This window comes from Leucoraja erinacea, chromosome 8 (genome assembly GCF_028641065.1).
Source record: "Leucoraja erinacea ecotype New England chromosome 8, Leri_hhj_1, whole genome shotgun sequence".
In the NCBI taxonomy this organism is placed as follows: domain Eukaryota; kingdom Metazoa; phylum Chordata; class Chondrichthyes; order Rajiformes; family Rajidae; genus Leucoraja; species Leucoraja erinaceus.
In genome coordinates, this window is record NC_073384.1 from 70,459,510 (window position 1) to 70,531,598 (window position 72,089).

At 50.3% G+C, this 72,089-nt stretch overlaps 1 protein-coding gene across 1 annotated transcript; it reads left to right on the plus strand.

The window, feature by feature from the left end:
* The first annotated feature begins 4,656 nt into the window (after nucleotides 1–4,656).
* On the plus strand, nucleotides 4,657–27,521 carry gpn1 (GPN-loop GTPase 1). The gene is given in 16 exon segments (XM_055639962.1): nucleotides 4,657–4,842; nucleotides 7,374–7,467; nucleotides 8,103–8,142; nucleotides 8,795–8,861; nucleotides 9,067–9,104; nucleotides 18,188–18,266; nucleotides 19,319–19,397; nucleotides 19,400–19,412; nucleotides 20,528–20,573; nucleotides 20,971–21,117; nucleotides 21,556–21,579; nucleotides 21,581–21,639; nucleotides 22,128–22,167; nucleotides 23,949–24,048; nucleotides 25,242–25,352; nucleotides 27,309–27,521. Coding segments are annotated over 16 exon segments (1,194 nt in total). The 5' UTR covers nucleotides 4,657–4,671; the 3' UTR covers nucleotides 27,395–27,521.
* Nucleotides 27,522–72,089: the final 44,568 nt, after the last annotated feature.

Consider the following 72,089-nt stretch of genomic DNA (forward strand, 5'->3'; position numbering starts at 1 on the left):
AGCATCTAAGTGGGAGGGACTCCAAAAGATACTTGCACTATATAACAAGGTGTGGGGGGGGCGGGTGGAGGTGGGGGGGGGGGGGGGGGGGGGGGGGGGGGAGAGAGTGCAGTGGAGAGATAAGTTTTTTTGGCCTTCCATCACAGCGATGTGATGGATGTTTATGTAAATTATGTTGTGTCTTGGGTCCATTTGTTTGTAATGTATGGCTGCAGAAACGGCATTTCGTTTGGACCTCAAGGGGTCCAAATGACAATTAAATTGAATCTTGAATCTTGAATCTTGAATGATGGATTTGATATGGGAGAGGACCAGCCTATGGAAACACTTCATTGGGATTGGAGTTAGGGCAACCGGGCGGTAGTCGTTCAGGTTGGTGACTTTAGACTTTATCGGCACCGGCACTATGGTGGCTGTTTTCAGGCTACTGGGGACCGTTGCCAGAGATAGAGACAGATTAAAGATTCTCGTGAATACCTCCGCCAGCTGTACAGCACAGTCCTTTAGTACCCTTCCCTGGACTCCATCCGGCCCTGCAGCCCAGCATGGATAGATCCTACGCAGAGCGCACTGTACCTCCTGAGTGCTCAGTGTTAAGGCCTATCCCTCCGCCATGGCCGGGGTTATTCCACTCCTGGTGGTGTTGCCAGTTTCGAAGCGGGCAAAGAAGGTGTTTAGTTCGTTGGCCAGTGTGATATCACCGTGGGGGCAGGCGGGGCTGCTCTTGTAGTCAGTGATGTCCCTAACACCCTGCCACATGCTTCTGGTGTCCGCGGTATTGAAGTGGTCTTCCACCCTTTGCCTGTGGATGTCTTTGGCCTTTTTTATGCCTTTGTTCAGGTTCGACCTGGCAGCACTGTAGGCAGAAGTGTCCCTGGATTTAAAGGCATTGTTGCGTGCCCTTAGCAGATTCTGAACCTCCTTGTTCATCCAGGGTTTCCGGTTTGGGAACATCTTTATTTGCTTGTCAATCAATCAATCAATCAATCACTCACTCACTCACTCACTCACTCACTCACTCACTCACTCACTCACTCACTCACTCACTCACTCACTCACTCACTCACTCAATCAATCAATCACTCAACCAATCAATCAATCAATCAATCAATCAATCAATCAATCAATCAATCAATCAATCAATCAATCAATCAATCAATCAACCTTTATTGTCATCTTGCAAGCAACAGTTATACAGTGCAAAATGAAAAGACGTTTCCCAGGGAAAAGCGGAGCATCGCACATGAAATTTAAAACATTTCACACATAATAACACTAAAAACAATCCAGTCTCTGATGGAACAGTATAAATAGTTAAAAGCAGGTAAAACACAACGTTAAAATACAATAAACCAATCATAAAAATGTCCGGGGTAGCTGATTTGAGTGGCCAGTGCCAGTTATTAAAGTGGCCAGTGCCAGTTATTAAAGTGTCCGTGCTAGCCGCAGAAGCAAGTGACTGTGAGTACAGAGTGACTGTGAGTGCCAGATGCGATGTTTAAGAGCTTGTTCAAAGAAGGGACATATTTCAAAGGAGTAACTGAGATACTTGCAGGGGAATGTGTGAGAAGTTTATTATTTGTCTTTAGTTTTAGCTTGAACCAGGACATCTGAAGATTCTAAGTTTAATATAGTAATTGTGCTGATACTGACTCCGACCACGTAACGAATATCATCCATTCTGGAGGTTTTATTTTTCTGATACCATTTAAACTTCACTTGGATTTCAATCACTTCAATGTAAAAGTAATTGGGAATGGGGAGCATTGGAACAAATATTTTCCCTCGGTACATATTAACTGTAATATAATAATGTATGCATGTTGGTAGGTGCAATCAAAACAATGATATTTTTTATCATTGTTGTGTTATGAATACCATGGAAATTATGTACTCTCAAAAATCACATTTAATAGAATAATAATATTGCTTAAATATGTAGTTATTGGACTTTGCATTTCGGAAAAGTCCCAGCTGAGAGGAAGACAGCAAAATACTGAAAATATTGGGGGTGAAACTGACTTCAGGACAGTTAGGAAAATGAAAGAAATGGTACAGAATACTTGTACAGCTGAGTAAGTATAATTTTATGGATGACAAATTGTGTTCAACCAATTGATGACTTATTTGACAAACTAACTAGCATGTTAGATAACAAGGAAGCCAATGGATGTAGCAAATTTTGTTATACAAAATTTGGCCGGTGAAGTGTCCCATAAAAGATTACCGCATTAGATAAGCACCTGTGGACTTGAATATAATAGGTTAAGCCCAGGGGGTCAGATATGGGGCTTTATGTGTGGCCCAGATACATTGTCAGTGCAGAGGGGCTAGGAGCAAGGCTAAGTGTGCATCCAGAGCCCAGGTCTGGAATAGTACTGGGTGTGCAGTCAAAGCTGGGACAATGGGTGTGTCAGTACTGGGAACCTAAGCAGGTAAGCAGCTATGATCAGGGTAGAATAGGGGGGCAGGTGTAAGGCTGGACTCAGGGTCAGGAATGAGAGAAGGTATGCAACTGGAGTCAGGGTCAGGAGTAGTACCAGGTGTGCAGTGAGACCCAGGTGGGTCAACATGGGCCAAGTGTTTGATTATAATCTGATTTCCATACATGAATATACTAAGATCATTCATGTGCTGCACGTGTTGATCAGAGCCTGGGCTCTACTGTGGAATGTAATCAGGAATGTAATTTAGCCTAACCTTATTCAAAGCTAATCCAATTTAAAGCATAAATATTGCATTCAAATGTAAATTAAAAGACTCGCTACAGTATGCACCAGATTGCACAATTTCAAGCTAAAAAATGCAAAAGCTCCCTACCAATGGGAGGAGGTAAAATTAAACATACTCACCCGATTAGGAACCACAAGGTTAACAATCTTCCTGTGTAGTACCTTGCCGACTACGCCAATTGTAGGTGGGAATGTTGTGCTATTTTGTGCTATCCATACCCTATATCTGGGTTTACTCAGATAGACACAGACACAGTTCGTATATCAGTGGTGAGTCTATCGAACAAGTCGGTTTATTGAACGCCTCAACAGTGCGCACTGAAACGCACTCTGAGAGAACCCAAAGTGTTTCTAAGTTTCACAGTACCTACAGCATTGTTATATTCTTATTACACAATGGTTACTTGTGTATTTGAAATAAATCATCATTGAATCTTTCATCTTTGTCTTTCCCCAGATTTAACTTTAACCTTACGTTTCCTGTAAGTTTGAAAATATCTAACAAATAGACACCACAGCTGTCAATGTCCCTGTGAGGAGAATTGATGGGGTTTACTTATTAAAAATGGCAGTTTGTTAACTTGTGGGAGACTTGCCTGCTAAACACAGTGACACAGAGCAGCTGTAATCTCAATGTTGCAACGGATAAGAGCCTAGACAGAACTGTGAACAATTATACCCCTCAATAGATAAGGAAGCCTGTTTTTCAGCAGTGTATTAGTTTTAGCTCTTTTAATTAAGCTGTATTGTGAAGGATAAATATTTTGACATAACTATTTATTACCCTCCTAATATTCTATGTTGGTCATATTTCCCCACCCAATTTCCCCAGTGTCAGCTCTAGGGTTAAACAGACCATAACCTACTCATCTTCCTTATCATTTCCACATTTCCGCCAACAGCTGACAAACAGTAACGGGCCCAGCATCGAACCCTGAGGCACACCACTAGTCACAGGCCTCCAGTCCAAGCAGCATTCCACCATCACCCTAGGCTTCCTTCTATGAAGCCAAATTTTCTATCCATTCCATTATCGCTCCTTGAATCCCATGCAATCTAACCTTCCAGGGCAGTCTACTATGTGGAACCTTGTAGAATGCTTTGTTGAAGTCCATGTATACAACATCTACAGCGCTGCCCTCTTCACACCTACAAGGACTGCCGGGGTCCTTGGATGGAGTCGAGGGAGGAGGTATTGGGGACAGGCGTTGCATCTCCTGTGGTTGTAGTGGACGGTACCTGGGGAGGGGGTGGGACGAGTTGACCAGCGAATTGGGGAGGGAGCGGTCTCTGCGGAGAGCAGAAAGGGGTGGAGACGGGAAGATGTGGCCAGTGGTGGGGTGGAGATATGTTAAGACACTTGGACAGCTACATGGATAGGACGGGTTTGGCAGGATCTGGGCCAAACGCAGGCTGGTGGGACTGGCGTAGATGGGACACGTTGGTCGGCATGGACAAGATGGGCCGAAGGGCCTGATCTGACCCATGACATGGGGGGGGGGCTGGGCTGGTGCTGACCCTGGACCAATAGGGAGAGGCCTTTCACAGGGGCCAGGTCAGTGCTGACCCTGGACCAATAGGGAGAGGCCTTTCACAGGGGCCAGGTCAGTGCTGACCCTGGACCAATAGGGAGAGGCCTATCACAGGGGTCAGGTCAGTGCTGACCCTGGACCAATAGGGAGAGGCTTTTCATTGGGTGCAGTTGTCCAATAGGGTGGAGACCTTTCATGGAGGCGGTACTGGACGTTATCCAATAGGGAGAGGCCTTTCACAGGGACTGGGTGGGTGGTGGCCCTTGTCCAATAGGGAGAGGCCTTTCCCAGAGGCCGGACTGGCGCGTATCCAATAGGGAGAGGCCTTTCACGGGGCGGGTGGAGCAGCGAGACGTCATCGGCGGCCGGCGGCACTGCTCTGATGTCGTCACCTCTGCGCGTCGGGCATGGCGTCGGCGGCGGCAGGAGCAGGAGCAGGAGCGGAGGGGACCGGCACCGGCACCGGCAATGGCTCCAGCTCCTCCACCGGGACCGGCTCTCCCACTCCCACTACAACTCCCACCGTCTGCCTGATCGTGCTCGGCATGGCGGGCTCGGGGAAGACCACATTCGTGCAGGTACCGCCGGCCTTGCTCCTTGCCGCGCCGGGGGGGAGAGGGGGCTAGTCTGGGCTCGGCGGGCCGAAGGGCCGTGTCGTCGGTGCAGCACCAACCTGCAGCAGTGTGGAGTTTAGTTAGGTCGCTGGGTTTAGTGGGGCAGACGGTGGGATTCACTGGAGTTTGAGTGTTGTTGTCATCGACTTTAGTAAAACTGTGCGCTGCTGTTATATTGTAACTGGGAATCACTGGGTCCACGGTGAATCTGGATACTAGTAGAAGACAGGCAGCATCTCTGGAGAGAAGGAATGGGTGACGTGGTCGAGACCCTTCAAACACAAAAGAGGTTTTGCCACAGAAGGCACAGAATAACTTTCTGAATTAATTGGTGGTGAATCTGTGGAATTCATTGCCACAGAAGGCTGTAGAGGACAATAGACAATAGTCAGTAGGTGCAGGAGTAGGCCATTCGGGCCAGCACTGCCATTCAATGTGATCATGGCTGATCATCCACAATCAGTATCCCGTTCCTGCCTTCCCGACATATTCCCTGACTCCGCTATTTTTATGAGCCCTATCTAGCTCTCTCTTGAAAGCATCCAGAGAACCCGCCTGCACCGCCCTCCGAGGCAGAGAATTCCACAGACTCGCCACTCTCTGTGAGAAAAATTGTTTCCTAATCTCCGTTCTAAATGGCTTACTCCTTATTTTTAAACTGTAGCCCCTGGTTCTGGACTCCCCCAACATCAGGAACATGTTTACTGCCTCTAGCGTGTTGAAATCCGTAATGATCTTATATGTTTCAAAAATATACCCTCTCATCCTTCTAAACTCCAGAGTATAGAAGCTCAGCTGCTCCATTCTCTCAGCATTTGATAGTCCCGCCATCCCGGGAATTAACCTTGTAAACCTACGCTGCACTCCCTCAATAACAAGAATGTCCTTCCTCAAATTAGGGGACCAAAACTGCCATTCGCTTTCTTCACTGCCTGCTGTACCTGCATGCTTACTTTCATAGACTGATGAACAAGGAGGCCCAGATCCCGTTGTACTTCCCCTTTTCCCAACTTGATGCCATTTAGATAGTAATCAGCCTTCATGTTTTTGCTACCAAAGTGGATAACCTCACATTTATCCGCTTTAAACTTCATCTGCCATGCATCTGCCCACTCACCTAACCTGTCCAAGTCACCTTGCATTCTCATAGCATCCTCCTCACAGTTCACACTGCCACCCAGCTTTGTGTCATCTACAAATTTGCTAATGTTACTTTTAATCCCTTCATCTAAATCATTGATGTATATTATAAATAGCTGCGGTCCCAGCACTGAGCCTTGCGGTACCCCACTAGTCACTGCCTGCCATTCTGAAAGGAACCGTTTATCCCTACTCTTTGTTTCCTGTCTGACAACCAATTTTCTATCCATGTCAGCACTCTACCCCCCAATACCATGTGCCACAGTTTTGCCCACTAATCTCCTATGTGGGATCTTATTAAATGCTTTCTGAAAGTCCAGGTACACCACATCAACTGGCACTCCCTTGTCCATTTTCCTAGTTACACCCTCAAAAAATCCCAGAAGATTGAGGGAGAGTTAGATCAGCCATGATTGAATGGCAGAGTAAACTTGATGGATTGAACTGCCTAATTCTGTTCTCATCACTTATGAATGTATGACTGGACTCAGTGACTTGTGGTGTTCTGTGATGGGATTGTGTTTGTTTATAAAATAATATGGAAGATAATGCCACAGGAAAAATAGAGAAAAATTGGTAAGAAAAATGGGGAAGTTACACTTTTGATTAGGTTTGGGATTTGCGTTGCTCTATGGCTGTCGGTGGTCGGATGATGACGTTTGCAGATTATCGTGAGTTGTGGACATTTGTCGACGGACACAGTTGGAAATTTGGAAGAGGAAATGGCAGAAGGAGTTTGATCCAGACAAGTGTGAGGTGTTGGATTTTGCATGGTCAGATCAAGAGAAAAGGATTCTGAGAATCGTCGATGTACAGAGGGATCTTAGGTGCAGGTCCATAGCTCTCTGAAACACAGGTTGAAAGAGGCAATAAAGGCACCCTTGCCTTCATCGGTCATAGCATTGTGGATGACATTTGTGAAGTCCTGATCTATAACACTTTGGTTTGGCCATATTTGGAGCATTGTGTGCAGTTCTGTTGCCACACTAGAGGAAGGATGTGGAGGCTTTGAAGAGGGTGTAGAATAGGCCCACCAGAATGCCGAGGGTGTTAGCTATAGGGAGAGGTTGATGAAACTTGCACTGTTTCTTCTGGATGGTCAGACGTTGCAGACAAAACCTGATAGAAGAGTTTTTTTTAAATATGAGAGGCAAATATCAGGTGGACAGGGGGGGGGGGGGGGGGGGGGGGGGGGGATATATGAGCAGGTGGTGGAGGGGTGGGGTTAGAAGGGGAGATGTGGGGAGCCTGGATAGGAGGTGGAAGGGCAGCTGCCGACAGAGAGGTGGGTGGGGGATGTGGACCGAGGTGGGAAAGATTCTGAATGTTCTTTCCTCTGATGTTGTCTGTTACAGAGGCTGACTGGTCACCTGCACCTCAAGGGGTGTCCTCCATACCTTATCAACCTGGATCCTGCCGTGCATGAGATCCCTGTCCCGGCCAATATTGGTGAGGAGTGGGCGGGGGGCGGATTGGCGGGAGGGTTAGGGGGGGTTAGTGGATTGGTGGGACGGGGTTTAGGAGAGTGGGGCATTCTTGAGGGGGGTTGAGAGGGGTGAGAGAAGGGGTTTGGGTTAGTGAGTCGGGGGTGAGAGTAGATGTTAGAGTGGGCAATTAGTGTTGGGGGGCTGGGGGGGGTGAGAGTGGGATTAGTGTTAGTGAGAAGGAGGTTTTGTGTTATGGGAGTGATGAGTGGGGGCCATTAGTATAGTGGTGCGTTAGTGTTGGGGGTGAGAGTGAGATTAGTGTTAGAGAGTGGGGCGTTAGTGTTGGGGTGAGAGTGGGGTTTGTGTTGGGGGTGGGAGTGGTGCGTTAGTGGTGGGGGGGGTGTGGGGTTTGTGGTGGGGCTGAGTGGTGCGGGAGTGTTGGGGCTGAGAGTGGGGGCGTTAGTGTTGGGGTGAGAGTGGGGTTTGTGTTGGGGGTGAGAGTGGTGCGTTAGTGTTGGGGGTGAGAGTGGTGTGTTTGTGTTGGGGGTGAGAGTGGGGTTAGTGACAGGAGGGTTAGGGTTACGGGGAAGGGCGAGTTGTGTGGCGGTGGGCGGGTGGTCGGTCGAGAGCCGCAGTAACACACAATGTCTTTCTCAGATATCCGGGACACAGTGAACTACAAGGAAGTGATGAAGCAGTATCCTTTGGACATGGGGATGTGCTTGAGCAACCAGCGTGAAGCACGTCATGAGGTCACAAGGGGGTCAGGCAGCATCTATAGAGGGAGGGAATGGGCGACGCTTCGGGTGGAGACCCTTCTTCAGACTGATGTCAGGGGAGGGGGCGGGACCGTTGTGTTAGGATGGTTCAGCCCCTGTGACCGTGGGCTTCCCACAATCGGCAGGTTAATTGACACTGTGGTGCTTTTACACAGAGAAGGGCACTGTGCAGCGTTGTAAACAATGCAAGGTGTGCAGGTGACGGGGGGAGTTAATGGGGGTGGGGGTGAGGAAGGTCGGTGCGTGGGCTCTGTGGGCTGAGGAGCCTCTTACCGTGCTGTGTGAGGTGGGGAACTTGTCAATGTGCAGCTCAACATGTCAGTGAGACGACGGTGGGCTGTTGGGGTTCTTTGACTGCTCAGCCCGACTGGTCAGGGGTCGCGGTTGGGGTGCAGGGCCATTGGGGCGGGCAGGGGCTGTTGTGGGTGGTGGTGAGAGCGAGGAGGGGCTGGATCACGGGGTGGGGTGGGGAGGAGTGTTGGGGGACCAGGAGACACGGATACGCTGGGCCCGGTCTGTCCGTCCATCCGACCGTCTGTCACTGCTTCGTTCCCTGACCCAGCGCTTCAGATACGGCCTGGGGCCCAACGGTGGCATAGTCACCGCACTCAACCTGTTTGCCACACGGTTTGACCAGGTGTGTGGACGGTGTGGGTGGGTGGGGGGGAGGGGGGGGGTGGGGAGATGGGGCGGTATGGGGGTGGGGGTGGGGAGGGCAGGGGTGTGGAGATGGGGCCGGTTTGGGGGTGGGGGAGAGCAGGGATGGGGTGGGACTGAAGGACATTGCCTGCTCTATGCGAGGTGCTGCTCTGCTGCTAACACCGTCTCCCACTCTGCACCAGGTTATGAAGTTCATTGAGAAGAGGCAGCAAGACTGTCGGTGAGTAAACTGGGTGGAACTCCCTGATTCCTGTTTGTGATATCCCATTTTGCCTACATTAGGCCCATCTTCCTGCTCTCCACGTCATTCTCTACCCGCGTGTCCCTGTTGCTCATGCTGGTCGAATGACGGGATCATAGATCAGTGGGGACTGTGGCATGGTCTGCGCACAGTGCCAGGCATCAGTCACTGCAGATGTTGGAAGCTGGGAATACCCAGCAGGTCGGGCAGCATCTGGGGATAGGCAGAGCGTGTCCGCGTTTTAGCTCAGCGATCCTGGAGGAGGAGTAAAGAGAGAAAAGTAAACGTATGATGGACAGGAGAATGTCATCAGGTCTAGAGAGATAGAATTCACAAAATATCACTGGCAGTCTGGATTGGGTTAAATTCGAAGGCCTTCTATTAATATGTATTAATTTTTCGGGCGCAAGAATAGGGTGGCACAGTGGCACAGCGGTAGAGCTACTGCTTACAGTGCCAGAGACCCGGGTTTGATCCCGACTATAGATGCTTCTCTGTACGGAGTTTGTACGTTATCCTCGTGACCTGCGTGGGTTTTCTCCGAGATCATCACTTTCCTCCCACACTCCGAAGACGTCCAGGTTTGTCGGTTAATTGGCTTGGTGTAAATGTAGAATTGTCCCTGGTGTGTGTAGGGTAGGTAGACAAAAATGCTGGAGAAATTCAGCGGGTGAGGCAGCATCTATGGAGCAAAGGAAATAGGCGACATTTCGGGCCGAAACCCTTTTCAGACTGTCAGTCAGGCGTAGTGTAGGGTAGGGTAGTGTTAGTGTGCGGGGATCGTTGATTGTTGTGGACTCGGTGGGCCGAAGGGTTTATTTCTGCGCAGTATCTAAACTAGACTAACTAGGGAGAGAGCAAGGTCTGTTACGGACAACGGGATTGTTGATGTAGGGCAGAGGTAGAGGTGAGCTTGTGAATGATCACTCTCCATGGAGAGTCACAAAGGAAATGGATTTGCAATTGGTGATTCAGTGAAGGGGGTGGTGAAAGTTCAGTGCGGTGTCCAGAAATGCAGAGCAGCTAATCGATGCCTTGGCAGCTTTAACGGTCCATAAATGCCCAAGCTCGAATGACATTTATCCCAGGCTGCTGGGGATAAGGAAGGGAAAGGAAGAGGATGGCACCAGGGATTACTGGTTGAGATGTTTAAATCTCCACTGGAGGCAGGAAACATGTTCCCGGTGTCGGGGAGTCCAGAACCAGGGGCCACAGTTTAAGAATAAGGGGTCGGCCATTTAGAGCAGAGATGAGGTAAAATGTTTTTACCCAGAGAGTTGAGAATGTGTGGAATTCTCTGCCTCAGAATGCAGTGGAGGCCGATTCTCTGGATGCTTTCAAGAGTTAGATGGGGCTCTTAAAGATAACGGAGTCAAGGGATATGGGGAGAAGGCAAGCAAAAGGATGACGGAACACAGCCAATGTGGTCTCCATTTCAAGAGGGGAGCCTTACAATGACAGGCCTGTGAACCGAACATCCTGCACATCTTCCTCCAGAGAAGATAATAGGGGAAATATTATTTGAAACTTTGCCCATCTCCTGCAGCTCCACACATAGATCTTCGTGGGGCCCTATTCTCTCCCTAATTAATCTTTCCCTCTTAATATACATCTAAAATCTCCTTGGAGTCCCTTTAATCCTCTCTGCCAAAGCCTTCTCACTGGCCCGCTTTCCCCTCCTGACTTCCTCCTTCACTCCGTCCCTGATACTCCAGGCATTCCCCTGGTCCCAGCTGCTGGTAGCTGACCCAAGTCTCCCTTCTGACAAGACCTTATCTCTCGTCATCCAGGGCTCGCATGCCTTGCCTCGCCGTTCCACTCGTGGTGAATGCCTGACTGACAGACTGAGGGGGGGGGGATGTGTTGGTGCACAGGGAAGTGATAGAAGTTGACACCAGGTGACCTGAACGCAGAAAATTCTGCAAACACCCAGTAGGTCAGGCAGCATCTGCAAAGGAAAAGTGAGTTGGCGTTCAGGTCAGAGGTGAGGTTGTCGCAGGGTATTTAGGTCAAAGGTGAGGTCGCCACGGTGTTCAGGTCAAAGGTGAGGTTGCCAGGATATTCAGGTCAAAGGTGAGGTTGCCACAGTATTCAGGTCAAAGGTGAGGTTGCCACAGTATTCAGGTCAAAGGTGAGGTTGCCACAGTATTCAGGTCAAAGGTGAAGTTGCCACAGTGTTCAGGTCATAGGTGAGATTGAAACTAGAAAGAAAACATGAAAACTACTGACGTGGTTGAGTCTGAAGAAGGATCCTGACCGAAAACATCACCTATCCATGTTCTCCAGAGCTACTGCCTGACCCGCTGATTTACTCCAGCACTTTGTTTTTTGTTTGCAAAGCAGCCTTTGCATTTCCTCCCCACTTGGAAACGTTAGAGTCGACATAAAAACTCCCAGAGATCTGAGCGGTGAAGGCTCCTTGGTGAACTACAGTAAGAGCAGAGCTAGTGGTGTCCCATCCCCCTTGACAAAGATGCATAGACAATACATAGACAATAGGTGTAGGAGTAGGCCATACGCCCCTTCGAGCCAGCACTGTGATCATGGCTGATCATCCACAATCAGTACCCCGTTTCTGCCTTCTCCCCATATCCCTTGACTCCGTTATCTTTAACAGCCCCATCTAACTCTTGAAAGCATCCAGAGAATCGGCCTCCACTGCATTCTGAGGCAGAGAATTCCACACATTCGCAACTCTCTGGGTAAAAACATTTTACCTCATCTCTGCTCTAAATGGCCGACCCCTTATTCTTAAACTGTGGCCCCTGGTTCTGGACTCCCCCAACACCGGGAACATGTTTCCTGCCTCCAGTGCCTCTGCACTAATATACAGAGATATAAATATCCCAGTCCTGAAAGAAGGCAGTGCAGACATCCAGGGAAGAGAATTCCACAGATTCACCGGCCTCAGGGTGAAGAGGTTGCTCTTCATTTCAATCTTGAACATCATGCTCCTTGATTTTGGATGGTGTCCCCTTGTCCCAGCCTCCTCACTGTATCCTGTATCAACTCTGCCATAGAAGCATAGAAAATTGGTGCAGGAGGAGGCCATTCAGCCCTTCCAGCCATTATTCAATATAATCATGGATGATCATACAAAATCAGTACCCCGTTCCTGCTTTCTCCCCATATCCTTTGATTCCGTTAGCCCTAAGGGCTGTATCTAACTCGCTCTTGAAAACATCCAGTGAATTGCCTTGAATTCCACAGATTCACAATCCTGTGGGTGAAAACATTTTTTCTCATCTCAGTCCTAAATGGAATTACAGAGACATGGCTCCAGGGTGACCAAGGCTGGGAGCTAAACATGCAGGGGTATTTGATATTCAGGAAGGATAGACGGAAGGAAGAGGAGGTGGGATGGCATTGCTGGCTAATGAGGAGATTAATGCAATAGCAAGGAGAGACATTAGCTTGGATGCTGTAGAATTGGAATGGGTAGAACTGCAAAATAATTCTTAAACTGTGACCCCTGGTTCTGGGCTCCCCCAACATCGGGAACATTATTCCAGCATCTAACACTCCCTTAAGAATGTTATAGCTTTCTATAAGATCCCCTCTCATCCTTCTAAATTCCAGTGAATACAAGCCCATTCTTTCATCATATGACAGTCCCGCCATCCCGGGAATTAACCTGGTGAACCTACGCTGCACTCCCTCAATAGCAAGAATGTCCCTCCTCAAATTAGGAGACCAAAACTGCATACAATACTCCAGGTGCGGTCTCGCCAGGGCCCTGTACAACTGTCGAAGAACCCCTTTGCTCCTATACTCAAATCCTCTCGCTATGAAGGCCAACATGCCATTTGCTTTCTACACTGCCTGCTGTATCTGCATGTTTACCTTCAGTGACTGATGTACAAGGACACCCAGGTCTCGTTGCACCTCTCCTTTTCCTAATCTGACACCATTCAGATAATAATCTGAATTCTTGTTCTTGCCACCAAAGTGGATAACCTCACATTTATCCACATTATACTGCATCTGCCATGCATCTGCCCACTCACCCAACCTATCCAAGTCGCCCTGCAGCCTCATAGCATCCTCATCGCAGCTCACATTACCACCCAGCTTTGTGTCATCCGCAAACTTGGAGATGTTAATTTAATTCCTTTGTCTAAATCATTAATACATATTGTAAACAGCTGGGGTCCCAGCAACGAGCCTTGCAGCATCCCACTAGTCACTGCCTGTCATTCTGAAAAGGACCCGTTAATTCCTACTCTTTGCTTCCTGTCTGCCAACCAGATCTCTATCCATGTCAATACCCTACCCCCAATACCATGTGCTCTAATTTTGCACACTAATCTCTTGTGTGGGACCTTGTCAAAGGCTTTCTGAAAGTCCAGATACACCACATCCACTGGCTCTCCCTTATCCACTCTACTTGTTACATCCTCAAAATATTCCAGAAGATTAGTCAAGATGTCCCCTTCATAAATCCATGCTGACTTTGACCGACCCAGTCACTGCTTTCCAAATGCACTGCTATAACATCTTTAACAGTTGACTCCAGCATCTTCCCCACTACCGATGTCAGGATAACTGGTCTATAATTCCCCGTTTTCTCTCCCTCCTTTCTTAAAGAGTGAGGTTACATTAGCCCTAAAAAGTGGAGTTACATCAGCCCAATCTAAATGAGGCTACCTCTGGTTTATCCAAGGCCAGATAGACAACAAATGCTGGAGAAACTCTGGGTAGAAGGAATGGGTGAGGTTTCAGGTTGAGACCCTTCTTCAGACTGAGAGTCAGGGGGAAAGAGAGACACAGAAATATGGAAGGATACGGTGTGAAAACGAGGGAACAAAGGGGACGAAGCTTGAGGAAAATGTAGAGTAGATCATTGTTAGCCTGGGGAAGATGACAACGAGGCATACAGAGATAAAATTCAATCGTGAGGACAGTCATACTGGTCAGAGAAAGGGAGAGGGAAAGCAAGGGCTACTTGAAGTTAGAGAAGTCAATGTTCATACCGCTGGGGTATGTAAGCTACCCAAGCCAAATATGAGGTGTTGTTCCTCCAATTTGCGCTGGGCCTCACTCTGACAATGGAGGAGGCCCAGGACAGAAAGGTTGGAATGGGAGGGGGAGGTAAAGCGCTTGGCAACTGGGAGATCAGATAGGTTTAGGTGGACTGAGCGCAGGTGTCGGAAACGATCGCCGAGCCTGCGCTTGGTGCCGCCGATGTATATAGGAGTCCACACCTGGAACAGCGTGGTAAAGCCAGTCCAGGCATTGCCTCCCTGTGCCACTGTTCTGTAGTCCTGGACGTCAGGGAGAGAAGGCCAAACCTGAACTGTGTCATCACGTGGGACCAGCAGCCGTTCCAGGTGAGTGGCAAATGGCGGCTGTGTCCCGTGAATGAATTAAAACAAACCGGAGGCTTCTGCTGAGAATGTTAGCTTAGTTCTGTAGCGTCTGGGGGAAAAAAACGATTAAACCGGTGCATAAACATGCTCCACTTGAACCCGGCTGGGACCAGACTCCTGGCAAACCAAGATAGATAGAGCTTGAAACTAAACCAGGCCGTAGATAGAGCTGGAAAGAGCAACAACTTGGAAGTGTGTGGGTGGAGTTCAAGGGAAAGAGAGAATGCAGGAAAAGTTACAGAAGTTTTCAGAATTAATGGGACGGAAAGTTTAACAAGGGACAAGACAGAGGTTGGGTAAAGTCGGGACTGGTTTGAGAGGTGGGGTGAATACCAAATTAAAGGTGTTGTATTTGAATGCACGCTGTATAGGAACATGGTGGATGAGCTTGTGGCACAGTTAGTCATTGGTAGGTGTGATGTTGTGGGAATTACGGAGACGTGGCTGCAAGGGGATCGGAGCTGGCAGCTGAATCTTCAAGGTTATGCGTCCTATTGGAAAGACAGACAGGTGGGCAGAGGGGGTGGGGTAGCTCTGTTAGTAAGGAATTAAATTTAGTCCTTAGTGAGGGGTGACATGGGATCAGAAGTTGAAGAGTCATTGTGGATAGAGCTGAGAAATTTATACAGGGGAAAAAGACCCTAATGGGAGTTATTTACAGGCCCCCAAACAGTAGCCAGGATATAGGATTCAAGTTACATCAGCGTGTAAGAAAGGCAAGGCTACGGTGGTCATGGGAGATTTCAATCTGTAGGTAGACTGGGTAAATCAGGTTGGAACTGGACACCAAGAGATGGAATTTGTAGAGTGCCTCCGTGATGGATTCTTAGAGAAACTTGTAATGGAGCCTACCAGGGAAAAGGCAATTCTGGATTTAGTGTTGTGTAATGAACCGGATTTGATGAGGGAGCTCAAGGTACAGGAGCCATTAGGAGGTAGCGACAACAATATGATAAGTTTTAATCTGCAATTTGAGAGGGAGAAGGTGATATCGGATGTGTCAGTATTACAGCTGAGCAAAGGGGACTACAGAGGCATGAGGGAGGAGCTGGCCAAAGTTGACTGGAAAGGGACCCTAGCAGGGATGACAGTGGAACAGCAATGGCAGGAATTTCTGGGAATAATCCGGAAGATGCAGGATCTTTTCATTCCAAAGAGGAAGAAAGATTCTAGGGGGAGAAAGAGGTGACCGTGGCTGACAAGGGAAGTCAAGGACAGTATAAAACTAAAAGAGATGCGTATAACATAGCAAAGAGGAATGGGAAGCTTTTAAAGAACAACAGAAGGTAACTAACAAGGCAAGGTAGACAAAGGTACTGGAGAAACTCAGTGGGTGCGGCATCATCTATGGAGCGAAGGAAATGGGCCAAAGAAGGAACTGCAGATGCTGGAAAATTGAAGGTAGACAAAAGTGCTGGAGAAACTCAGCTGGAAATGCTGCTGCACCCGCTGAGTTTCACCAGCACTTTTGTCTACCTTCGATTTTCCAGCATCTGCAGTTCCTCCTTGAACTAACAAGGCAATACGGGGAGAAAAGATGAAATACGAAGGTAAACCAGCCAATAATATAAAAGAGGATAGCAAGAGTTTCTTCAGTTATATAAAGAGCAAGAAAGAGGCAAGAGTGGACGTTGGGCCGCTGGAGAATGATGCAGGAGAAGTGATAATGGGGAATAAAGAAATGGCAGAGGAGTTGAATAACTTTTTAGCATCAGTCTTCACAGTGGAAGACACCAGTAACATGCCTGAAATTCAAGAGAGTCAGGGGGTGGAAGTTAGTGGAGTGGCTATTACTAGGGAGAAGGTGCTTGGGAAGCTGAAAGGGCTGAAGGTGGATAAGTCACCTGGACCAGATGGACTGCACCCTAGGGTTCTGAAAGAGGTGGCTTTAGAGATTGTGGACGCATTGATAGTGATATTTCAAGAATCACTAGAGTCAGGAGTGGTTCCAGACCATTGGAAAATTGGCAATATTACCCCGCTGCACAAGAAGGGAGCAAAGCAGAATAGTGGGAACTATAGGCCGGTTAGTCTGACTTCAGTGGTTGGTACCATTTTAGACGCCATTATAAATAGACCATAGACAATAGGTGCAGGAGGAGGCCATTTGGCCCTTCGAGCCAGCACCGCCATTCAATGTGATCATGGCTGATCATCCCCAATCAGTACCCCGTTCCTGCCTTCTCCCCATATCCCCTGACTCCGCTCTTTTTAAGAGCCCTAAAGGATGAGGTTATGACGTACTGGGAAGTTCATGATAAAATAGGCCAAAGTCAGCATGGCTTTGTGAAGGGGATGGCAGAAGGCAAAGAGTGGCAATAAAGGGGGCTTTTTCTGGTTGGCTGCCAGTGACTAGCGGAGTTCCGCAGGGCTCTGTGCTGGGGCCACTACTCTTCAAGTTGTATATTAATGACTTGGATGAGGGGATTGAAGGCTTTGTTGCCAAGTTTGGGGATGATACGAAAATAGATGAAGGGGCAGGTTGTGTAGAGAAAGCAGGGACTCTGCAGAAGGAGTTGGACAGGTTGGGAGAGTGGGCAGAGAAGTGGCAGATGGAATACAGTGTAGCAAAGTGTGGAGTCTTGCATTTTGGTAGTGGGAATAAAGGTGTAGACTATTTTCGGGTGAGAATCCAGAAATCGGAGGTGGAAAGGGACTTGGGATTGCTGGTGCAGGATTTCCAAAAAATTAAACTGCAAGTCGAATCGGTAGTAAAGAAAGCAAACTCAATGCTAGCATTTATTTCAAGAGGTCTAGAATACAAAAACAGGGATGTAATGTTGAGGCTCTATAAGGAGCTGGTCAGGCAGCATTTGGAATATTGTGAGCAATTTTGGGCACCATATCTGAGGAAGGATGTGCTGGCTCTGGAGAGGGTCCAGAGGAGGTTTACGAGAATGATCCCAGGAATGAGTGGGTTAGCATATGATGCGCCTTTGACGACACTGGGCCTGTACTCGCTGGAGTTTAGAAGAATGAGGGGGGGACCTCATTGAAATATACAGAATAGTGAAAGCCTTGGATAGAGTGGATGTGGAGAGGATGTTTCCACCAGTGGGAGAGTCTAGGACTAGAGGTCATAGCCTCAGAATTAAAGGACGTTCCTTTAAGAAGGAAATGAAGAGGAATTTCTTTAGTCAGAGGGTGGTGAATCTGTGGAATTATTTGGTACAGAAGGCTGTGGAGGCCAAGTCAGTGGATATTTTTAAGGCAGAGATGGATAGAGTCTTGATTAGTACGGGTGTCAGGGGTGGTCACGGTGGCGCAGCGGTAGAGTTGCTGCCTTACAGCGAATGCAGCGCCAGAGACCCGGGTTCGATCCCGACTACGGGCGCTGTCTGTACGGAGTTTGTACGTTCTCCCCGTGACCTGCGTGGGTTTTCTCCGAGATCTTCATTTGCCTCCCACACTCCAAAGACGTACAGGTTTGTAGGTTAATTGGCTTGGTAAATGAAACATTGTCCCTAGTGGGTGTAGGATAGTGTTAATGTGTGGGGATCGCTGGTCGGCCTGGACTCGGTGGGCGGAAGGGCCTGTTTTCCTCACTGTATCTCTAAACTAAACTAATGTGGAGAAGACAGGAGATTGGGGTTTGGAGGGAGAGATGATTGAATGGTGGCGTAGATGAGCCGAATGGCCTAATTCAGCTCCTATAACATATGAACATGACCTTATGATGTTTGAATGTTAAAGGTACGTTCTGATAGACACCCCTGGACAGATTGAAGTGTTCACCTGGTCGGCGTCAGGAACCATCATCACAGAGGCCTTGGTGGGTATTAAGCTGTAACCATGCGACCCGTGCACACGACATCAACACAAGCTGTGCTCCGAGACGCTGTACCTGCCCCACGTATCACATTGGGCAGTGTTGAGGCAGTCTCACAGTATCTAACCTCTACTACCCCAGTCGAGGCAGTGTGAGCCACTCACTGTGAAACCTCGTTCCCTGGTGCCCCATTTAACCACCTGACCCGAAAATAAATTCCAAAGACGTGCAGGTTTGTAGGTTAATTGACTTGGTAAATGTAAAAATTGTCCCATGTGGGTATAGGATAGTGTTAATGTGCGGGGATCGCTGGTTGGAGCGGACTCGATGGGCCGAATGGGCCTGTTTCCGCGCTGTACCTCTAAACTAAACTAAATTATTTTGTCTGTAGACTGGTGTATGTTTGAAGGAATTAAGATAACCGCACTCTCATAACGACCCACAACATGCCTCAAGTTTGCCGCCCTCATTTAAAAAAAACTGACCCCAATGGAGCGTCCCTCTGTGTGTCTGACCTTTTTTTTTAAATGATAACACAACGTGCTTCTATTCAAAACTAACACAGATACAGAGTAGGAACACAATCACGACTGCCTCTATTGGCAGTTTACAGACTTATCAAATTAAAATATTGTCAACTTTATCACCAATATGCTCGGTCCCCCTGCGGTGACCAGCGTTCACGGAAGGCCTCCAGAGTCCCGGTGGATACCGCGTGCTGCCTCTCCAGGGACACGTGAGCACGGACGTAGGCCCGGAAAAGGTGCAGGCAGCCGACCCTAGTGTGGCCGTCGACCGCCCGCTGCCTGGACCCGCGGATGGCCTTCTTGGGCCTGGGAGTTTGTGATGGGAAGGTGTGGAGGGAGGGTCTCTCTCTCTGTGTCTGACCCAGGGGATGGTTTGTGATGGGGAGGTGTAGACGGAGCTTTGTTCTGTGTGGCGTGGGAGTGGATTATCCTATCCACTGCCCCTGACCCCCCCCAACCTCTCGCCCCATGCACCTGACCTGCGAACCCTCGCCCCTTGTGCCGGGGTTAACTGTGATCTCCCTGCAGGCCTCCACGTTTGCCACTGTCATTGTGTACGTGATGGACACGTCACGAAGCACCAACCCCGTCACCTTCATGTCCAACATGTGTACGCCTGCAGGTACGACCGGGCCGGGGGTGACCCTGGGGAGGGGGTGACCCTGGGGGAGGGGGTGACCCTGGGGGGCTGGTGACCCTGGGGGAGGGGGTGACCCTGGGGGGCTGGTGACCCTGGGGGAGGGGGTGACCCTGGGGGAGGGGGTGACCCTGGGGGGCTGGTGACCCTGGGGGGGGGGTGACCCTGGGGGAGAGGGTGACCCCGGGGGCTGGTGACCCTGGGGGAGGGGGTGACCCTGGGGGACTGGTGTCCCCTGGGGGGCTGGTGACCCTGGGGGAGGGGGTGTCCCTGGGGGAGGGGGTGGCCCTGGGGGAGGGGGTGGCCCTGGGGGAGGGGGTGGCCCTGGGGGGAGGGGGTGACCCTGGGGGGCTGGTGACCCTGGGGGAGGGGGTGACCCTGGGGGAGGGGGTGACCCTGGGGGAGGGGGTGGCCCTGGGGGGCTGGTGACCCTGGGGAGGGGGTGACCCTGGGGGAGGGGTGACCCTGGGGGAGGGGGTGACCCTGGGGGAGGGGGTGGCCCTGGGGGAGGGGGTGACCCTGGGGGAGGGGTGTCCCTGGGGGGCTGGTGACCCTGGGGGGAGGGGGTGGCCCTGGGGGAGGGGGTGTCCCTGGGGGAGCGGGTGTGTCCCTGGGGGAGGGGTGTCCCTGGGGGGCTGGTGACCCTGGGGGAGGGGTGGCCCTGGGGGAGGGGGGTGACCCTGGGGGAGGGGTGGCCCTGGGGGGGGGGGTGTCCCTGGGGGAGGGGTGTCCCTGGGGGGCTGGTGACCCTGGGGGAGGGGGTGGCCCTGGGGGAGGGGGTGTCCCTGGGGGAGGGGTGTCCCTGGGGGGCTGGTGACCCTGGGGGAGGGGTGGCCCTGGGGGAGGGGGTGACCCTGGGGGAGGGGTGGCCCTGGGGGAGGGGGGTGTCCCTGGGGGAGGGGGTGACCCTGGGGGGCTGGTGATCGGGGGGGGGATGGGGGTGACCCTGGGAGGGTGTGACTCTGGGAGATGGGTGGGGGTTCACCCTGGGGGAGAGGGTGATCCTGGGAGGGGAGCGGGGTGACCCCTGGACTGCCCGGTATATTTTACATCTTTGTGTCTGTGCGGGGCTCTGATGACTTCACCCGTTTCCCTCTCAGCATCCTGTACAAGACCAGGCTGCCGTTCATTGTGGTCATGAACAAGGTAGGACTTTATTGCCCCACTCACTGCGCGCGGCCCCCACACACTCACCAGACCCAGTCTGCAGGCACCGAGCCAGCTACCCGTCCCCACCGACCACCCTTCACCGCTGGCAAACCTGTGTGGCTGCTCTAGGGGCAGCGGTGGAACATGGGGGAAGTATCTAGTGCTGAACCTGGCTGCCGACGTTCCCCCGCCATCTCCGCTCACCCCTCCCCCTGTCTACACTCCCTGCAACACCCTCAGGCTGTGATACCGCCTGTGGCAATGATTGCTGACCTAGGCAGTGATCTCCCCACTCTGGGGCAGTGATCCCCCCCCCCCCCCCCCCGGGGCAGTGATCTCTCCACTGGGGCAGTGGTAGCAGACAGTGATGGTGTGTGTTGTGCTGATCCTACAGGTTGACATTGTGAGCCACACGTTTGCCGTGGAGTGGATGACGGATTTTGAATCGTTCCAGGATGCGCTGAACCAGGAGACGAGCTTTGCCAGTAACCTGACCCGCTCCATGAGCCTGGTGCTGGACGAGTTCTACAGCACCCTGCGGGTAATGGCCACCCTCTCCCCCCCTCCCCCCCACCCCATGTGAGAGAGCAGAGTGCAGCCCGTGCCTGCCTGCGGCTGGGAGTCGGTGGGCACGGCGGTATTTGCCACCAGCCATGGCAGAGTGGGAGGGGGTGATCAATGGGGACAAAGTGTCTCTGTGACGCAGGCAGGTCCGGTGTGGTAACTGCCCGGGGACCAGGGATGCTGAGGGTGGGGGGGGGGGGGGGGGGGAGGGGGGTCAATGCTGATGGTGGGGACGGGGGATGGTGGGGTGGGAGGGGAGAGTGTGGGAAGGGGGGCCAAATTCTGGGAGTGGGGGCGGCATCCCCCCCCCCCCCCTCCTGTCCATCTCCCCCGGTGGTGTGGGTGTCAGGCCCTGGGGGTGGGGCTGCCGGCACTACCCCCTGTCCGTATCTGACTGCAGCATGTTCTCCCGCAGGTGGTGGGGGTATCGGCGGTGGAGAGGGACGGGGATGGACGACTTCCTCGGACACGTGGCTGAGGCAGTCGTGGAGTACGACCTGTGAGTGTCACGGTGGCGGGGGGCCGTCTGACTCCCCGTCTCCTTTGCCCTCCACTCCCCCCTCTGCACACCCCTCCCCCACTTCCACTCCTCCCCACCTCTCCCCACACCTCTCCCCACTCACTCTCACTCTCTCCCCCCCTACTCTCCCCCCCTCTCCTCTCCCCCCTCTCCTCTCCCCCCTCTCCTCTCCCCCCTCTCCGTACTACCTGTCCCATTTCCCCATCCCCCACTTCCCACCCCCTCTCCCCCCCCCTCCTCCCTCCCCTCTCCCCTCCCCCCCCCTCCCCTTTCCTCCCCTCCCCCCCCCTCCCCTCCCCCCCCCCCTCCTCTCCCCTCCCCCTCTCCCCCCCCCCCTTCCGCTCCCACTCTTCCTTCTCTTCCCCCACCTCACTCTCCCTACTTGCTCTCTCCCCCTACTCTCTCCCCCTCCCCCCCCTCCCCCCCCCCCTGCCCACATTGACCAGCCTCTGCTCTTCTCCCCACAGTGAGTACCGCCCCTACTACCTGAAGATGAAGCAGCACCTGGTGAGTGGCTGATGGGGGCACCAGGGGAGTGCGGGAGGGGTCAGAGGTCACATGGAGGAGGGAGAGGCTGGGGTCAGGGGTCACGAGGTGGGGAAGATAGGGGTGGGGGTCAGGGTTTAGAGGAGGAGGGTGTGGGAGGCTGTTGTCCCATGGTTCTTTATTATCGCAGGTACTATTAATAACCCATTTTCTGTTATTTGCACTTTATCAGGTTTATTTATTCATGTGTGTATATATTTATATCATGGTATATGGACACACTTATCTGTTTTGTAGTAAATGTCTACTATGTTCTGTGTGCTGAAGCAAAGCAAGAATTTCATTGTTCTATACAGGGACACATGACAATAAACTCACTTGAACTTGAACTTGGGGTAGACTTATATTTTGCCCACCCCCTTCCAATCCCCTCTATCTCTCCCTCCCCTATCTTTCCTCCTTGCTTTGTGACCCTGTTGTGGTTAAGAGACTCAGGGTTGGATAAGGTGGCGCAGACACGGAGAATTTTTCAAGAAGGCGGAAGCCTTTATTTGCAAACATTGGCTGGAACATTCAAAGACGACACCCGCCTGTCCGTTCTCTAATTGCTATCCGATTACAGAAAATGGCTGCTTTTTATTACAATTTCATAGCCATATCTTCTCTACCTTGTCTTGCATGCTGCACTCCTCTTGCATCAATCTATCTTCGATTCTAACATTCTCTGTCTCGCCACCATTAACTTCTGACCTTGGTTCAGTCTTATTAAACTTTACATTTCACCTCATATCTCTTCCTCTTTCACCACCCATAAATTCCAAACTGTTACTCTAATATCCCAGCTGTGTCTACTTCGCCACCCTTATTTCCTAGCTAAAGGTTACACACCATATTATAATGTTACATACTAGTTTATAAGTTTTCCTTTTTTTTAAAAATATTTCATTTTTATTAGAAGTACGGTAAATTACAATACTACACAACACATATATCTTAATACATTTTTTGTACTGCTTCATTTTTTTTTTGAGCTTTAAGAAAAAGATAGAAGTAAAGAAAGTAAAGAAAGTGCGCGAGAGTCGTGAAGTGCAAGAGTGTTGGGAAAAGAAAGCCCCTTAGAAAAGAAGTTAGAGAAGGAAGTAAAGTGAGAAAATAGACCCTAGAAAAGAAAGAAAAAGAAAATAGGAACAATCGCTCTATTATAACATTAAACTCTGCAGAAAGGGGGCTACCAACCAAGTCTGTTTTTGTTGTTTTACCTCCCGTTACCAGGTCCTGATACCATTTATTTATTTATTTACTTTTTTAAAATTACTATTGCACCTCATACTTGTAATAGGTCCAGAAACATAGACCACGTCTTTTGGAATTGGTCTGCTTTACCTGCTAAGAGGAATCTCATCTCTTCCAGATGTAATGTTTCAAACATATTTGATATCCACATTTTTATTGTTGGTGTGGGCGCATTTTTCCAGAATTTATGTATAAGCTTTTTTCCCATTATTAGCCCGTAATTAAATGTTGATAAGGGAATTTATCTAGTTTATAAGTTGAGTACAAAGATACAAATGTATTTATTAAGAATACAAAGATGCAAAAGTAAAAATAAGTAACTTGTTTAGTGTCTTGTTTACTGGATAAATGATTTTATTAAGTGCTGCTAAATGACTAACAATCACGTGAGGTTAAGTAAAATAAGCTGATGTCTGATTACATAAAATAGCTGACATCTACTGCTATGTATTCTTCTATATTCTCCCCCCCCACACCCGAGCCTGTGTAACCTCCTGTATGTGTGTCAGGCTGATAAGGAGATGAGGAATCGTGAGGAGCAGTTGGAGAGACTGCGGAGAGACATGGGGGACGTGTCCATGGACTCGGACCATCAGTCTCCTTCCGCGGGTAGGTGGGAGCATCGCCCACCCCGTGGGGGGGGGGGGGAGGGGGGCAGAGACGGCCCCTAGCCTGAGTTTAGTTCAGGTTATCATCACGTGTACCAAACTGCAGTGAAAAGCCCACCATCCCTCTGCCTCCACAGGCGCTGCTTCACCTGCTGAGTTCTTCCAGCAATTTGTTAGTTGCTTAAGATTCCAGCATCTGCAGCTCAGTTCAATTTAGTTTATTGTCACGGTAAGACAATACATGATTACAATCGAGCCATTTACAGTGTACAGATACATGATAAGGGAATAATCTTTAGTACAAGGTAAAGCCAGCAAAGGGAGAGGGCCAGAGACCCAGGGCATTTGTTTACCAGAATGCTGCCAGGATTAGAGGGTTTCAGCTCCAGGGATAAGTTGGACAGACTTGGGTAGACACAAAATGCTGGAGTAACTCAGCAGGTGAGGCAGCATCTCTGGAGAGAAGGACTAGGTGACGTTTCGGGTAGAGACCCTTTTTGGACAGACTTGGATTGTTTTCTCTGGAACGCCGGAGATTGTGGAGAGAACTGATGGGAATATATAAAATGATGAGAGGCAGAGATAGGGCAGACAGTCAGAGCATAGCTTCAAGGTAGAGGGACAACATTTCATGGTGATATGCGGGACAAGTTTTTTCCCCACACATAGCGGGTGGTGGGCGTGTGGAACGTACAGCTGGGGGCAGTGGTGGTGGAGGCAGATATGATAGTGAGGTTTAAGAGGCTTTTGGATAGGCACGTGGATATGGAGGGATATAGATCAGGTGCAGGCAGAGGAGATGCGTGTATCTGGGCATGCTGTGTGGCATGGACATTGTGGGCCGAATGGCCTGTTCCTGTGCTGTAGTCTTGTGTGCCGGTAGAGTGGGGAGGTGTGTTGTGGACCTGTGGGGGAGGGGAGATAGTGGGGGGGGGGGGGGGGGGATAGATGTTGGGAGAGTAGGGCAGGAGAGTGTGGGGGGGGAGATAGTGGGGAGAGTGGGGGGGGGGGAAGAGCGTGGGGAGAGTGAAGAGAGAGGGGAGGAGAGTGTGGGGGGGCGTGATAGTGGGGGAGTGGGCAGTGTGGTGGGGGGGGGGAGACAGTGTTGGGAGGTAGAGAGTGCTGGTAGCGTGGGCTGAGTGGGGTATGTATGGAGGTGAGTGTGAGGCTGACCCTGCCCCCTGTGCCTCACAGACAGGGAGGGTGAGGTTGAGGCCGGCCCGTCGGGGCTGATCCTGAGCCGTGGAGCCGGCGATGAGCTGCAGGAGGAAGTGGATTCCGATACGGACGACCTGGACCATCAAAGTAAGTGGCAGTGACCGGGGCTGGAGAGAGGCGGTGACTGACCCACACCCGCAGTGGTCTGGGTGGGGCAGGATTGGGACCAGGTGTAGGCCCCTCCACTGTGGACAAGCCAGAGGAGGGGTGGGAGTGGACTCCTTTGTACCAAAGATCCTATAGCAAGCAAGATAGATCACTTGACGTAAAAGACATAGCACGGTCATGGGCCCCATTTCCGTAACCGGCTTCCGTCTCCGCACCAAACATCCCATAGCAGAGCAAAGATACTTGTGCAGAGACGGAAGCCGGTTACGGAAACATCCTCGTAAAAATAAAAGCTATTTGGTAAAATTCTTCTCTTCATTTTCAGAATTATAATTTATTAACACAAACTGTTCCCCCGCAACGTTGATTACACTGCGAGTCGGGTCGGGTCCGGTTACGGAAAAGGATGAAAAAAAGGCCCACGTTCCGCTCCGTTGCGTACTACACGTCAGCCCATTGCATTTAGCAGGAGTGGTCTACCTTGCTCCGCTATAGGATCTTTGATTTGCACAGTCAGATGTTCATCAGGATGATGCTGGATCCGTGTGGCATGGTGGCACAGCGGTAGAGTTGCTGCCTTTGTACGCAGTTGAGACTACGGAGTTTGTACGTTCTCCCCGTGACCTGCGTGGGTTTTCTCCGAGATCTTCAGTTTCCTCCCACTCTCCAAAGACGTACAGGTTTGTCGGTTCATTGGCTTGGTGTAAATGTAAACTTGTCCCTAGTGTGTATAGGGTAGTGTTAATGTGCGGGGATCGCTGGCTGTCTCCTCGCTGTATCTCTAAACTATGGGGAGCTTCAGTGATTGAGAGGTTGGACAGACTTGGGTTGTGTTTCCTGGGACTACGGAGGTTGCAGGGAGACCCGTGTGAAGGGGAATAAATTACATGGAGCATAGATAGGGTGGACACTCTGAAAAAGCAGAGGGCAGAGCTTTAAGGTAAAAGACACAAAGTTCTCTGAAGAAGGGTCATAGAAACATAGAAAATAGGTGCAGGAGTAGGCCATTCGGCCCTTCGAGCCTGCACCGCCATTCAATATGATCATGGCTGATCATCCAACTCAGTATCCCATCCCTGCCTTCTCTCCATCCCCCCGATCCCTTTAGCCACAAGGGCCACATCTAACTCCCTCTTAAATATAGCCAATGAACTGGCCTCAACTACCTTCTGTGGAAGAGAATTCCACAGATTCACCACTCTCTGTGTGAAAAATGTTTTTCTCATCTCGGTCCTAAAAGACTTCCCCCTTATCCTTAAACTGTGACCCCTTGTTCTGGACTTCCCCAACATCGGGAACAATCTTCCTGCATCTAGCCTGTCCAACCCTTTAAGAATTTTGTAAGTTTCTATAAGATCCCCCCTCAATCTTCTAAATTCTAGCGCGTACAAGCCAAGTCTACCCAGTCTTTCTTCATATGAAAGTCCTGACATCCCAGGAATCAGTCTGGTGAACCTTCTCTGTACTCCCTCTATGGTAAGAATGTCTTTCCTCAAATTAGGAGACCAAAACTGTACACAATACTCCAGGTGTAGTCTCACCAAGACCCTGTACAACTGCAGTATAACCTCCCTGCTCATACTCAAATCTTTTTGCTATGAATGCTAACATACCCGATTTCCTTCGTTCCGTAGATGCTGCCTCACCCACTGAGTTTCTCCAGCATTTTTGTCTCCCAAAGTTCAGAGGAGATGTGCGGGGGATGTGTTTTACACAGAGGGTGGTGGGTGCCTGGAACGCGCTGCCAGGGGTGGCGGTGGAGGCAGATATGATGGTGATGTCTAAGAGGGTTTTAGATGGGCACATGGATGTGCAGGGGTATGGATCATGTATGGGCAGAGATTGGTGTAGCTTGCCATCATGTCCAGGCTGGGCCGAAGGGCCTGACCCTGTGCTGTACTGCTCTCTCAGTCTCTCGTTCCCTTCCCTTGACAGAGGCGGAGGAGCAGAGAGAGGAGCCTGCCTTTCAAAGATACCTGCAGCAGAGAAGGCATGAGAACCAGCTCGCCACGAAAGAGTGATCGTGGAGGGGGGCGGGGGCTTGGACACCTGATGGGGGTGGTCCCCTCCTCCCACACGCACATGACCTGCTATAGTTTAACACATCATGGATCTCTGTATTTATTGAATAAAGACTGCGTGATATTCTTATACAACTTGCCAACCGGAACCACTGACTCCCTGGGACTGAGCTTCCCCTGTTGTCCTGCCCTGTGGTGGGGAGGCTACAGTCGCGGAGAGGCAACAGATGCGGAGAGACTGTTATCTCCCACCATGACTCTTATCTGTTCGCAACCCGGGGATTGCGTGCAAGAGGCCTGGAGTTGGTGTGACGGTCCACCACGTTCTTCCACAGCGAGCCAGGATTCTCCCCACGACCTCCACAGATGAGGGTTGAGGGCTTGAATCACGGCCCCCATCAGTGCCAGGGACATCCGGCCAGCAGATGGCAGCCTTGTCCCTGACTGCAGACGGTGGTGATAGGGAGTTTGGACAGCTGGGGGATTCACACTGTGGTGGGGGCTCCACCACCGGGACAGGGGTCCCTAGACCCCAACCCCCCAAATGGTCGCTAACTTTCCCACTACCAAATAAGGGACAAAATGGTAGACAGGGCATGTAAGGGGCAATAAGGCAGTGGTGTAGACCGTGCATGTTGGTCGATGCAGGCACGTAGGGCCAAAGGGCCTCTTTCCCGGACTGATTCGATGGGATGGGAGGAAATGCAAGGGGTGGGTGCATGGGGATGTGGAGGCGGAGGGTGGGGACATTGATTGAGAGGGGGGAGGGGAGATATTGAGAGGGGGGGGGGGGGTATTGAGAGGGGACATTGAGAGGGGGGATTGAGGGGGGATATTGAGAGGAGGGGGGACTGAGAGGGGACAGGGATTGAAAGGGGAGGGGGGGATATTGAGAGGGTGGGGACATTGAGAGGGGAGGGGGACATTGAGAGGACATTGAGAGGGGAGGGGGGATATTGAGAGGGTGGGACATTGAGGAGGGGGGACATTGAGGGGGGGATATTGAGAGGGGGGGATATTGAGAGGGTGGGGACATTGATTGAGAGGGGACATTGAGGGGAGGGGGGCATATTGAGAGTGGGGGGACATTGAGAGGGGAGGGGGGATATTGAGAGGGTGGGGACATTGAGGGGAGGGAGGGATATTGAGGGGAGGGGGGATATTGAGAGGGTGGGGACATTGAGATGGGGGGGAGGGGGGATATTGAGAGGGTCGGGACATTGAGGGGAGGGGGGGATATTGAGAGGGGAGGGAGGGGGAGATATTGAGAGGGGGTGGGGGACATTGAGAGGGAAGGGGGGATATTGAGAGGGTGGGGACATTGAGAGGGGAGGGGGGATATTGAGGGTGGGGACATTGAGAGGGGAAGGGGGACATTGCGAGGAGGGAGGGATTTTGAGGGGGAGGGGACATGGAGGTGAGGGGGTTACAGAGACAGGCAAGATATAGCGTACAACTGATGCATATAAAGTGGCATGTGATGATGGGTGGATCACTGGTGTGGCTTCAACAGCACATACAACACATACGCACGCTGCTGTATCACATCTGGGATCTGCCTAAGTGACCCCTCTGGTGATTACATAGTGGCAGTCAAATACGGGACAAGGGTGGTCCCGTGTGGGACAAACCAATTTAGCCCAATCTACAGGATGCCCCAGCTAATACGGGCCAGTTGGCAACCCTGGGGTCACCAGAATCCCCACACCCCACCCCCAGTAAAGGGGGGGGGCAGACTCCCCACCCCTGGGACCCTCGCCTCATTTGGAAGGTGCTCAGAGGGGCTCTGCCATTCACAGCTCAGGAGGGTGGCATTAAGGGCAGCACAGTGGAGCTGCTGGCTGTTGGGGTGACGGTCACTGTGAGCTGCCAGTCAGTGTCCGCACTGTGACCCTGGCTCCACCAGAGAGGCCCTTCGGCCCCCAACGCCCGTGCCACATTTTGCTAGCCCCATCTGCACGTGGTCCATACCACTCGATTCCATGCATATCCATGTGCCCATCTAAACGCCTCTTAAACACCACCATCATATCTGCCTCCACCACCACCCCCGGCAGCACGCTCCAGGCACCCACCTCCCTCTGTGCCTATGCCTCTAATAATTATAACGACTTCTATCAGCTCTCCCCTCTACTTCTGACGCATCAGAGAAAACAATCCTGACCTGTCTAAGGTTGACACAAAATGCTGGAGTAACTCAGCGGGCCAGGCAGCATCTCTGGACAATCGACAATAGACAATAGGTGCAAGAGTAGGCCATTCAGCCCTTCGAGCCAGCACCGATGTGATCATGGCTGATCATCCCCAATCAGTACCCCGTTCCTGCCTTCTCCCCATATCCCCTGATCCCGCTGTCTTTAAGAGCTCCATCTAACTCTCTCTTGAAAGCATCCAGAGAACCGCCCTCTGAGGCAGAGAATTCCACAGACTCACCACTCTCTGTTAGAAAAAGTGTTTCCTCATCTCTAAATGGCTTACCCCTTATTCTTAAACTGTGGCCCCAGGTTCTGGACTCCCCCAACATCGGGAACATGTTTCCTGCCTCTAGCGTGTCCGAATCCATAAAAATTATCACATGTTTCAATAAGATATCCTCTCATCCTTCTAAAGAGAAGGAATAGGTGACGTTTCAGGTCGAGACCCTTCTTCAGACTCCAAATTTGTCTTAACTTCTTACAGCTAATACCCTCTGATCCAGGCAGCATTAGATACAGTGTGGAAACAGGCCCTTCGGCCCAATTTGCCCACGCCGGCCAACATGTCCCAGCTCCACTAGTCCCATCTTGGTCCATATCCCTCCAAACCTGTGCTATCCTTGTACCTGTCTAACTGTTTCTTAAACATTGCGATAGTCCCAGCCTCAACTACCTCCTCTGGCAGCTTGTTCCATGCACCGACCCCCCTTTGTGTGGAAAAGTTGCCCTTCAGATTTTCATTAAATCTTTTGCCTTTCACCTTAAACCTAGTCTTCGATTCTGGTCCTCAATTCCCCTACTCTGGGCAAGAGACTCTACCCGATCTATTCCTCTCATGATTTTATACACATCCATAAGATCACTGGTAAACCTGTTCTGCACCCTCTCCAAAACCTGTAGTGGGTCTATGCCTCTTGTTTTTATACCCCTATCACGGGAAAAATATTCTGACTCTCTTCCCTATCCGTGTATCTTGTATTAATCCTCTTATCAGGTCTTATTCACGCCAGTCTGTCTAATTCCTGCCCAGAACTAAAGTCCTCCCATCCAGGCAACACTCTACGATACGATAGAATTTTTTTTTATCCCAGGAGGGAAATTGATCTGTCAACCAGTCATAAAACACAAAATACATGAAAACATGAAATTAAAGTGAAGTGAGGAAAGGATTGGGTATGTGCAAAGATTGGGAGGAGGGGAGTCACTCAGTCGATCTCTTTGGATCATTTACCTTGTAATGCAGAGGCTAGCGTGTCCCCACGATTCCGTGAGATTCCATGATTCGGAAGCACCCGCTTCAGAGGGCGGTGGACGCCGGTTCTCTGGATACTTTCAAGAGAGAGCTAGATAGGGCTCTTAAAGATAGTGGAGTCAGGGGATATGGGGAGAAGGCAGGAACGGGGTACTGATTGCGGGATGATCAGCCGTGATCACATTGGTGGTGCTGGCTCGAAGGGCCGAATGGCCGACTCCTGCACCTATTGTCTATTGTCTATTCTGGTAGGGCCACCCATAGCGGTGAGGTCGAGGATGAGGGTCCAGATTACAAACGAACCAATCTACAAAGCCCCAACGGCGGGCGAAGTTATCTTGAACTCAACGGCTGTGAAGGCGGATGATGGCTGCAGCGGATCTATCGGCTCCAATCGTCTTGGCCCCATTGGAATGAGTTGATGGATTTGTGAAGGACCCTGTGCTTCTTGGAGTGCAACATCAGGTACACGTTAAACAAACACACGCACAGGCGTCTTCCTTCTGTGGGCAGCACAAAACTTCTCAAACCAATGCCAAGGGCAGGAAACTCTGGCGAACCATCATCCAAGAAGGGACAGCGACCTTCGATGCCCGAGAGATGCGCAGAATTAGAAGGAACGAGAAGAAAACAGAAAGAGAGGCAGCAACAACCAAAGCCCGATCTGCCGTCTGGAATTACCTGCCCTGAATGCCGAAGAACTTTCAAAGCCAGGAGTGGACTCATAATCCGCCCGAGAGTCCATAAAAACAACAGAACGTAGACCATCATCCTCAACCTCAAGGGATCGCCATGATGACTCTCCGACAGTAGGGGGAGGAGTTGTACAGTTTGATAGCCACAGGGAAGAAGGATCTCCTGTGGCGTTCTGTGCTGCATCTTGGTGGGAACCAGTCTGTTGCTGAAGGTGCTCCTCAGGTTGACCAGTGTGTCATGGAGTGGGTGAGCTGTATTGTCCAGGATGCTCCGCAGTTTGAGGAGCATCCTCCCCTCCAAGACCAACCTCCCGTGAATCCAACTCCAACTCTGCCCCCAGGATGGAGCCAGCCTTCCTGATGAGTTTGTTGATCCTATTGGCATCCGCGGCCTTTGCCCTGCTGCCCCAGCACACGGCAGTGAAGAAGATGGCACTGGCTACCACCGATTGGTAGAACATCTGCAGCATCTTACTGCAGATGTTGAAGGAGCGGAACCTTCTCAAGATGTACAGGCGGTTCTCGGAGATCTTTACCCTCTCTCCGGCACAATGGCATCCCTCCTGTGGTGGGCAGTCAGATCTGTGCACGGTACTCCAGTGGCTTCACCTTCCAACACACCTGACAGGTAGTGTGAAGAAGGCATTTGGAGACCCTCGGACTATCCTTGATCGGACTTTGCTGGCTTTACCTTGCACTAAACGTTATTCCCTTATCGTGTATCTATATACTGTAAATGGCTCGATTGTAACCACGCATTGTCTTACTGCTGACTGGATAGCACGCAACAAAAGCTTTTCACTGTACCTCGGTACACGTGACAATAAACTAACCTGAAACTGAACACTTGCGTTGTGTAGGAAGGAACTGCAGATGCTGGTTTCAACTGAAGATAGACACAAAAAGCTGGAGTAACTCAGCGGGACAGGCAGCATCTCTGGAGAGAAGGAATGGGTGACGTTTCGGGTCGAGACCCTTCTTTGCCGTTGTTGAGTTCAAGCATTGAGACCTCGTGTTACAGTTGTACAAGAAGTTGGTGAGGCCACGCGGTGTGCACAGTTATGGTCTCGCAGCTTTGGGAAAGATGCCATTGAAGTTGGAAGGGGTGCAGTGAAAAGCTTTGTTTTGCAAACAACCTGCGCAGTACACAAGTGTGGCCACGTGATGGCGCCGACACTGTTACAAAAGTACCCAGCAGTTCTATCTGGAGAAAGTCAGCGGGTGAGGCAGCATCTATGGAGCGAAGGAAATAGGCAACGTTTCGTCAAAAGAAGGATCTCGACCCGAAAAGTCGCCTATTTCCTTCGCTCCATAGATGCTGCCTCACCCACTGAGTTTCTCCAGTATTTATGTCTCTTCGTTTTTCCAGCATCTGCAGTTCCTTCTTTAACAGTTCCATCTACTGCCTACTGCCGCACATGGCAGCAGGCAGCCTTTCCCTCCTTCCCCCCCCCCCTCAACTCAGACCCCCAATCCCCTCCATTACCGGCGGGAATTTAAAAAGGAGGAAATAAAAAGGGCACTCTCCCCATCTCCCCTCCCTCTCCCTCCTTCTCCCTCTTCTCCCCCCTTTCCCTCACTTCCTCCCCCCCCCCCCTCTCCCCCTCCCTCGTTCCTCCTTCCTCCCCCCTCCCTCCCCTCCTTCCCCCACCAGTCCCCCCCATTGTTCACATTGGCCCCGTCGCTGCTCCAGCGGGGTGTCTCCTGCGCATCTTTTTGAAAGATTATTTTTACAATTACTTTTATTCATAAAACAAACATACAGAGTATTGACACGATCAAAGGCTGCCTATATTGGCAGTTTGCAAACAAACAGTCATCAAATTAATATATCGCCAACTTTATCAATAATACACTCGGCCTCCCCGCGGTGACCAGCGTTCACGGAAGGCCTCCAGCGTTCTCGTGGACACCGCGTGTTCCCTCTCCAGGGACACGTGGGCGCGGACGTAGACCCGGAAAGCGGGCAGGCAGTCGACCCTGGTGAGGCTGTCAATTACCTGCTGTCTGGACCCGCGAATGTCCATCTTGACCAGGCCCAGGAGCAGACCGACAGGGAGACCCTCTCCTCCCTCCCTCCCGACCCTCCCCCCTTCTGTACCGGGTGCCCAAATATCAGGAGTGTGGGGCTAAAATGTAGCCAATACTTGAGGAGCAGCCCCTTCACATAGTCGAACAGGGGCTGCAACCTCTTACACTGCGTGTACGTATGGATCACGGTCTCTTCCTTGCCGCAGAAGTGACAGGCGGCTGGTGAGTCCGTGAACCGGCTCAAGTGCCTGTTACAGGCCACAGCCATGTGCAACACTCTCCACCCCAGGCCCCTGACGCGGGGGTGTCCCAGCTCACCGGGAGTGTCCCAGCCTGCTGCTTGTTGACAAGGGCATGGATAAACTGGACGGTCAGTCTTTTCCCCAGGCTGGAGGAGTCTAAAACTAAAGGGCACAGGCTTAAGATGAGAGCAGAATGATTTAATAGGAATCTGAGCTGAAGCTGCCAGAGGAGGTAGTTAAACCAGATACTGTAACACCTCACAGTGCCACAGCGGTAGAGTTGCTGCCTCACAGCACCAGAGTCCCCGGGTTCAATCCTGACTACGGGTGCTGCCTGTACGGAGTTTGTACGCTCTCCTCGTGACCTGCGTGGGTTTTGTCATGGTGCTTCAATTTCCTCCACACTCCACACTCCAAAAACGTACAGGTTTGTAGGTTAATTGGCTTGGTGTATGTGTAAATTGTCCCTTGTGTGTGTAGGTTAGTGTTAATGTGCAGGGATCGCTGGTCAGCACGGACTCGGTGGGCTGAAGGGCCTGTTTCCACGCTGTATCTCTAAACTAAACATAAAAACACTTGAAAGACATTTGGACAGGTACATGGATAGGAAGAGTTTGGAAGGGTCTGGGCCAAAAGCAGGCAGGTGGGTCTAACGCAGATGGAGTTAGTAGTCATGGGTAAGTTGGGCGCAAACCCCGTTTCTTTTATGTTGAGATTTGCAGAAAAAATAATGAAAGACTGTGCATTTTCACAGCATACGAGGAACAATGGCGGAGAAACTCAAGCTTCTGAACAATGTTGGGGGAGGGTCGTGTTGCCAACTTTCTCACTTGCAAATAAGGGACAAAAGGTCAAAATACGGGACAGATCGCCGACTGCAATTCGTTGACCGACTCGGCCATGGCTGGGTGAATGATGAGTTCTCCCGGGTGCTGGACTGCACACAAAGCCCAGCCGGCGGGCCAGCTGAGGAGTTTTGGCCCGGGCCGCGCGACATTGCGCGCAAAGTCCGGCGCCCCATCCAACTCATGAACCGACGATCGGCCACGAGAAGGAGGGGTGGTGGTGTCGGCGGTAAGCGAAGGTCCGAAGGTCGGACAGCTGGCCGGGTTTGCCGACCGACGGGGCCACGGGCGAGGCGCTGCTGCTGCTGCTGCACTCCATGGGCTGCACTACGTCGGGACGGGTGAGGCGAGGGCCGGACACGGGTCAAATATGGCACAAGGGCGGTCCCGAATGGGACAAACCAATTTATAGGACAATGTACGGGATGTCCCGGCTAATACGGGACAGTTGGTAACCCTAGAACAGGGGCAGTGTTGATGAGACGGGCAAAGTTTGAAGGGGGGGGGAGTGGATGGAGCATACTGCTGGGGGTGGTGGTGGAAGCAGATGCAACAGCAGTGTTTAACAGGCACATGGGTGGAACGCCACGGACCAACCTCGGTGGGCTCACCCACCCTGGTCTGTGGTGGGATCGGGCACTCACCCAAAGGCTTGTCGCTCGCTCGGTGGTGTAACCGGGAGGGGGCTGGAGACGTCACGCGCGAGGAGCAAGGAGGAGGAGGGTGTATTGGGGTGAAGCCTCCAGCGTCTTCAGGTCGGCTGCAGGAGGCCGTCTCGAGGCACAGAGATGGCCGGGACACGGAGATGGCCGGGACACGGAGATGGCCGGGACACGGAGATGGCCGGGACACGGAGATGGCCGGGACACTGAGATGGCCGGGACACGGAGATGGCCGGGACACGGAGATGGCCGGGACACGGAGATGGCCGGGACACGGAGATGGCCGGGACACGGAGATGGCCGGGACACGGAGATGGCCGGGACACGGAGATGGCCGGGACACGGAGATGGCCGGGACACGGAGATGGCCGGGACACGGAGATGGCCGGGACACGGAGATGGCCGGGACACGGAGATGGCCGGGACACGGAGATGGCCGGGACACGGAGATGGCCGGGACACAGAGATGGCCGGGAGAGTTTAGGAGAGAGGCGTTGGTTCGTGGGAACTGCTCCAGTACATTGAACGCACAAGCCGACCCGAGATTGTCCAAGATTATTAAGTGCTTGGACATGCTAGAGGCAGGAAACATGTTCCCGATGTTGGGGGAGTCCAGAACCAGGGGCCACAGTTTAAGAATAAGGAGTAAGCCATTTAGAACGGAGACGAGGAAACACATTTTCTCACAGAGAGTGGTGAGTCTGTGGAATTCTCTGCCTCAGAGGGCGGTGGAGGCCGGTTCTCTGGATGCTTTTAAGAGAGAGCTAGATAGGGCTCTTAAAAATAGCGGAGTCAGGGGATATGGGGAGAAGGCAGGAACGAGGTACTGATTGGGGATGATCAGCCATGATCACATTGAATGGCGGTGCTGGCTCGAAGGGCCGAATGGCCTACTCCTGCACCTATTGTCTATTTGTACTTTGACTCACGGCTCCAAAACATGGCGGCCGGTGCCCGCGCGTGTAATATATGCAAAAATAATTTAACTGTGCTGTTGCTTATGTTACAAATAAAGCATCGAAACATCGAAAATAGGTGCAGGAGGAGGCCATTCGGCCCTTCTAGCCTGCACCGCTATTCAATATGATCATGGCTGAGCATCCAGAATCAGTACCCCGTTCCTGCCTTTTCCCCATATCCCTTAATTCTGTTAGCCCTAAGAGCTACATCTAACTCTCTCTTGAAAACATCCAGAGAATTGGCCTCCACTGTCTTCTGTGGCAGAGGATTCCACAGATTCCCAACTCTCTGGTTGAAAAAGTGTTTCCTCATCTCAAATCCAAATGGCCTACCCCTTATTCTTAAACTGTGACCCCCCTGGTTCTGGACTCCCCCCAACATGGGGAACATTTTTCCTGCCCGGATACACAGGGAATGGAGGGACATGGATCCGGTGCAGACAGATATCTGTTTAACATTGTGTTAGGCATGGGGACTGCGGGCCGAAGGGCCTGTTCTTGTGCTGTACTGTTGTGTGGGAGTCCGTACACAAGCCTCCGAAGATTGAGGAATGATTTGGAAACAGTGCGCTGGGTTTGGAAGTGAGAGGGCCTGCAGACGGCAGGAAAGACTCAATTATTTAAAGCTGCAGTCAGACCACATCTGGATCATTGTGCTCCAGTCTACCCCACACCCCAGCCAGCATTTATTTTAAGCAGAGGGAGTGCAAGGAAAGTTCACCAGATGTATCTCTGGCCGTTAGGGTTCTAGTGCGGGAGACTCGATGCAGATGCTGGTTTGCACCGAAGGTCGGCACAAAATGCCGGAGTAACTCAGAGGGACAGACAGGCAGCATCTCTGGAGAGAAGGAATGGGTGACGTTTCGGGTCGAGACCCTTCTTCAGACTGAGAGTCGGGGGAGCGGCTAACGAGAGACATGGAAGGGTAAGGTTTGAAAACATCAGATCAAAGGGGATGTAGAATGGTTCATTGTTGGCTGAGGGGAAGATGACAATGAGGTGTATCATCAGTCAAACGTAATGAAGAGGACAGTGAAACTTGTGGGAGAACTAGGGTGGGGGAGGGGATGGAGAGAGAGGGAAAACAAGGGCTATCTGAAGTTAGAGAAGTCAATGTTCATACCGCTGGGGTGTAAGCTACCCAAGCGAAATATGAGGTGCTGTTCCTCTAATTTGCGCTGGGCCTCACTCTGACAATGGAGGAGGCCCAGGACAGAAAGGTCATGTGGGAATGGGACGGGGAGTTGAAGTGTTTAGCAACCGGGAGATCAGGTAGGTTAAGGCGGAGGTGTTCAGCGAAACGATCGCCGAGCCTGCGCTTGGTCTCGCCGATGTGGAGGAATCCATTATAGAGATGACTCAATAGACAATAGGTGCAGGAGTAGGCCTTCCGGCCCCTCGAGCCAGCACCGCCATTCAATGTGATCATGGCTGATCATCCACAATCAGTACCCCGTTCCTGCCTTCACCCCATATCCCCTGACTCCGCTAACTCAATGTCCTCTGGAGTTTAGTAGGGGAGGTGATCTCATTGAGATGGGCCCACTGAATTGGATACGTATGATGTGGAATTCATGTTTTCCCAGGAGGTGTGTTGTGACCTCACTCACGGAGCCCGGGAGTAGCGGGTTCCGTTGTGGAGGGGGTCTCGGCTGGAGGCAGTGCTTACTAGACCCGGCGTGGTCACCTGACTCTCAGGCATGTGGGGCTTCTGGAGAATCTGTGGAGTCCCGCACTCCGCGGGTCTTGTGTACAGCTTTAGTTTAGAGATACAGCGCGGAAACTGGCCCTTCGGCCCACCGGGTCCGTGCCGACCAGCGATCCCCGCACATTAACACCAAAGCCAATTATCCTGCAACCCTGTACGTCTTTGGAGTGAGGGAAGATGGAAACGGGGATGATATAGTCACGGGGAGAACGTACAAACTCCGTACAGACTGCACCTGTGGTCAGGATGGAACCCGGGTATCTGTCGCTGTGAGGCAGTAACTCTACCGCTGCGCCACCACGCTGCCCCAGAGCACGCTGGTTGTTATAGGGAAGCTAAATAACAGTTGGGCCGAAGGGCCTGTTCCAGGCCCAGTATGAGATGTTTCAATGATGGGTGGATGAGAGTGATGGCCACTGGCAGAGGCTTGGATCGAGTGGATGTGGAGAGGATGTTTCCACTACTGGGATGTCTAGGACTAGAGGTCCTCAGAATTAAAGGACGTTCCTTTAGGAAGGAGATGAGGAGGAATTTCTTTATTCAGAGGGTGGTGAATCTGTAAAATTCTTTGCCACAGAAAGCTGTGGAGGCCAGGTCAGTGGATATATTTAAGGCAGAGATAGATAGATTTTTGATTAGTACGGGTGTCAGGGGCTATGGGGGAAGGCAGGAGAATGGGGTTAGGAGGGAGAGATAGATCAGCCATGATAGAATGGCGGAGTAGACTTGATGGGCAGAATGGCCTAATTCTTCTATCACTGGTGTTCGTATGAGTTCTGGATGTGATCTGTGACGATGTGAAGGGCTAGGATGTGCTGGTGGGGCCGAGTGGCGGCTCGCGTTTGAGTTATTCTGTGTTTACCAGTACATGTAGCAGTGGGGGTCCGTGTACGCAGGGATTCTCCCTCTCTACATCGGGGACCTGGGGTGGAGGGTACTGCACCGAGGTGTTCCCTGCAACCTGTTTCTCTCGCGGTTCACAGACTCGCCAGCCGCCTGCCACTGTTGCGGGCTGGAAGAGTCTGTGTACCACGTGTACATGGAGTGTGTGAGGCTGCAGCCCCTGTTCCAATATCTAAAGGGGCTGCTCCTTGCCTTCTGGCTGCACTTCACACCCTGGGACCATCCTCATCTTTGGACACCCTGTGCGTAGGGGAGAGGGTTTGGGGCTGAAGATGTCCTGGTTGGGTTGCTCCTGGGCCTGGCCAAGCTGGCCATCCGTGAGTCACGGCGCCAGGCGGAAGGAGGGCTCTGCCCGAGCCGGATGCCCACCCGCCCCTTTCCCGGGGTTACGTCCGTGCCCGGGTGGGGTTAGAGAGGGACTACGCCCTGTCCACGGGCACCCTGGGGGATTTCCGGGACCGCTGGGCACCGCGGGGGGTGGAAGTCATCCTCGATGGGGATTGTAACATAATTGTACACAAGTTTATTTGGTATTGAAGAATATTTGGTTGACATATTATGGCGGTAGGTTTTGTTTTGATTTATTTCGTACTGAACATATAATTGTAAATAATTATTTTTGGTTCAGAATAACAAAAACAAACAAACTATGAGCCGTGTTCCACCCATATGCACAGTTTATCAAAGGAATCGAAGACAGACACACAATGCTGGAGTAACTGAGCGGGACAGGCAGCATCTCTGGAGAGAAGGAATGGGTGACGTTTCGGGTCGAGACCCTTCTTCAGACCCTTCCTCTGTCCCCGCCCCTCTCCCACGTCTCTCTATATCCCCACCACTGGTGCTCTTGTGTTACACAATGTGCTGGCTGTGTACGGTGCACAGGAAGGAACTTCAGATGCTGGTTTATACCTTCATAAGTGATAGGAGCATAATTAGGCCATTCGGCCCCAATCAAGTCTACTCCGCCTTTCATTTGTGGCTGATATATCTCTATGGCTGACCTGTGGCTGAACCACACCACCCCTCGCATTCATCTGTCAGTGGGGCACAGAATGAGCCCCCTCGGCCCAAGCACGCAATGCTAGCCCGTGCAGAAATACTGCAACCTTCGCTTTAGCCCTCGTCTCTCTCTCCCCCCCCCCCCCCCCCTCCCCCCCCCCCCCCCCCCCCCCCTCCCCCCCTCCCTCCCCCCCTCCCCCCACCCCCTAACCACCAACCACCCCCCCCCCCCCCCCACCCACTCCTGGTTCGATCCCGACTACGGGTGCTGTCTGTACGGAGTTTGTACGTTCTCCACGTGACCTGCATGGGTTTTCTCCGAGATCCTCGGTTTCCTCCCACACTCCAAAGACGTACAGCTTTGTAGGTTAATTGGCTTGTTGTAAATGTAAAATTGCCCCTAGTGGGTGTAGGATAGTGTTAATGTGTGGGGATCGCTGGTGGGCACGGAGCCAGTGGGCCGAAGGGCCTGTTTCCGTGCTGTATCTCTTATTTAAACTAAAACCCCGAGCCCCCTGCCAATAGACAATAGGTGCAGGAGTAGGCCATTCGGTCCTTCGAGCCAACACCACCATTCAATGTGATCATGGCTGATCATCCCCAATCAGTACCCCGTTCCTGCCTTCTCCCCATATCCCCTGACTGCTATTTTTAAGAGCCCTATCTTGCTCTCTCTTGAAAGCATCCAGAGAACTGGCCTCCACCGCCCCCTGAGGCAGAGAATTCCATAGACTGTGGCTGCAGCTGGTGGGAATGGGATCTTGCTGCGCAGCCAATGGGTGAGAGATGCTGGGGCGGGCAAGAGCCTTGGAGTCGCACAGGATCGATGGGCCAAACGGCCTAGACCGCTGGTTGTTTGGGAGGCTTTATTGTCATCAGCTTTGATGTCCAAATGTAAACAGTCGCCCCTGGTGGAGGTCGTGGGAGTGGGCTCTGGAGGGGTCTCCTGTCTGGGGTCTCTGTGGGGAGGGGGTGTGCTGCCCTGTGTGTCAACACCTTCCCCTCAATGAAAGCCCCAACTCACGACCTCCTCCTCACTCCCCCCCCCCCCCCCCCCCGGCCCCTCACCCCCCCCCCACCCCCGGCCCCTCACTCCCCCCCCCCACCCCTGGCCCCCCACTCCCCCCCCCTGGCCCCTCACTCCTCCCCGACTCCACTCCCCTAGGCCCCCTCACTCCCCCGGACCCTCACTCGGGAGCGGTGCTGTGTGCGTGTGTGTGTGTGTGCATCTGGTGCTGTGTCCCTATGCGTTGCTGCGTGCGTGCAGTGTTGTGTGTGTGTGTGTGTGTGTTCCTGTCCGTGTGTGTGGACAGGAGCGTCTGTCTGTGTGAGGATGTATCCATGCTGTGCGTGTACATACAGTGTTGATATGCATGTGTGCCTGTGTGTGTGCCTGTGTGTGTGCGGTGCCTGGTACATCACTATGTGTGTGTGTGTGTGTGTGTGTGTGTGTGTGTGTGTGTGTGTGTGTGCGTGCGTGCGTGCGTGTGTGCGTGTGTGCGTGTGTGTGTGTGTGTGTGTGTGTGTGCGGTGCCTGGTACATCACTATGTGTGTGTGTGTGTGTGCGTGCGTGCATGTGTGCGTGTGTGTGTGTGTGTGTGTGTGCGTGTGTGTGTGTGTGTGTGTGCGTGCGTGCGTGCATGCATGTGTGTGTGTGTGTGTGTGTGTGTGTGTGTGTGTGTGTGTGCGTGCGTGCGTGTGTGTGTGTGTGTGTGTGTGCGCGTGCGTGCATGTGTGTGTGTGTGTGGGGTGCCTAGTACATCACTGTGTGCTGCTGCTGCTGCTGCTGCTGATGATGTGCAGCATGTATCCGTGGTCAATGCCCTCTGCATTCACCAGATGACTTCCGATCTCACACCCTGGTCTGGAATGAAGTATAATAGAGTCTAAACTAAACATCCATTTCCTGTGGCAGTGATGGTATCGCAACATGAGAGCACACAGGGTCTGTTGACTCATCCTTCCTGTTGCAGACCTTCTAGAGAGTTCCACAGCTTGCTGGCTCTTTCCAAATAGCTCAATTAACATAATTTGGGTCCCTTTAGATTCCTCGCTCTCAGAGTGTGTTTCCAGCTCTCTGCAGAGAACACACACTCCTCATGTGGCCCATGGATCAGTTTAGTTTAGTTTAGTTTAGAGATACAGCGCGGAAACAGGCCGCTCGGCCCACCGACCCGAGATCCCTGCACATTAACACTATCCCACACACGCTAGGGAGAATTTACATTTACACCAAACCAATTAACCCACCAACCTGTACGTCTTTGGAGTGTGGGAGGAAACCGAAGATCTCGGAGAAAACCCCACGCAGGTCACGGGGAGAACGTACAAACTCCGTACAGACAGCACCCGTGGCCGGGATTGAACCCGGGTCTCTGGCGCCGTGAAGCGGCAACACTACCGCTGCGCCACCGTGACCGCCCCAACACCTTAAGGTGTCAGACACCTTTAATCTGACCATTCAGGAGGTGGCCGGCAACACATGGTTAGGGTGAACGTGAGGTGGCTGGAAGCTGTGGGGGATAAAATACAGAAAGAGGATCCTCCAGAGAAAACAAACATTGCCTCCCACACTCTAAAGACGTACAGGTTAGGTTAATGGCTTGGTATCTATGTAAACATTATCCCTGGTGTAGGATAGTATTGGTGTATGGGGATTGCTGGTCGGTGCAGACTCGGTGGGCTGAAGGGCCTGTTTCCGTGCTGTATCTCTAAACTAAGCTATACGCTGTTACCAGCAATGGCAGAATTTATTGTGTTGAGTTACGCAGCACACAGAAATGGGCCCTTTGGCCCAACATGTCTATATGGACCATAATGTCTGTGTAAGCTGGCCCCACTCACCCCCATATCCCCCTAGAACATTACATCTAAGTACCTGTCCAAGTAGTGTTGCCAACTTCCTCACTCCCAAATAAGGGACAAAAGGTCAAAATACGGGACAGATTCCCGACGGCAATTCGTTGACCGACTGGGCCGTGTCTGGGTGAATGATGAGTTGGCCCCGGGTGCTGGACTGCACACAAAGCCCAGCCGGCGGGGCCAGCAGAGGAGTTTTGGCCCGGGCCGCGCGCAAAGTCCGACGCCCCATCCAACTCATGAACCGATGGTCGGCCATGAGAAGGAGGGGTGGTGGTGGTGTCAGCGGTAAGCGAAGGTCTGAAGGCCGGGCTGCCAACCGACGGGGCCACGGAACGAGACACTGCTGCTGCTGCTGCTGCTGCACTCCATGGGCTGCACTACCTCGGGACGGGTGAGGCATTGCTGGACGCGGCGTTCTGACCCGACAGTCCCCTCGACCCGAGTAGTAGCAGTCCCGTACAGGACATACCTATTTAGCCCAATATACGGGATGTCCCGGATAATACGGGACAGTTGGCAACCCTAAATCCAAATTACTTTAAAATATTCTGCCTGAACAGGCCTCTACCATTTCTCCCGGCAGTTCGTGCCAGTTACCGAGCACCTTCTGTGTGGAACAAGTTATCCCTCAGGTTCCCTTTAAATCTGTCTCCTCTCCCCCCAACCTGCACTCTCTAATCTAGATTGTCCAGCCCTGATGGTAATCCATCCTCTCCACACCCCTTGTGTAAACTGTCCTTGGCCACCTACATTCCTGTGTGAATAAGCCTGGCCCACCCAATCCCCACTTGCAACCACAGAAGCTCCGTTCCAGCCAACTTCCCAGCCGTTCTCTTCAGCGCTCTCTCCCTCTCTCCCTCTCGCTATTCCTACCACATCCTTCCAATGAAGCCGTGACCAGAACTGTACACAGTGCTGCAAGTGTGGTCGAAGTGCTTTGTACAGTTGCAACAATGCAGGCTCTGTAGGCAAGCTGTCAAATGCCGGATATAGACACCAAATGCTGGAGTAATGCACCTGTCCTACTTGGGTGATTTTTTAGGCGATTACAGGCGACTAGGCTGTGGCCACATGGTTGCCGGGGTGTCGCCTGTATGGTCGTGAGTTGCCCAAAGAATCGTAGCGTTTTTCTGATCGCCGCTGGATTTTGAAATGTTCAAAACTGTTTGGCGACAGTGGGCTTAACGCCAATGAGCGTAGCTTGACTTCTCCTGACGTAGGTGATGTCGTAGGTTGTCGCCAGGATGACGTAGGTTGTTGCCGTTGCTGACTTCGGTGAATCCCATCAGCGACTACCTACGTCAACCGGCGACAGGTACCGGCGACTGAATTTCTTAAGTTGTCTTCAGATGTTGCCGACAGGATCGTATCTTGTCGTAGCTTGCCGCGGGTGGACGTACGTGGTCGCAGGTGGACGTCCTAATGGGTCGCCCGTTGTCAGTAGCTTGCCGTAGCTGGACGTCCACTAGGGGGTAGGTTGTTGTAGACATTGTCGTAGGGGGGAGTCCAGCCATCAGATTTTCGGTGACCTGCGACAACAATTACAGTTGCTGGCCAAATGACAGCCTAAGTGGGACAGGCCCTTCTTCAGACTGGCAAATGCCTTCGTACTATCCTGCCCAACTGCCGCACCATTGTCTGGGAAATACGGACTTCTATCCCAAGATCTTTCTGTTTACTAACAATCGATACGATACGACAGAACTTTATTTATCCCAGGAGGGAAATTGATCACAATGCACATGATACATGAAACATGATATTAAAGCGATGAGTGGAAAGGATTGGGGATATACAAAGATTGGGGGGGGGGGGGGGGGGGGGGGGGGGGGGGGAGAGGGGGGGGAGGGGGGGAAGTCAGTCTCAGTCTACCCCACAACAGAAGGGGGAGGAGTTGCACAATTCAATAGCCACAGGGAGGAAGGATCTCCTGTGGCGTTCTGTCCATCTTGGTGGAACCAGTCTGTTGCTGAAGGTGCTCCTCAGGTTGACCAGTGTGTCATGGAGGGGGTGAGCTGTATTGTCCAGGATGCTCCGCAATTTGAGGAGCATCCTCCCCTCCAAGACCAACCTCCCGTGAATCCAACTCCAACTCCGCCCCCAGGATGGAGCCAGCCTTCCCGATGAGTTTGTTGATCCTGTTGGCATCCGCGGCCTTTGCCCTGCTGCCCCAGCACACGGCAGTGTAGAAGATGGCACTGGCTACCACCGATTGGTAGAACATCTGCAGCATCTTACTGCAGATGTTGAAGGAGCGGAGCCTTCTCAATAAGTACAGGCGGCTCTGTCCCTTCTTGTACAGGGCCTCAGCGTTCCTGGACCAGTCCAGTTTACTGTCCAGGTACACTCCAAGGTATTTGTACTCCCTGGTAAACTGCACATCCACACCATTGATGGAGACAGGGGACAGGGGTGTTCCTCTCCTCCTAAAGTCCACCACCAACTCCTTAGTCTTGTCAGTGTTGAGCTGCAGGTGATTCAGCCCACACCACTCAACAAAGTGGTTGACTACACCTCTGTATTCAGCTTCCCTCCCCTCACTGATGCAGCCCACAATTGCAGAGTCATCTGAAAACTTCCTGCCCTTTGCCATGTCCTGCCAGCTCATGACTTCCCAAAGTACATGACCTCGCTGCATCTTGGTGGGAACCAGTCTGGATTAAGGTCCATCTGCCTCCACTCCACCCAATGTTCCAGCTGATCTCTGTCCTACTGTACCCATCAACAAGGGCAGTCGCCGTAGAGTTGCTGCCTTACAGCGAATGCAGCACCAGATGTCCGGGTTCCATCCCGACTACGGGTGCTGCCTGTACGGAGTTTGTACGTTCTCCCCGTGACCTGCGTGGGTTTTCCCCGAGATCTTCGGTTTCCTCCCACATTCTAAAGACGTGCAGGTTTGTAGGTTAATTGGCTTGGTGTAAATGTAAAACAAAATTGTCCCTAGTGGGTATAGGATAGTGTTAGTGTGCGGGGATCACTGGTCGGCACGGACGCGGTGGGCCGAAGGACCTGTTTCCGCGCTGTATCTCTAAAGTAAAGTAAACAACATGAGGAAAGCTGTAGGCACAGATGGTATATCTGGGCGAGTACTAAATCAGCTAGCTCCAGTGCTCACTACATTATTCAACCTCTCCCTGGCCAAGTCCGTTCTCCCTGGCCAAGTCCGTGCTCCCTGCCTGCTTCAAAACATCCATCATTGTACCTGTACCAAAGAAGGCATCTCCAGCTTGTCTGAATAACTACCCTCACCTCAGTGGTCATGAAATGCTTCGGGAGGCTGATCAAGAATCACATCTGCGCCTTCCTCCCTCGCAACATGGACCCGTTGCAGTTCGCATACCGTCCGAACAGGTCCACGGACGATGCGGTCTCTCAAGTTCTGCACACCGCTCTCTCTCATCTTGACAGCCAGAAGGGGGGGCTACGTGAGGATGCTGTTCATTGACCAGTTCAGCCTTCAACACGATAGTCCCCACCAGACTTGCTGAGAAGCAGCTGGAATTGGGGCTCAACACCCCCCCTGTGTGCCTGAGTCCTGGACTTTCTCACCGCCAGGCCCCAGGTAGTCAAGACGGGAAGACATACATCCAACCCCCTTACCCTGAACACAGGATCCCCCCCAGGGTTGCGTCCTCAACCCCCTACTGTACTCCCTGTACACACATGACTGTGTGGCCGGGTTCAGCTCCAACTCCATCATCAAGTTTGCTGATGACACTGTGGTGGTGGGCCTGATCTCCGATAACGATGAGAAGGCCTACCGGGAGGTGGTGGCTGACCTGGTACTCTGGTGCAAGAACAACAGCCTCCTCTTGAATGTCAGTAAAACTAAGGAGCTGATTGTGGACTTTAGATGGGGCACAACACCCGAGGACGTACACGCCACTGGAGATAAATGGGGCTACTGTGGACAGGGTGAGCTGCTTAAATACCTGGGAGTCCACATCACAGAGGATCTGACATGGACAACACACACTGCCGCACTGGTGAGTAAGGCAAGGCAGTGCCTTTACCACCTCAGGCAGCTGAGGAAATTCAGAGTCTCTCTGAGGATCCTCCAGTGCTTCTACTCTGGGGCTGTAGAAAGCACCTTGTCCGGCAACATCACAATCTGGTTTGTGAACTGCTCTGCCCAGGACAGGAAGGCTCTGCAGAGAGTTGTGTGTTCGGCCAAACACACCAGGAGGTGCAGATCCAGAGCCGGCAACATTATGGGGGACCCCTACCACCCCAGCAACGGACTGTTCCAGCTGCTACGGTCAGGCAAACGCCTCCACTGTCATGCTGTGAAAACAGAGAGGATGGGACAGAGTTTCTTCCCACAGGCCGTCAGGACTGTAAACTCTGATCTCACCAGGGACTAATTTACTGTTGTATTGTATCTTTTGTAAAAAAATATTTTCTAACGTAAATACTGATTCTGTTCTATTCTGTTCTGTAGTTTTTGCACAATCCACAGGCATTGCCACTTTCATTGCACTGCACATCTTGTATGTGTATGTGACACATAAACTTGACTTGACTTGAAGGCAGGAACAGGGTACTGATTGTGGATGATCAGCCGTAATCACATAGAATGGCGGTGCTGGCTCGAAGGGCCGAATGGCCTAATCATGCACCTATTGTCTATTGTCTATTGCCATTTAATCATGGCTGATCTATCTCTTCCTCATTCTCCTGCCTTCTCCCCATAACCACTGACACCCGTACTAATCAAGAATCTATCTATCTCTGCCTTAAAAAATATCCATTGACTTGGCCTCCACAGCCATCTGTGGCAAAGAATTCCACAGATTCACCACCCTCTGACTAAAGATATTCCTCCTGGTCTTCTTCCTAAAGGAACATCCTTGAATACTGTGGCTATGGTGCTAGACTCTCACCATGGCCTCTGGTCCTAGACTCTCCCACTAGTGGTAACCAGTGGTGAGGTTGTGGGTGGGAGAGAGATTGGAGCAGTTGTTGAGAGTGTGTTGGGGGCAGTCGTGGGTGTGATGGGCTGAGAAGGAACGGATGGAGCTTAATCCAAGTAAAGATTTACCAGCATCATCAATGACGAGTCGCACCTTGGCCACTCCCTCTTCTCCCCTCTCCCATCAGTCAAGAGGTACAGAAGTGTGAAAACACACACGTCTAGATTCAGGGACAGTTTCTTCCCAGCTGTTATCAGGCAATTGAATCATCCTACCACAACTAGAGAGCAGTGCTGAACTACTATCTACCTCTTTGGTGACCCTTGGACTATCCTTGATCGGACTTTGCTGGCTTTAACTTGCACTAAACGTTATTCCCTTATCATGTATCTATACACTGTAAATGGCTCGATTGTAATCACGTATTGTCTTTCTGCTGACTGGATAGCACGCAACAAAACCTTTTCTCTGTACCTCGGTACACGTGACAACAAACTAAACCGAACTGCGTTGATGTGAGGCGATGCATTTTGAGGCTTGCATATCCAGGAATGTCGCCATATCCGGGAATGTCGCCATATCCGGGAATGTCGCCATATCTGGGAATGTCGCCATATCCGGGAATGTCGCCATATCCGGGAATGTCGCCATATCTGGGTATGTCGCCATATCCGGGAATGTCACCATATCCCGGAATGTCGCCATATCCGGGAATGTCTCCATATCCGGGAATGTCACCATATCCGGGAATGTCGCCATATCCAGGAATGTTGCCATATCCGGGAATGTCGCCATATCCGGGAATGTAGCCATATCCTGGTATGTCGCCATATCCGGGAATGTCGCCATATCCGGGAATGTCGTCATATCCGGGTATGTCGCAATATCCGGGAACGTCGTTATATCCGGGTATGTCTTCATATCCGGGAATGTCACCATATGGTGGTGGGTTTACTGGTATGGTTTTGTATTGTACATATTATCCTTGCAATAATTGATTAATTGATGATTTTTTTAAAGTTACAATATACATCAATGATTTGGATGAAGGGATTCAAAGTAACATTAGTAAATTTGCAGATGACACAAAGCTGGGTGGCAGAGTGAACTGTGAGGAGGATGCTATGAGAATGCAGGGTGACTTGAACAGGTTGGGGGAGTGGGCAGATGCATGGCAGATGAAGTTTAATGCGGATAAATGTGAGGTTATCCACTTTGCTGGCAAAAACAGGAAAGTAGACTATTATCTAAATGGCGGCCGATTAGGAAAAGGGGAGATGCAACGAGACCTGGGTGTCATGGTACACCAGTCATTGAAAGTAGGCATGCAGGTGCAGCAGGCAGTGAAGAAAGCGAATGGTATGTTAGCATTCATAGCAAAAGGATTTGAGTATAGGAGCAGGGAGGTTCTACTGCAGTTGTACAGGGTCTTGGTGAGACCACACCCGGAGTATTGTGTACAGTTTTGGTCTCCAAATCTGAGGAAAGACATTCTTACCATAGAGGGAGTACAGAGAAGGTTCACCAGATTGATTCCTGGGATGTCAGGACTTTCATATGAAGAAAGACTGGATAGACTCGGCTGGTACTCGCTAGAATTTAGAAGATTGAGGGGGGATCTTATAGAAACTTACAAAATTCTTCAGGGATTGGACAGGCTAGATGCAGGAAGATTGTTCCCGATGTTGGGGAAGTCCAGAACAAGGGGTCACAGTTTAAGGATAAGGGGAAATCCTTTAGGACCGAGATGAGAAAAACATTTTTCACACAGAGAGTGGTAAATCTCTGAAACTCTCTGCCACAGAGGGTAGTTGAGGCCAGTTCATTGGCTATATTTAAGAGGGTTAGATTTGGCCCTTGTGGCTAAAGGGGATCAGGGGGTATGGAGAGAAGGCAGGTACAGGGTACTGAGTTGGATGATCAGCCATGATCATATTGAATGGCGGTGCAGGCTCGAAGGGCTGAATGGCCTACTCCTGCACCTATTTTCTATGTTTTTATGTTCCTTCTGCAGTTGTACAGAGCCCTAGTGAGACCACATGTGGAGTATTGTGGGTAGACAAAAGTGCTGGAGAAACTCAGCGAGTGCGGCAGCATCTATGGAGCGAGGGAAATAGGCAATGGTTCGGGCCAAAACCCTTTTTCAGACTGATGAAGGGTGGGGGAGGTGGGGAGAAGAAAGGAGAAAGGAAGGAGGAGCCCGAGGGCTGAGGGAGAGCTGAGAAGGGGAGGAGACAGCAAGGGCTACCGGAAATGGGAGAATTCAATGTTTAGGTCACTAGGGTGCAGACTGCCCAAGCGGAATATGAGATGCTGCTCCTCCAATATCCGGTGGTGCTCACTCTGGCCATGGAGGAGGCCCAGGACAGAAAGGTCGGATTCGGAATGGAAAGGGGAGTTGAAGTGCTGAGCCACCGGGAGATCAGGTTGGTTAATGCGGACAGAGCGGAGGTGTTCGGCGACGGCCTACGCTTGGTCTCACCGATGTAGATCAGCTGACACCTAGAGCAGCGGATGCAGTAGATGAGGTTGGAGAAGGTGCAGGTGAACCTCTGTCGCACCTGGAACGACTGCTTGGGCCCTTGAAAGGAATCGAGAGGGGAGGTAAAGCGACAAGTGCAGTTTTGGTCCCCTAATTTGAGGAAGGACATTCTTGCTATTGAGGGAGTGCAGCGTAGGTTTACAAGGTTAATTCCCGGGATGGCGGGTCTGTCATATGCTGAGATAATGGAGCAGCTGGGCTTGTACACTATGGAGTTTAGATGGATGAGAGGGGATCTCATTGAAACATATAAGATTGTTAAGGGCTTGGACACACTAGAGGCAGGAAACACGTTCCTGATGTTGGGGGAGTCCAGAACCAGGGGCCACAGTTTAAGAATAAGGAGAAAGCCATTTAGAACGGAGACGAGGAAACACTTTTTCTTACAGAGAGTGGTGAGTCTGCCTCAGAGGGTGGTGGAGGCAGGTTCTCTGGATGCTTTCAAGAGAGAGCTAGATAGAGCTCTTAAAAATAGAGGAGTCAGGGGATATGGGGAGAAGACAGGAACGGGGTACTGATTGGGAATGATCAGCCATGATCACATTGAATGGCGGTGCTGGCTCGAAGGGCCGAATGGCCTACTCCTGCACCTATCGTCTATTGTCTATTCAATTTAAAAAAAGGTTTAGAATGGAGGTGATGAAGCTGGAGAGGAAGAGGGAGCGGAGGAGATTGATCAGGAGGGGTGCCTGGGATGGAGTGGGTAAGTTTTTGAGGCAGGGTCTGTACCCTGCGGGGGTGAGGGGGTGGGGGGATGGGGGGGTGGGGGGTGGTAGTTGGTTGTCATGTACTAGAGCTTGGATCCTGTGCTGGATCTGTTTTTTTAATCAAAAATAATTTTAATCAATGATTCACAAAAATGTGATGTACAATACAAAACAACACAAAGAAACCCAAAGTACAACAAATATTCTTAAATATTGAATATTAAATCACAACTTCCCCATCCTTAATGAGGATGACTTCCACCCCTCTAGTGAGACCACACGTGGAGTATTGTGTGCAGCTTTGGTCCCCTAATATGAGGAAGGACATTCTTGCTATTGAGGGAGTGCAGCATAGATTAATTCCCGGGATGGCGGTGCCCAGCCGTCCCGGAAATCCCCCAGGGTGCCCGTGGACAGCGCGTAGTCCCTCTCTAACACCACCGGGGCGCGGACGTAACCGCGGAAACGGGGCTGGCAGTCGGCTCGGGCAGAGCCTTCTGTGTTGGATCACGGCCGCTTGGTCCTGTGTTGGACCTTGGGCTGGTCCAGGGTCTTTTCCTGGTGTCAGGCTCTTTCCTGTTTTGCTGCTGCCCTCCCCACACCCCCAGGTGGTGATTATGGGTCTTCCTTCCTGCTTCCTGTCCAGGCAGGGCAGTGCCGTGACCTGCCAGGGCACGGGATGTAAACAGCGTGCCCGCAGTCTGCTGCCAACGGGCAACTGTAGCGTTGACAATGGCGCAGCGGTAGAGTTGCAGACTAATGCCCCTGTCCCACTTAGGAAACCTGAACGGAAACCTCTGGAGACTTTGAGCCCCACCCAAGGTTTCCGTGCGGTTCCGGGAGGTTGCAGGTGGTTGCCGGAGGTTGCAGGTAGTGGAAGCAGGTACGGAGACTGACAAAAACCTCCAGGAACCGCACGGAAACCTTGGGTGGGGCGCAAAATCTCCAGAGGTTCCCGTTCAGGTTTCCTAAGTGGGACAGGGGCATTACAGTGAATGCAGCACCAGAGACCCGGGTTCCATCCCGACTATGGGTGCTGTCTGTACGGAGTTTGTACGTTCTCCCCATGACCGCGTGGGTTTTCTCCAAGATCTTCGGTTTCCTCCCACACTCCAAAGACGTGCAGGTTTGCAGGTTAATTGGCTTAGTATAAATGTAACTTATCCCTAGTGTGTGTGTAGGGTAGTGTTAATGTGCGGGGGTCGCTGGTCGGCGCGGACCCGGTGGGCCGAAGGGCCTGTTTCCATGCTGTATCTCTAAACTAAACTAAAAACTACACTGGAGGTGGGTCATGCTACAAATCCCAGCGTTGTCTCTTGTTGATCACAGCTTTCGAGTTGACAGCACCATTGAGAATATCGCTGCATCTTTGTGCAGGAAACCACTCAGACTGCTTTGAAGAACAGTCTAATTATCCCTGCCATCCGCACAGCTCGCTGCCAATGACCCCTCTGTTATCGGACTTCCTTGCAAAAGATGTTATTGAGTTTGTGCCTTCCTTGCGTCTGTGACAGCTGCCCCACTGTTCCAACCTTTCCCACATCCGGCCGGAGATTCTTTAACCACTCAGACTGCACTGAAATAAAACTCATTCCATCTCCCTGCTCCCCATCCCCCATCCCCAACCCTCTCCCTGTCATAAGATCAAGTGATAGGAGCAGAATTAGGCCGTTCCGCCCATCAAATCTACTCCGCCATTCAATCATGGCTGATCTATCTCTCCCTCCCAACCCCATTCTCTTGCCCCCTCCCCATAACCCCTGACACCCGTACTATCAATATCTATCTCTGCCTTAAATATATCCACTGACTTTGCCTCCACAGTCTTTTGTGACAAAGAATTCCACAGATTCACAACCCTCTGACTAGAGAAATTCCTCCTCATCTCCTTCCGAAAGGAACGTCCTTTAATTCTGATGCTGTGGCCTCTAGTCCTAGACTCTCCCACTAGTGGAAACATCCTCTCCACATCCACTCTATCCAAGCCTTTTACTATTCTGTATGTTTCAATGAGGCCCCCCCTCATTCTTCTAAACTCCAGTGAGTACAGGCCCAGTGCCGTCAAAGGCTCATCATATGCTAACCCACTCATTCCTGGGATCATTTTTGTAAACCTCCTCTGGACCCTCTCCAGAGCCAGCACATCCTTCCTCAGATATGGTGCCCAAAAGTGTGTGGGAGGAAAGCAAAGGTCTCAGAGAAAACCCACGCGGGTCACGGGGAGAACGTGCACACTCCGTACAGACAGCACCCGTAGTCTGGATGGAACCCGGGTCTCTGCCGCTGTGAGGCAGCAACTCTACCGCTGCACCAAGTTTTATCATATCTGCTTCAGCCACTTCTTTTAGCACCTTGTTGCATATTCCGATCAGATTAAGAAGGGGATGGTTACTTTTGTTAATATTTTATTACAGGCCCCTAAACAGTTAATGGGAATTAGAAGAACTAAGATGTTGGGGGATTGCAGACAGCTTCAAGGCTAACAGTTGATTTATCTTTCCCAATACAGACTGCCACTCCCTGCCACTCCACCTATCGTCATATCATCCGCAATCTTGGCCTTTGAGACATCAATCCCATTATTCAGATCATTAAGTAAGTAAGTAAGTTTTTTGGCCAAGTATTCACATACAAGGAATTTGCCTTGGTGCTCCGCCCACAAGTAACAACATGACATACAGTGACAGTTACGAATGACTCCGAAAACACTAAACATTAATAATAATAAAACATGAATGATAAAACACCATTGATCAAGCATGTGAACCAACAAAATACCAGATCAAAGGGAGGCTACAGATTTTTGGTTGTTGAGTAGAGCAACTACTCGTGGATAAAAGCTGTTTTTATGTCTGGCTGTGGCAGCTTTGACAGTCCGGAGTCGCCTTCCAGAGGGAAGTGATTCAAAGAGTTTGTGGCCAGGGTGAGAGGGGTCAGAGATGATCTTGCCCGCTCGCTTCCTGGCCCTTGCAGCGTACAGTTCATCAATGGAGGGAAGGTTGCAGCCAATAACGTTCTCTGCTGATCGGACGATTCGCTGCAGCCTCCAGGTGTCGTGCTTGGTGGCTGAGCCAAACCAGACCATGATGGAGAAGGTGAGGACAGACTACGATGGCCGTGTAGAATTGGACCATCATTGCCTGTGGCAGATTGTGCTTCCTCAGCTGCCGCAGGAAGCACATCCTGTATGGCCATATAACAATTACAGCACGGAAACAGGCCATCTCGGCCCTTCTAGTCCGTGCCAAACACTTATTCTCACCTAGTCCCATCTACCTGCACTCAGACCATAACCCTCCATTCCTTTCCCATCCATATACCTATCCAATTTATTTTTAAATGATAAAATCGAACCTGCCTCCACCACTTCCACTGGAAGCTCATTCCACACAGCTACCACTCTCCGAGTAAAGAAGTTCCCCCCTCATGTTACCCCTAAACTTTTGTTCCTTAATTCATGTCCCCTTGTTTGAATCTTCCCTATTCTCAATGGAAAAAGCTTATCCACGTCAACTCTGTCTATCCCTCTCATCATTTTAAAGATCTATATCAAGTCCCCCCTTAACCTTCTGCGCTCCAAAGAATAAAGCCCTAACTTGTTCAACCTTTCTCTGTAACTTAATTGCTGAAACCCAGGCAACATTCTAGTAAATCTCCTCTGTACTCTCTCTATTTTGTTGACATCTTTCCTATAATTTGGCGACCAGAATTGTACACCATATTCCAGAATTAGCCTCACCAATGCCTTGTACAATTTTAACATTACATCCCAACTCCTCTGTTGTGCCTTTTGATTCCCATTAACTCCCATTCAAGTAGCGGACCCAACACCGACCTATGGAGAGCACCACTAGTCACCGGCAGCCAACCAGAAAAGTCTCCCTTTATTCCCACTCTTTCTGCCCGTCAGCCAATCTTCTACCCATGCTAAAACATCGCCTCCAATCCCATCGCATCTCTTCTTTGTGTAGGAAGTTACACCAAAGATGCTGGAGTAACTCAGCGGGACAGGCAGCATCTCTGGAGAGGAGGAATGGGTGATGTTTCAGTTGTAATCATGTATTGTCTTTCCGCTGACTGGTTAGCACGCAACAAATCCTTTCATTGTACCTCGGTACACGTGACAATAATAAATGAAACTAAGCTAATCGTGCTGGTAGAATGGGTGTGGGTGAGTGTATGTCATCGGTCTCAGTGTGAGATCATGTCTCCATGCAGCGCTCCCCTTCCCTGGGGTCCACATCTGTTAGCTGAAGGTTCAGCCCTCCCCACTGCTGCCCTGTCCAAGTGTGCATCTAGAGCAGGCACAGGGCCAGGGACAAGCTGTAAAGTAGACACAAGATGCTGGAGTAACTCAGCGGGTCAAGCAGCATCTCTGGACAGTAGGAATGCTGCCTGTCCCGCTGAGTCACACCAGCATTTTGTGTCTACCTTGGATTTTTCCAGCATCTGCAGTTCCTTCCGACTTCAACACAACTGTACCGTTTTGCCTTGCAGCGCCGGAGACCTGGGTTCAATCCCGACTACGGGTGCTGCCTGTACGGAGTTTGTACGTTCTCCCCGTGACCTGCGTGGGTTTTCCCCGAAATCTTCGGTTTCCTCCCACATTCCAAACACGTGCAGGTTTGTAGGTTCATTGGCTTGGTACAAATGTAAAATTGTCCCTAGTGTGTGTAGGACAGTGTTCGTGTGCGGGGATCGCTGGTCGGCGCTGACTCAGTGGGCCAAAAGGTTTCCATGCTGTATCTCTAAACTAAACTAAACCTCACTCCATCTCCACCTCTGCCTCGCTCTCTCTATCTCTCTCCTCTCCCACTTTCCACCTTTCTTTGCCCCCTCTATCTGCCTCTTTCCCCTTCCTCTCTTTCTCTCTTTCTCTCTCTCCCTTTTTTTCTTTCTGTCTCTCTCCCTCCCTTCCTCTCTCATGACTAATCTCTCTCTCTCTCCCACCCTCTCTGTTGCTTCTGCTGTGCCCAGAGTCCAAGCAGCATCCTGTATATACAATATGTTCCAAATTGAATCATCTCCCCTCCCCCAACCCAACCCCCGCCCCCCATCTCATGGGAACGAGCAGCGGTTTGACAACTGACCTCAGTCTGTGCCATGGACTGCAAGCAGCCCCCTTAAATCATGCAGCATCCTCCACAGCACCGCTTGCAGGCACTGCCTCCAGACTGTAAACAATTCACTGACAATACTCGTTGCTCAGTTAGCAGAAGCTATATACAGGCAGAGGGTGCCTCCCGCTGCAAACAGACCGTCCATCATTTCCCAGAGAGTTCCCGGGCAGCTGATGCAGAGGGAAGAACGAGAGATGGCGGATCCTGGAACTTGGAGCAAGGAACTCAGGGGGGTCAGGCAGCAACTGTGGGTGTAATCCACACGGCGTTTCCGGTCGGGACCCTGACCATTTCCCTCCACAGATGCTGCCTGACCCCACAGTCTATTGTTTGCGGAAGGAGGATGCAGCCAATAGCCAATAGACAATAGACAATAGGTGCAGGAGTAGGCCATTCGGCCCTTCGAGCCAACACCGCCATTCAATGTGATCATAGCTGATCATCCCCGTTGCTGCCTTCTCCCCATATCCCCTGACTCCACTATCTTTAAGAGCCCTATCTAGCTCTCTCTTGAAAGTATCTAGCGAACCTGCCTCCACCGCCCTCTGAGTCAGAGAATTCCACACACTCACCATTCTCTGTGAGAAAAAGCGTTTCCTCGTCTCCGTTCTAAATGGCTTATTCTTAAACTGTGGCCCCTGGTTCTGTTTCCTGCCTCTAGTGTGTCCAAGCCCTTAACAATCTTATTTGTTTCAATGAGATCCCCTCTCATCTTTCTAAACTCCAGAGTGTACAATTCCACAGACTCTGTGAGAAAAAGTGTTCCCTTGTCTCCGTTCTAAATGGCTTACTCCTTATTCTTAAACTGTGGCCCCCTGGTTCTGGACTTCCCCAACATCGGGAACATGTTTCCTGCCTCTAGCCTGTCCAAACCCTTAATAATCTTATGTAAACCCGATATAAACCACAAACAGTAACGGGCCCAGCACCGAACCCTGAGGCGTGTACACCACTAGTCACGGACCACCAGTGTGAGAAGCAACCTGCCACCACCATGGTTGCTTCTCACTGCAACCTTGCACCTCTGCTTCCTTCCATGGAGCCAATGTTCTATCCAGTTAGCTATCTCTCCTTGGATCCCATGCGATCTAACCTTCCAGAGCAGCCTACCTTGCGGAACCTTGCTGAAGTCCATGTAGACAATGTCTTTGCTGTGGCCTCATCACCTTTTGTAGTCACTTCTTCAGAGTGGAAGCTGAATGTTTGTGTGGAAGTGACAGAGAGAGGGGGGAGGGTGATGGGTGAAGGAGCTGAAGGGGGTGGGTGCAGGGGGTGGGGTGGTCCAGTGCCACAGCTACTTTCCTTATCGACTCGCAAATCACAAGGTTAGGGGACACATCGCGTCTCCCCACACACTGCCCATCGGCTCCACATGTCCACTAACCCCTCAGTCTGTAGCCCCCCTCCGCCAGGTCCTGGGTTGCTTTTCCTGGCCTAATCCAGCATGCCGGGGGTTAAGTACGCCTGGCTTGTTTATAGGTTGGAGTGTTTGTGCCTGCCCGTTGCCCGCCCTGCGCTGAACTCAGTCAGGAGCCCCCAGGGGTGGAGCTGGCTGTGTGCCGGGTCACCGTGACTGCAGCCAGTGATGTCAGCATTACTGCACAGTCCCACCCAGAGCCTGCGGAAAACCAGACACCCAACCAAAAAAGGAGAGGAGACTGAAGAGAGAAGCTCATCGTGTCTGCAGAGATAGAAAAGCGGAGGGAGGCAGCCCCAGGTCCCTGAGTCCACGCCGCTGACCCCCCACCCCCAACCCCCAGGCCCTAACCCCTGATCCCCCAGGCCCTAACCCCCGACCACCAGGCCCTAACCCCCGACCCCTGACCCCACTGGCCCCTGATTCCACGTCCCCTGATTTCCTGATGCCATTTTTAGTTTGATTTGCGGTGTGTTGCTGGAGTTGTGGAACATTGGTGAGTGAGGGGCAGATCTTGCTCGCTGGTCATTGTGTCACTTTGGTGAATGATTTCCGCTGCACCTTCACTGAATCATGAATCATCACATCTTTGGTTAATGAATCACCCCCCCGCTCTGGGGTTTGAAGTGAACCGCTGACCCAGGCCGACTTGTTGCTTGCGGCTGATTGTTTCCAAATCTCCCCATCTCCTCCTCTGCCGTCTCTTCACTCCTGGACATCTGGCTTTAATATTTACACTGCCGCCTCGTCCCAGACCCCCTGGCCAACAGAAAGTGTTTCTCTCCGTTTTAGTTTAGAGATTCAGCGCGGAAACAGGCCCTTCAGCCCACCGAGTCCGCACCGACCAGCGATCCCCGCACACTAACACTTGGGATAATTTTACATTTACACCAAGCCAATTAACCTACAAACCTGTACGCCTTTGGAGTGTGGGAGGAAATCGAAGATCTTGGAGAAAACCCACGCAGGTCACGGGAAGAACGTACAAATTCTGTACAGACAGCACCCCCATAGAACCCGGGTCTCTGGCACAGTGCCCCTGTCCCACTTTGGAAACCTGAACGGAAATCTCTGGAGACTTTGTGCCCCACCCAAGGTTTGCGTGCGATTCCCGGAGGTTCCCGGAGGTTTTTGTCAGTCTCCCTACCTGCTTCCACTACCTGCAACCTCCGGCAACCACCTGCAACCTCCGGGAACCGCACGGAAACCTTGGGTGGGGCGCAAAGTCTCCAGAGGTTTCCGTTCAGGTTTCCTAAGTGGGACAGGGGCATAGGCTCTACCGCTGCACCACCGTGCCACATTCCAACACTTTCCTGCAGATGCAGTTTTAATGTGAATAAATGTGAGGTTATCCACTTTGGTGGCAAAAACAGGAAGGCAGATTATTATCTAAACGGAGTCAAGTTGAGAAAAGGGGAAGTACAACGGGAACTGGGGGTCCTTGTTCATCAGTCAATGAAATTACGCATGCAGGTACAGCAGGCAGTGAAGAAAGCGAATGGCATGTTGGCCTTCACAACAAGAAGAGTTGAGTATAGGAGCAAAGAAGTCCTTCTGCAGTTGTACAGGACCCTAGTGAGACCACACCTGGAGTATTGTGTGCAGTTTTGGTCTCCCAATTTGAGGAAGGACATTCTTGCTATTGAGGGAGTTCACCAGGTTAATTCCCGGGATGGCGGGACTGTCATATGTTGATAGAATGGAGCAGCTGGGCTTGTACATTCTGGAATTTAGAATGATGAGAGTGGATCGTTTATTGAAACATTAAGAGTTTGGACACGCTAGAGGCAGGAAACATGTTCCCGATGTTGGGGGAGTCCATGGCCTACTCCTGCACCTATTGTCTATTGTCTATTGACATCATAGTTCTGGGACCACATACACTGGTGTGATCTCCCCTTCATTAACCTTTCATTATAAGACACTCAGCCCAAAGGGTGAATTACGGTGGCAGCTTTTAACACATCTTTGTGATGTGGGATGAAACTGGAGCACCCTGGGGAAGTTCACGCAGTCATAACTTCTAGCAGCAGATATAGGCCATTCGGTCCATCAAGTCTACTCCGCCATTCAATCATGGCTGATCTATCTCTCTCTCTCTACCCCATTCTCCTGCCTTCTTCCCATAACCCCTGACATCCGTACTAATCATGAATCTGTCAATCTCTACCTTAAATATATCCATTGGCAGCCGTCTGTGGCAATGAATTCCACTGATTCACCGCCCTTTGGCTAAAGAAATATCCTCCTCATCTCCTATCTATTTATTCTGCGGCTATGGCCTCTGGTTCTCTCCTGGGCACTTTCCCTTGCAATCCCATGCTACACTTGTCGCTTTACCTCCCCCCTCGACTCCATTCAAGGACCCAAGCAGCCTTTCCAGGTGCGGCAGAAGTTCACCTGCACCTCCTCCAACCTCATCTACTGTATCCACTGTCAAATTCTCTCTCGGAGTCGTCAGTCTGATTCACGTAGAAGGTACAGGAGCCTGAAGACTGCAACGACCAGGTTCAGGAATAGCTACTTCCCCACAGCCATCAGGCTATTAAACTCAGCTCGGAAAAAACTCTGATCATTAATAACCCATTATCTGCTATTTGCACTATCAGTTTATTTATTCATGTGTGTATATATTTATATAATGGTTTATGGACACACTGATCTGTTCTGTACTATGTTCTGTTGTGCTGAAGCAAAGCAACAATTTCATTGTCCTATCAGGGACACATGACAATAAACTCTCTTGAATCTTGAACTTGGACTCGCAGTCTGAAGAAGGTAGAGATAGACAGAGATAGGCAGAAGAAGGGTCTCGACACGGAACATCACCCATTCCTTCTCTCCAGAGATGCTGCCTGTCCCGCTGAGCTACTCCAGCATTTTGTGTCTACCTTCGACAGGCAGAGATAGATAGATTTGTAATTAGTACAGGTGTCAGGGTTATGGGGAGAAGGCGGGAGAATAGGGTTAGGATGGAGATAGATCAGCCATGATTGAATGGAGGAGTAGACTTGATGGACCGAATGGCCTAATTCTACTGACCTTAAGGGTCATAGAAACATAGATAATAAATGCAGGAGTTGGCCATTCGGCCCTTCAAGCCAGCACCGCCATTCAATATGATCATGAAGAAGGGTCTTGACCTGAAACATCACCTATTCCTTCGCTCCATAGATGCTGCGTCACCCGCTGAGTTTCTCCAGCATTTTTGTCTACAATATGATCACAGCTGATCATCCAAATTCAGTACCACGCCCTGGCTTTCTCCCCAATCCCTTGATTCCCTTAGCCCTAAGAGCTAAATCTAACTCTCTCTTGAAAATGAGTCCCGACCCGAAACGCCACCTATCCATGTTTCTCCAGAGATGCTGCCTTCTCCAGACCCGCTGAGTTACTCCAGCACTTTGCGTCCTAGCCAGCATCTCCATTTCCTTGTTTCCACGCTCTCTGGGATTGCTTAGGAATAGCAACTTTGCTGATGGATCAAGCTGCATGCCATACCCGATCTCACCCCAATACTGCAGATCACCTGTACTCCCCTCCTGGGATTTTAAGTGCCATATCAGCCCCAAAGATAGGTGCATTGTTAATGCTGCTCCAGCCCTCCTCACCCCTCATGGAGTCATTGACTATTCTCTAACAAGTAACACCACTGATAACATGCTGATGCCAGCACAAACCCAACATTTATTGAAATTGTCCATAAACCCCCCATTTAAAAAATGCTTGGCCAGTTACAAAGAAAGTAATCTAATTTCCACATCTTGTTGACAAGCCTGGTGAGTTGTGTTCTGATATTTTTTGGTTGAATCTAACCGTTTTAACATCATAATGACTTGCATCAAGCTATTATTCTTTATGCTTTCACTGAGACCGTTCTGGTTTCCCTCTTGTTTCTGTTTCAATTCCAGCTTAAAATCACACGTAAAGGTGATTGCACCTTGGTGACATGACTTTTGTTATTGCTTTCTGTGTCACATTTTCTATTCATCTGTGACGTTTAGAGTTTCCCGCACACAAAGGACACAAGAAACAGAAGGAGTAGGCCATTTGGATATTTTTGGATCCATGGATACTTTTAGGGCAGAGATAGAATGATTCTTGATCAGGTCATAAGTGATAGGAGTAGAATTCGGCCCATCAAGTCTACTCCGCCATTCAATCATGGCTGATCTATCTAACCCCATTCTCCTGCCTTCTCCCCATAACCTCTGACACCCATACTAATCAAGAATCTATCTATGGTACACAAAAAAGCTGCAGAAACTCAGCGGGTGCAGCAGCATCTATGGAGCGAAGGAAATAGGCAACGTTTCGGGCCGAAACCCTTCTTCAGAATCCATCTATCTCTGCCTTAAAACTATCCACTGACTTGGTCTCCACAGCCTTCTGTGGTAAAGAATTCCAAAGATTCACCACCCTCTGACTAAAGAAATTTCTCCACATCACCTTCCCAAAGGAACATCCTTTAATTTTGAGGCTATGACTTTTAGTCTTAGACTCTCCCACTAGTGGAAACATCCTCTCCACATCCACTCTATCCAAGCCTTTCACTATTCTATATGTTTCAATGAGGTCCCGCTTCATTGTTCTAAACTCCAGCGAGTGCAGGCCCAGTGCCGACAAACGCTCATCATATGCTAACCCACTCATTCCAGGGATCATTCTTGTAAACCTCCTCTGGACCCTCTCCAGAGCCAGGACATTGTTCAAAATGACGGGATCGGTCAAAGTCAGCAGAGATTTAGGAAGGGGGAACATGCTTGACTAATCTTTTGGAATTTTTTCGGGATGTAACAAGTAGAATGGATAAGGGAGAGCCAGTGGATGTGGTGTATCTGGACTTTCAAAAAGCCTTTGACAAGGTCCCACACAAGAGATTAGTGTGCAAAATTAGAGCACATGGTATTGGGGGTAGGGTATTGACATGGTAGAGAACTGGTTGGCAGACAGGAAACAAAGAGTTGGTATTAGCAGGTCCTTTTCAGATAGGCAGGCAGTGACTAGTGGGGTGCCGCAAGACTCAGTGCTGGGACTCCAGTGTTTACAATATATATTAACAATTTAGACAAGGGAATTAAATGTAACATCTCCAAGTTTGCGGTTGACACAAAGCTGGGTGGTGGTGTGAGCTGCGAGGAGGATGCTATGAGGATGCAGGGTGACCTGGATAGTTTGGGTGAGTGGGCAGAAGCATGGCAGATGTAGTATATTTTACTTCGGAGTCACGTGAGGGACTCCATGAAAGAAACCCGCTACGACGCATGCGTGTCATATCGCATACACGCATTGAACGAGTCAGAAGTGGGAGACGACGTCTCCCTAGAGAGAAAGGCAAAGAAGCAGGTAAGAGACTGCAAAAATTTTTCCACTTACCTTGCAGGTAGGAAATACAAGAAGCTGCAGGAGCTGGAGGGAGACTGCAGAAATTTTGCAGCCAGACCAGCAGCAGCAGCCGTTAGCGTGAATTCTCTCCGGAGAGGATTCCCAAACGGCTATTTTTAGCACAGAACAGCTGTGCCCGACGTCGCTCCCCGCACCGGCAAAGAGACTGCTGCCGGGCGGGAAACAAAGCTACACGGCCCGGGGAGTTTCTAGACCAAGTCGGGTCTATTTTTAGATGCAGTCGTTCGGCGCTCCGCAGCTGATTAAAGCAGCTGCTCCACCAGGAGAGAGAGAGAGCAGACATCGGGAACAGCAGCCCATGGACCTGCGCTACGGGGTCCGTGGGGCTGCGGGAGGAAGGACGTTCCTCCGAAAACGGCAGGCTGAAAACCAGTACAGGTAAGAACAAATTTCCCTTACCTTTTTTGGTGCTTTTTCCAGAGTGCTTGCTGTATTCTGAAGAGACTGGTGTGTTGCTGAACAGCAGGGAGCCACCTAAGGAAGGCAGGCCACAGCCACAGGTCGTTACTGGTGGGATGCTGAACAGCAGGGAGCCAGCGACTGATGTCAGTATAGAGCTGAAGGGCTGTTGTTTAATGACCAGCAGCAGCCAGCTATAAATGTCGGCACCAGCATCTCCCAGATGGGAGCGAGTGCCAAACTTCACCCTAAATGGGTAGAGGTGCCCGTGAGTACCAGGACCATGGGGAACGGTCCAGTGCCCGTAGGCATGGGGACGGGCTGTGGGATATACCGCGTGCGACCAGTGCCCGAGAGCACCAAGGTCGGCAGGAGCGGTCCCATATATTAAGCACCCGCGACGACGAGTGCCCGAGAGCATGTAAGTCGGCTGGAGCGGTTTGCTGGAGTAAAATTCTCCATATTGGCAGGCTCCAGGATTGGAGGTAGCCACAGTGGGCAAATAATAATATAAGTCCCACAGCAGTTTCCCATATGGGCTGCATGAAATGTCGGACGCCTCTGAGGAGGGTATGGAAGGTCTGACGGGGTAAAGCCTGAGCAGGTGATGGAGCCACTGTCCCCTATTGAAGGGGGGGAAAACAACCTGCCGAATATGATGAGCAGTACTGCCAACAGAACTCACGGAGAATGATTGCGAGAGGATGGCTGTGAGTATTGAAGGACTGTGTGTCCACCCATCAACTTCAAGCTAATATTTTGCTGAAGTGTTGGCAAGGCTTCTATACCCCGGAATATTGTGGTGCTCTTAATGTAGCCATTGTTACAGGTGCATTTGCAGACATGTTGGGAAGGCCGTTAGGAGTTGGGAAAATCCGTAATACTCTGAAAGGTCTCATGGCGGGCATAACAGCTTTGGCCCGCATGTTAAATAAGGTGTACAAAATTAGTGACCACAAGGATGCCATTAGCACTATTTTTTTGCAATGTGCAGTTTGAAGGGCCATTAAGCCAGCTCTAGACCCTAGTTCGCTATACTATGTAAGCAAAGGGCTATAGACCCCGTTATTTGGGGGGGGAGACCTGTCTAAACAGGTAAAGAATTGGCGAGGAGGCTTGACTTTGGGGCTGATTAAAGCATCCAAAGGTTATCTGGGGAAGACATTAACCTCATGTGCATCCTAAGAGAGGTAGTGTTTTTGTAATTATACTACAAAGAATTGGGCAGAGGTACCCAGCAGCAGCGTCCTGTTTAGGGTTTGGGCCGGGACGACCACTGTGGAAGATGCAAAAGTAACATTAACCATTAGGCTCTCCACAACCGCATATGAAACCAAGAAAAATAACTTGGTTACCACCAATACCATGGAGGTAGGTGAATTTGGGGCTCCAGCATTAATAGGGAGCACGGAAGTTGGAGGGATATTGCAACTTCATGTTGAAGCGTGGTGTAATATATCTATGGACAGATATATCCTTAGCAGTTTTAAGGGATATCTGATAGAGTTTCTACACAAACAAAACCCTCCAGTACAACATATACCGGACAGATATACATGCTGGTAATGGAATAAACCAAACCTGAAAAACAGGATTTGTCTCAAATATCTTTATTAGAAATAAGAAAGATGGGGGTTGCCGTATTATTATGGATTATCAATACTTCACAATGTTGTGCAATATATTCATTTTAAAAATGGATATTTTTAGCAGTGCTAAAGACTTAGTGTTCAGCAAGCTACTGTATGGCAAGTATTAATCTTTAAGATCCTTGCTACTCAATATCCAACAGGGGGAAAAATTTTAAACCAGCGTTGGGACTGCTGCAACACCAAAATCATAGAGTAATGGTATAGTTGGATGATATCCTTATTGTGGGAATAACTTATGAATCGGCATGTTAGGCAGTGGTTGCCACTAAACAATTGTTTGAACAGCTGGGATTCATTATCCATCCACTTAAGTCAAAATTGACACCATTAACACATTTAATATGTTAATGACTTTACTAATATGGAAAGCCACAGAGTTTAATGGGCGCATATATTATAGAGGTCATTTATTTTGGCCAAGGGAAAAATGATAGAAGCTATAAAAGAATTACAATGTTGGGAACACAATGTTAAGTATTGCTCCAAACCCAATAGTTATTCACAACCCGTCTGTGCTATTACAAACAGATGCCAGTGCAATTGGTTATGGTACAACTGATACCGTCTCGAACTATGGGGGAGATGGAATATATAAGAAGCTAACCTACATAACACTAAGGGTTAGAAATGTTAAGTGCATTTCATGGGCAAATATCTTATTGCTCAGGAATGAAACTGCAGCATGGTAGATGGTAGATAGATAATACCTCGGTGATGGCATATTTAAGTCAAATGGGTGGAAAGATATCACCAGCTTGTGATGAATTGGCAAATTAAACTTGGGAATGGTGTGTCCAAAGAAATATTTGGTTATGGGCTACGTATCTACCAGGGATACTAAATCAGTGGCAGACACCAGGCCACGAACAATTATTGGAAGTACTAAATGGATGTTGGATAGATGGTATTTGCTAAAATCAGTAAAGTAGGTAAGGCCGGATATTAGAATTGCATCCGGGGTTAAATCACCAGTTACCGAGGTATGTATCATTGATACCAGATCCTGAGGCAGAAGCTACAGATGCTGTTTCACTGCACTAGGGGAGGGGTTTTCATTTATGTATTACCTCCTTGTCTACTTATAAATTTGGGGTACGAAGGGACATTCAACAGGAATCGGCATTGGGGATGTCTTAGTACCTGATTGGCTTACCCAACTATGGTTTTCCCGGGGTACAGGACATGGTGCTGGAACTATGTATAACGGTAGACGTAGTCCTAAGTTGCTGGTGCATCCAGTAACTGAGGATAGCTATCCATGTCATAGAAAATATTGATTTAGTAGGTTGTAGACTCTATAACACCGCTATGGGACATGGGGCTATCGATAGAACTGTGGACATGATCACAGCAGCACGAAGAAGGTCGACTCTTTAACAGTATTTAGGTCATATTAAAATGGACTAATTACTGCCATGAAAACTTTCTGGACCACAGAAATAAGGATGTTCCGGGGGTGCTACAGTTGCTTACCAGCCTGCAATATGGCAGCCTTACCAGCCTGCCGAAAGTGCATTGTTAAGTTATTAATGGCAAGAAACAGTAAGATAACTATATTTGGAATGTAAGTGTGGCTTTGATCTTGCTAAGGAATTGGTCGCCGGCTACAGCATTAAATCTGGATAACTAACTAGAAATAGTAATGCTGATAGCGCTAGTCACAGTGCATAAGCTCCAGTTATTGCTATAAGTAAGACTGGATGGCTTCACTATTGCGGCACGAAGATTGAGGTTTGTGATCCAGGACCGTATTATTAAACAAAATAGGCCAGGATTAGCAGGGCAGGTCATAGAATTGATGGCCTACCCGGAGGACAATGCCTATGTATAGTAAAGTACGGTTTTGTTATACAGTAAGAAAAATAAGGCTATCAGAGGCAAGGAATTGGCGTTTAATCAGCTATAAGATACTGTACCATAGAGTGTAACTCAGACCATTTCGCGGTGGCTGAAATATGGGATATGATAGGCGGGAGTGGACAATAACATATTTAATTCTCACCCCACCAGGGCTGCAGCTACATCTGCAGCAAAACGCCTTGATGTATCCATGGACCAAATCCTCAGGATTGCAGGATGGTTGTTGGAGAATACGTTTCAGAAATGTTAACAAACCAGTTAGCAGCATGGGAACGGTTTTTCGGGGAACAATTTTAAGTTCTGTATGATAATTTATCCCTGAAGAATACAGGGTTATGATTTGAATTAATTCGATATTATTTATCATTTCCATTAAATAATTGGTATGAATGCTTTGAATATAATTAACAATTTCTCTCTAACTACCAAGGCAGTTGTGAAGCATGGACTCGTTTTCCACGGCATGAGGTCACAGAGCTTTGAAATCTTTCATGGAGTCCCTCACGTGACTCCGAAGTAAAATAGTAAGATTAAACGAGAACTTACCAGTTTGAAGTTTGATCTGTATTTTATGAGGAGGAACGTTGAGGGAATACATGCCCTCCGCTCCCACCCTCATAGGGTCAAATCTTAAGCTGGTATCTCTTTGATAATCTTGCTATTTTAGGTCAATATAGGGTACCTGTGACCTCACACCACTGCTTTGAAGGATGACACGCATGCGCCGTAGCGGGTTTCTTTCATGTATTCCCTCAACGTTCCTCCTCATAAAATACAGATCAAACTTCAAACTGGTAAGTTCTCGTTTAATCTTACTATTAAATGTGTCTTCCCCCTCCCCGGGCACTTTCACTTGCAACCGCAAGAGATGCTCCACTTGTCGCTTTACCTCCCCCTTCGACTCCATTCAAGGATCCAAGCAGTCGTTCCAGGTGCGGCAGAGGTTCACCTGCATCTCCTCCAACCTCATCTATTGCATCCACTGCTCTAGATGTCAACTGCTCTACATCGGTGAGACCAAGCGCAGGCTTGGCGATCGCTTCGCCCAACACCTCTGCACAGTTCCCAATAACCAACCTGATCTCCCGGTGGCTCAGCACTTCAACTCCCCCTCCCATTCCGAATCCGACCTTTCTGTCCTGGGCCTCCTCCATGGTCAGAGTGAGGCCCACCGTAAATTAGAGGAGCAGCACCTCATATTTCGCTTGGGTAGTTTACACCCCAGCGGTATGAACATTGACTTCTCCAATTTCAGGTAGTCCCTGCTTTCTCCCTCCTTCCCCTGCCATTCCCAGCTCTCCCACAGCCCACTGTCTCCGCCTCTTCCTATCTCCCCCCCCAACATCAGTCTGAAGAAGAGTCTGGATCCGAAACATGGCCTATTCCTTCGCTCCATAGATGTTACCTCGCCGTGCATTTCTCCAGCATTTTTGTCTACATTTGATTTTTCCAGCATCTATTTGAAGTAGTCATGGAGAGTAAATTGGCAGCGGCTGTTGCTGTGCAAGTTCACATCTGACGTGTGGGAGTCGCATGGGAACAGTTGATCAAGTTCGGGGCAGGCATGCGCCATTGGGGATGCATAAGGAGGCAAGGAAAGGAAAGGAATCCTTGGATAAACAATAGACAATAGACAATAGGTGCAGGAGTAGAAGGGCATTCAGCCCTTCGAGCCAGCACCGCAATTCAATGTGATCATGGCTGATCATTCCCAATCAGTACCCCGTTCCCGCCTTCTCCCCATATCCCCTGACTCCGCTATTTTTAAGAGCCCTATCTAGCTCTCTCTTGAAAGCATCCAGAGAACCTGCCTCCACTGCCCTCTGAGGCAGAGAATTCCACAGACTCACCACTCTCTGTGAGGAAAAAGTGTTTCCTCGTCTCCGTTCTAAATGGCTTACTCCTTATTCTTAAACTGTGACCCCTGGTTCTGGACTCCCCCAACATCCGGAACATGTTTCTTGACTCTAGTGTGTCCAAGCCCTTAACAATCTTATATGTTTCAATGAGATCCCCTCTCATCTTTCTAAACTCCAGAGTGTACAAGCCCAGTTTCTCCATTCTCTCAGCATATGACAGTCCCGCCATCCTGGGAATTAACCTTGTAAACCTACGCTGCACTCCCTCAATAGCAAGAATGTCCTTCCTCAAATTAGGGGACCAAAACTGCACACAATACTCCAGGTGTGGTCTCACTAGGGCTCTGTACAACTGCAGAAAGACCTCTTTGCTCCTATATTCAAATCCTCTTGTTATAAAGGCCAACATGCCATGGTTAGATAGTTAGGATAGTTAGAACCTAGCAGCTCAGGAACAGGCTCTTCGGCCCACAATGTCTGTACCAACACGATGCCAAGACCAACTCTTGCCTGCCTGCAAATAACGCATATTTTAGGATTATTATTGCACCATGCACAGTGAAAAGCTTTGTTTTGATATAACGTACATGGCTGCAATCAAATCAAACTCCAATACAATAGGTGGAGGTAGGATGGAAGATACAGAATGCAGATACATAATTCTTCAGCATTGCAGCAGATTAGATTCACAGAGTGATACAGTGTGGAAACAGATCCTTTAGCCCAACTTGCCCACACCGGCCAACAAGCCGTGTATACATGTGTCCCATGTACCTGTCGAAATCTTTCTGAAACATTGCGATAATGTCAGCCTCGACTACCTCCTCTGGCAGCTTGTCCACACACCCACCACATTTCTGTAAAAAAATAGGTTTGTATGAAATCTTTCCCCACTCACCTTAAACCATGTCCTCTGTTTTACGATTCCCCTACTCTGGGCAAGAGACTCTGTGTGTCTACCCGATCAATTCCTCTCATGATTTTATACACCTCAATCAGATCACCCCTCATCTTCCTGTGCTCCAAGGAATAGAGTCCTAGCCTGCTCAACCTCTCCCTGTAGCTCAGGCCCTTGAGTCCTGGCAACATCTTCATAAATCTTCTCCAGTTTGACATCTATCCTATAACAGGGTGCCCATTGGGAAAACATAACTCTAAATGCGGTCTCACCAACGTATACAACTGCAACATGACCTCTCAACCTCTACACAATACTCTGACTGATGAAGGCCAAAGTGCCAAATGCCTTTTTGACCACCCGATCTACCTGTGAATCCACCTTCAAGGAACCATGCACCTGTACTCCTAGATCCCTCAGCTCTACAACACTCCCCAGAGGCCGACCATTCACTGTGTAGGTCCTGCCCATGTTAGACTTCACAAAATGCAACATCTCACATTACTCTGTATTAAATTCCATCAACCATTCCTCCGCCCACCTGGCCAATCGATCCAGATCCTGCTGCAATCTTTCACAACCATCTTCACTATCTGCAAAACCACTAACTTTTGTATCATCAGCAAACTTGCTAATCTTGCCCTGTATGTTCTCATCCAAATCATTGATGTAGATGACAAACAGTAACGGGCCCAGCACCGAACCCTGAGGCCCACCACTAGTCACAGACCTCCAGTCCGAGAAGCAACCTTCCACCATCACCCTCTGCTTCCTTCCATGAGGCCAATGTTATATCCATTCAGCTATCTCTCCTTGGATCCCATGCGATCTAACCTTCCAGAGCAGCCTACCATGCAGAACCTTGTCGAGTGCTTTGCTAAGGTCCATATATAACATCTAGAGCTCTGCCCTCATCACATTGGTCACACCTTCGAAAAACTTAGATTTCTGAGACACGACCTCCCACATACAAAACCATGCTGACTATCCCTAGTCAGCCCTTGCCCATCCAAATGCCTGTATATCCTATCCCTCAGAATACTCTCCAGTAACGTGCAGATGTTAAACTCACTGGATTGTAGTTGATCGGACTTTGCTGGCTTTACCTTGCACTAAACGTTATTCCCTTATCATGTATCTGTACACTGTAAATGGCTCGATTGTAATCATGCGTTGTCTTTCTGCTGACTGGTTAGCACGCAACAAAAGCTTTTCACTGTACCTCGGTACACGTGACAATAAACTGAACTCAACTGAACTACATTTGGAAAGACAAGAGTAGCTTGATTGATGTACAGAGGGATCTTGTGGTCCACGTACATCGGGCTCTGAAAATGGCGATGAAAGGTGATAGATTGGGAAAGAAGGTGTATGGTATGCTCGCCTCCATTGGTCAGGGCATGAAGTGTAAAGGGCCAGTCCCACTTTCACGACCTAATACACAACCTCTGCCGAGTTTGCCCTTGACGTCACGAGGTCGTAGGAGGTCGTAGCAGGCCATGATGCTAGTTGTAGGTACTCGTGCATCAAGTAGGTTGGGGCGTTTTTCTAGCCTGATGAAAAATGTCCATGAGTAAAAAAGGTTGTGAATTAGGTTGTGAAAGTGGGACAGGCCCTTTAGGGTAAGGAAGTCATAGGACTTTAGTTAATCCACACTTGGAGTATTCTTTGCCGTTCCGGTAGCCCCATTACAGGAAGGATGTGGAGCTTTGGAGAGCTTTGGGACTAAAGAGATTTGCCGGAATGATGACTGGATTAAAGTATTCGTTGGAAAGAGAGGTTGGGCACACATGGATTGTTTTCCCTGGGATGTCGGAGGTTGCGAGGATGCCTGAGTGTAAATATATAGAGTTATGAAAGGCATAGCTAAGGTTGACTGTCAGAACATTCCCAGGATGGAAATGTCAGAGACTTGAGGGGTTCGCTTTAGAGTGAGATGGGCAAAGTTTAATGGAGATGTGCAAAGCATGTCTTTTTCCACAGAGGGTGGTGGGTGCCTGGAACGTGCTGCCGGGGGTGGTGGTGGTGGAGGCAGATGTGATAGGCTGTTAGACAGACATGCGGACATGCAGGGAATGGAGGGATATGGATCTCGTGCAGGCAGAGGACATTAGTTTATATTGACATCATGTTCAGATTAGACCCTGTGGAACTAGGGGCCTGTTCCTGTGCTATATACTGGTCTATGTTTTAAAATCCTGCTGTCTTCTGCAAACTTAATCATGGCAACTGCATTCTCACCCTAATTGTTAATATAGATGATAAATAGCAGGGGACCCAGGTAGACTCAAAGTGAGAGATTCCCCCTCTCTCCATCCCTCCCCCACCCAAGTCGTACCATCTTCAAAGATTGTCTGAAGAAGGGTTTCGGCCCGAAACATTGTCTATTTCCTTCGCTCCATAGATGCTGCTTCACCCGCTGAGTTTCTCCAGCTTTTTTGTGTATCTTCGATTTTCCAGCATCTCCAGTTCCTTTTTGAACACCATCTTCAAGGCCGTCTTGTTGAGTCTCATTGTCTGTAACTCATTTTCACCTAGCACCACAGCTAACGATGGCCTGTTTCC